The following is a 72,089-nucleotide window of genomic DNA, read 5'->3' as shown; positions in this document are numbered from 1 at the left end:
GGGAGTGGTCATAGTAGTGATCCACGTCCTTTTGATAACTGTAAAATGAAAGTTTTCAGTTATATTCTATTTAGTATGATGCTGGAATTTTTTTTCTCATTGTTTGATTTTTTTTTGTCTTTTTCTTTTGTATCAGTACTGGTGATTGAACTCATGACCACACAATTGCAAGGCAGGTGCTTATGCCACTGAGCTAAATCCCCAGCCATGTCACTGTTTGATTTTATCAGCTTGAGGTAAAAGTCATCTGTCGTTATTTACTGTAGGGTTTTTATCACAAATCAGTGCTTGATTTTATAAAAAGCTTATTGTGGATTTATTGAGATGATTACCATGTGACTTTTGTTTTTGACTGTGTTGATATGACATGCAAATTTGTTGATTTGCATACTGAAACATCCCAGACTTGCTAGGATGAATCCAAGTTGATCAGGTTTTAAAATCTTCTTGATGATTTGCTACATTCACTTTGCTAGTATACTGTTAAGGATTTTTGCATCTTGTTCATTAGGAAAACTGTCCTATAGTTTACTTTTTCTGGTTGTGTCTTTCTCTGGTGTTAGTATCAGGGTAATGTTGCCTCCAGGAATCAGTTAGGGAGAACAGCTTTTCTTTCAATGTCATTAAACAGCAGTGGCCTTAAATTTTTTTCTACATTTATTGTAGAATTCAGCAGTAAATCCATCAGGACCTAGACTTTTTTATGTTGGTCATTTGCTTTTCTGTTGTCATGTTTTTCTTTTTTTAAATGTGCTTATGAGATAAGCGCTCATTATTCAGTTCAGGGTGGCCTTGAGCTCACTTTGTAGTGTTGTTATTCTCAAACTCACAACAATCCTTGTACCTCAGCCCCCCAAGTTCTGGGATTACAGGAATGCACCACCAGGCCCACCAGCTGATAAATTTTTAATTAGATCTTCATTCTCATTTACTGATACTGTATTTTGTAGAATTTCTATATCATCTTGGATCAGATTTGGCATTTCATATATTTCTAGGAATTAGTGCATTTCTATATTTTCTAAACTATGAAAGTATAAGCTTTTCAAGTAGATATTGATGATCTTCTGAATTTTCAAAGGATTTGTAATTATTTTATTCTTCTGATTCCTCAATGCATGGTTTTCAGTCTTAGTTTTTTCTTTTATGACATGGTTATCCAAGGGTTTATAAATTTTGTTTATTCTTTCAGTGAACCACCTCTTTGATTCATTAATTATTTGTATTGATTTCTTGTTCTGCATTGCATGAATTTCTTGTCTGGTCTTATAATTTCCTCCCTTGTATGGGATTTGTGTTTGTCTTGCCATTCTTCTTATGGAAGAATGAGATGCAAGATTACACTTTTTGTTTGTGTTCCTTCTATTCCCTGATATGAGATTTGATTACTATAAATTTCCCTATTTGGATTTCTTTCATTGAATCCCATAAGATACAGGATTTTGCATCTATGTTCTTGTTAGGTTGTAGGTATTTTTAAGTTTCTTCCTTTATTTAATGTGTCACCAATTGGTTGTCTAGAAGAGTGTTATTTAATTTCCATATAGTTATGCAGTTTTTGCAACTTCTTTTACCATTATTTTCTAATTTAAATACATGCTTAAGAATACTAGCCTTAGGCTGCAAAGCCAATCAAGTAATACAATTAAGTTGTTTTTAAATTTCCATTACTATCAACTCAGCATGTCTTCTAAACCAGTCAGATGGTTGGTGGTGGGAGGAGGTGACTTTGGTGCTCATCTCCCAGCCAATAGAGAGGTTATCTCACAGAAAGTGTAAGTTACTTTCTTGTTTTTCTTCAGAGCACCAGAATAACTTCCACAGAATCACAACATGGGCACATTGGCTAGTTTCCCCTACCATTCCCAATATGACATCCACCAGCTCACAGCAAGGGCCTATTAGCTTTCTATTTCTCCTCTCAAGCCTGGGATGGCTCTGGATTGTTAATTTTTTCTTCAGGATGACTTGGTGGAGACATATCATAAAACCTGCATATCTGTGTGTGTGTCCTACAGAAAATAATTCATATGTAGGTCATTGATTGGAGTGGAGATAACTGTCTTGAGGAAAGTTGTGTCATGTAAGAGGATTTCGCATTGGTGAACCAAAAAATACAGTGGAATATAACAGCTTTTGTGTACATGAATTGTCTTAAACATCTTTGATACTTGTTCCTGTCATCATCCAACAATACCAGATTTCAGTGCTGAGTCTTTAAAACAGATACGTTTTATGTTTCATGTTGGGCTCTTTTCCTAGAAAGCAAGATGTCAAAAAGGTGTATCAAAAAGGCTCTAACAAATGAGAAACACAGCACTGTCTTCAGGGCTGCAGGAGGAGAGAGATCCTTGGCATAGCTCCTCACTCTGCTAGACAGCTGGCCAACCTCATGCAGGCAGGAGTTGAGTTGACAATGGAAGAAACCTGAACAGGACCTTGGGAGAGTTTCAAGACCCACTCCAAGCAACAGATGATGGTAACTGCAGAGAATTATCTCATAGAAAGTGTCTAGGTGGCCTCAGCTGTGGCCTATCTTGCCACTTGAGGCATCTCTTGATTCTCAGTTCAATCATGCCTGTGCCACATCACAGCCCTGCATGAGTATTCAGCTTCAATGGCTTCAATATATCCCTCCTTTTTGTTTGGCTGATACACAGATGGGTGACCAGCTGAAGATGGAGAAGTTTTGTTAGAGCTCCCACCACTGCACAGTCCATCCATTCATAATGGTAGTCAGTTACCAGCATACATAGCAATTGTCAGATGATGTTAGTGATACGAGATTCACCCACAGACAATATTTTAGAATTTCACTGTACCTCCTGAGTCTAGACTTTTCTGCAGAAGGTTCAAGAACAAGCTAACATAAGGATTACACTAAGGACAATTGGTTTGTTACTTCCTATCAAGGCCAGTTCTTATAACCATGCATAGCTCCTCATATCTCTTTCTGTCAGTGTCCGCCACCTGGAAGAGTCATGGCCATTGCTTGACCATGCTGATTTCTGTGAAAAGTTAGGAGATTTTTCTGGTGACTCGTGACTCCCCTTAGGCACACCTTGCATCAAAAGTCACTTTTCTCTATGGTCTCATCATCTTCCTGATCAGAATACTATGTACTCACTGGTTATCTTCTGATGATGAAAGTAGGATTTCTTTTACATTCTGAGTCTCCTCCAAGCTTGAAGTGCTGTGAACAAAATATTGGCTAACCATTTAGCCCATCTGTGTCTCTCATTTTTGGTCCTAAACCTTAGCTGTTGGACATCCAGAAGAAACGATTGATCACAATACAATACATTAGAGGCAGTAAGCTTAACATTACTATTTTATCTAAACATGAAACACCTTAGAACATTAAGTGAAATGTGTTTTCTACTATCCATGGATATTTTAACATTTGAATACCTACAGTGTTAACAGTGACATATTTTACATAGTAAATCAGAAATCAGAACCAAACATATTATTGTATTATGACATCCTTGCAATAATCTGAATTTCTCTTTTGACATAAAACATCCATTTTAGTCAAGCACCCTTATCAAATACCCAAGAAGTCTCTTATGTATCATTGACTAATTTATTGACCTTTAGTGGAATGTGAATCTAACAAGTCTTTGGTATTAGGAGAGGTATGAACATGAAAAAAAGTCTGCTACCATAAGCAATCCCCATTTTACAATCTTGGAGGCCTATGCCTCCAGAAATATGAATATATCAAATACATCATCAATTTGACAACAATAACTGTCATAACCATGTGAAACCTTTACATAGGCATCTTCAATCCAAAAAATATATTAATTCTTTTGATAGTGACCAATGTGAACATTTTGGAGTACATTTCATAACTTTAGTTAAGGTGTCTCCTATAAGACTATGGAGATCATTGAGGTCTTTGATCAATAAACAAGCACTGGTTAAAAATGTTACCCGGCAGCTAGTTTATGATTTATCAATCAGAGCCTTGTCCAGCAATCTCAGTCCTAAGGGACTTTGTTTATTCATCTTAATAGTATCATTTCTAAATAATGAGACTATCAAGTCAGTGATAAATAACAACACACTCCATTCATATACCCTGTCTTTGTGACATTCGGAACAGTTGGCAACCAAAATAAAAGCATACTTTATAAATTCACTGCCAAAAGAAATCTTTGATTATGTGATCCATATATGGAAAAAGAGAAAGATTACTGAGCTCAAAATGAAAGGAACAGCTGTTCACAGAGTGGACAAGTGGATAAACATAGACAGACAATCTGTGCAGATTCAAACAAACAGAGAAATAAGCACAGAGCTTTTGGGGGTCCGTGAGAACCCTTTAAGTTCCTCAGAGGCCATTTGTGTACTTGTACCATACCCCTTTGTTAAACTAGCTCATCTCTTACACCCCATGCTCCCAGTTCTGGAAAACCTGTACACCTCCAACACTCAGGGTGTTCCCAGATGTTCTGGGACACTTGAGAACTCCTCTATGGGCATAATTGATTTCTGCTTTACAGGTTTGAACAATCACTAGCTCAGCAACTCCCAGAAACTGCTTACAAACTGACTGAAAAAACTGACAACTGATATATGGACAGACTGACAAACATCTTATAATATCAGAGTGAACTTGAGCATATCCTGAAGCCAAATTACAATACCTTCTTACAAAGTTAGAGTCTACAACTTCAATTCAACTGACTGATGTATTAATGACCAATTTCTTGACTAGTCAGTTGAATTTTTTATAGTCCAACTAGTTGAGATCCTGTATAAAAGGAACTGAGGCTTGAATCAGGGAGAGCTGAAATGGAGGAATTATGACGTGGAACCTGTGGTGCCAATGCATTTATGCAGGCAAACACAATAAGCAGAAATGCACACAATGCCGTGGCAATAACACAGAAACACCCCCTCTTCCCCAGTTCAGCAGGGGCAAGAGCCTCTGCCCACAAGGGTGGGTGTTTTGTATAATACAAAGACTTTGTCAGAGCTATATTCTGGGAAAAAAAAAGGTGGGGCTTTCTTCAGTGTTATCAAATGAGGGTAGACTACAAATTAATCTCAAGAGCAGCCTGAACTGCATATAGAAACACTGTGTTGAAAAGACCCTGCCCCCCCAAAAAAAGAGGGAACAGAATATTCAGTGCTAGATCAGTAATTATCATATCAAACAATAGGTAGGGCTTAATGACTACCTGTATGTAAAAGAAAAAGAAGGCCATGAAGAAGTCAAAGAAGAGCCTGTAGATGCAAAAAAGGGACATGAACTGTTAGCCTAGTGCTAAGGAGAGATAACAAGAGAAGATAAGTGTGGGATAGCATTATGTACAGATAAAGAGGCAGTAACTAAGTTAAGGACTTGGGATGAAAAAATTTGCAAAGCAAGGATAACACAGAGAGCTCACTGCATTGACAACAGGTTTGTGGTGCTGAATACAGGTGTTTCCAAGTATTATAAAAACATATGTTACAGCTGCATGAAGGGGGGTTCCATCAGTGAAGACATTGAGGACACTATTTAAAGGGGTGCTAACCAAATAAATTTGAAGAGAAAAGGGAAGTAGGGTAAATAGAGACAAACAATGATCATGGAACATATCAAAAGAAATTGAACAAACATAGACAGCCAAAGCCACTTGCAGAGGCCTTGATTTTTTTTTTTTTTTTTTTTTTTTTGTCGCAGGGATCAAACTCATAACTGTGCACTTGTAAGGCAGGCGCTCATACCACTGAGCTAAATTCCAAGATGTGAGTCTTGCAAAGGGAACAGCAGAGGACAGCAAAAAGGAAAAGTCAGCCTTCATAAGTGGTAAGACAGTATTGATTAAATCAATTCCAAGGACTATAGGTGTTCCAGTACATCCTCAATAGATGAGAGGGAATTGCATTGAAAATGGGAAATAAAGTATTTCCAGGTGAGTGGAGTAAAACAAAACGGTCATCTCCAGTGTGCAGCAAACCTGAAAAGGAAAGGTTGTCAATAATTACAGAGAGGCTTCAGCATTCATCTCCCAGGGGAATAGCAGTAGCCACCACAGTAGAGCCAAATGCTTGATTTCCATGAGTAACATCACAAGTTTTAGAGGAGACAAGGCAAGACAATTAGTTGGGCTACAGATTCAAAAAAAATTAGTTGGATGTGTACAAGAGATCACAATTGAAGCAACCATATGTCCATATAACCTGCATCAATGATGCCAAGGAAACAAAAGTGCCTCTTTTTTGATGCAGGTGAACAGGAAGGAACTGGCCAACTGTCCCGGAGGTAAAGGATCATGAAAAGTAGTAGGAACCTTCTAGAACATACCAGGGAATTCCAAGCTAGTGTCAGGTATCATAGAAACATTTTTAAATGCATTTTTGTAGTCTTGGTTTGCATTTTTGTATGTTAATTGCTTTAACAAGATAGAGGCTACTGCCTTGTTGTCCACCTGGCATTCAATAGCTTTATTTAATTGTTCTATAAAAGCAAGGCAAGATTCAGTGTCCTCCTGTTTCATAGTACTAAAAAACCTTGTGTGTCCACTGTTTCAGGGATTCTTTTTCAAGCTTTTAAAGCAATTTGAGGATAATAGCCTGAGGGTGGAAATGAACATGTTGACAAATATCTGAAAAATTTCTCGCCCCTCATAATTCAGCAGCTCCTGTAGGAATACAGCTATCCATATTATTTATAGCTTGCATGTCCTGAGAACCAATACGTTCTTAAGCCACACCTGATGTTGGACTGGAATGACAATAGTCTACACTGAGACTTTCCAGTCCAAAGGCATCATTTGACAACCAGGAGCGATACTCACAATAATGCCAATTACAAAAGTACTTTTAAATCCATATTCCTTGACAGCCATTTTAAACTCTTTATCTTTCTTGTTTCTGTTGTTTGGAACATGGGATTGAACTCACAACCTTGTGGGTGTCAGATAGCCACTTAGGCCACTGAGATTACCCCCTACTCCTTTTAACTCTTTAAATAGAGTACTGCAAACTTTCAAAGTGGGGCTCTTTTCCTGTTGATACAAAACAGGTCAAGCAATTAATTTGCCATGTTGTTTACCTTCTTGCGCCATCATTTGCCTGGGAGGTCCAAGAGGTGAAGAGTAGCCCAGAGGTTTTACAGGGTTTGCATATTTTGGAGGCAGCAGCAAGAGGAGGTAAGAAGCACCACAAGTGAGGGATCCAGGAAAACTGGGAAGCCAACCATGTGTTGTTCCATGTGCCTGCCTGCCCAATGTCACAGCATCCCCGCAAAGATACCAAGTGTGCAAGACAGAGATCAGAGCTCAACCCTCCTCAATGCCACAGTTTACATATGTTTTTCCCAATCTGCCACAATGACCACACCAACCTAAGAATAACAAGGTGAATGATCGTGAATTTCCCACATGAGGTGTACCAAACTATCCTTGGAAGTAACTTGGCCCACCTTCCTAAGGAAATGCACTTTGCATTGCATTTCTGTTGCACTTCAGACACAGAATTCTCCATGATTTAATGGGTCAAAGGATTTTTTCAAAGAAAATGAAAGGATTTTCCAAAAAAAGTGAAATAGACATGCTTTGGGGGCTGTATTCCACCCCAGGAACTCAGCAAAAGTAAGTTACACACTACATCAGACATCTCCACTCTAGTGTCCCTGTTCAGGCATCAAGATTTTGGGTTCCATTCCTGGATCCCCAGCCCCTCAAACAGGTTCATGGGAAAGGCCCAAAACAATGAAACAAGTGACACAATCTTTAGGACTGCAGAAGAAGTAAAAGTCTTGGCAGAGCTCATAAGTCTGCCAGCCACCTGGCTGAATGATGCTGGGTAGCAAGTATTTAATCAGAACCAGAAAGGAGTTTACAGGACAATGGGAGAAACCTGAGTAGGATATTGGGAGGGGTTCAAGGATCCCTCAGCATAACAAATTATGCTAATTTAGGAAAACCATTTTGCCCTATCTTGCCCCCTGAGATGTCTCCTCATTCTCAGTTCAATCATGCCCAGGACATGCCACAGGCTTGCATGTGTATTCAGCTTCAATGGCTCAAACATTTTTGTATATAATTACATCAATCACAAATGCACATCACTCAGGTCTCATTCATCACTGACACTTTCTCTCACTCCCAGACATGGACTTTTAATTTTACTGAATACTGATAGACATCTGCCCTATCTCATCCCATTTATGCTTAGTCACCATGCTCAACAGAAGAGAATTTGTCAGTCTGAGCCATGAGATGCTGAGGGCAGAGTAACACTTTTTTTTTCATCAATACTGTTTCTCAGCATGCATAATATTTTTAGACCAAGTGAGTATGAAACTCATAGTGGTGATAATAAGGAAAAATTAAAAGTGCAAGATGCTGTAAGAAAATGAGAAAAGGCAGTGTGAGACTCATTAGCTCAACTGAAGAATAAAATTACATTTTACCTAGAGTTGTTTGAATAACACAAATACGTTAATGAGACAATATTAATATAGTATGGATGGCAGAAACAGTAGTTCGAAGCAAAGACGTGAGGGTCTGCTGACCATAGAGACATGGTGTTGTTACACACTGTGTAAATGTAAACCAAAAATGAGAATGGAGGCTCTGAGAAACTTATCACTCTTGCACTTGTAGAAGTCTAGTAACAGGTTGCAGAATGACTTAGGTTCAAGGCCAATTCTAGATGGAATAGGGGGAGTCTATAGTTGAATTTCCATGAGTACAGATAGGTCCTTAGAGTTGTAATAATTGATTATTGGGAACTCAGATTGTGCATCCTACATTTTTTTCACATCAGCAAAATCAGTAAAAGATTTGGGAGACTTGCAAATTATATTTTTTCAGAACAGAAAAATTTTAAGCAACACAGTATTTCACCACAAGACAACCCGATATATCAGTAGCTGCCATAATTTCTCTTTCCTTGAAATAGTTGAGTATACTTTGATATACAATAGTATCAACATAATAAAATAATATCAAACCATTAAAGAGAATGAAATAATTACAGGGCATTCAAAACCAAATTACAGAAAATGGAAAATTATTTTCATATTATCTTATTATTCATAAAAGATTTATTTATACTATCACACATAATAAAATCCAATAAGATAAAACATGATGTAACCAATGGAAACAGAAGAACAAAAGCATGGCAGCACTTCAAAGCAAGATTATATTAAATTAGCAGTGGCTATTATAATGTCTTATTTTCTTAAAAATAGCTGTTCATACCATCACAGATAATAAAATCAAACAACCCAGGATAAAACCATTCCAACTAATGAATGGGAACATTATAAGTCTCCAAAACAATGTAATGGGGAATCATGATTACCATAAACTCTTATGTACTCTTAACTGGCTCTTACACTAGGGAGAATATACAGTATTTATACATGTGAGTTTGATTTATTTCACGTATGAGTAAGGTTTCAAGTTGCATCCATTTATTTATAAATATCTCAATGTGATCATTCTTTATAACTGAGTAGTACTCCATTGAATTAAAATACCACAGATTTTTATCCATTCCTCAGTTTATGATCACTTAGGCTGTTTGCAAGATCCAGCTATTACAAATTGTGCTGCTATAAAAATGGGTGTACATATATCACTGAGGTATGATGCTTTTATTTCTTCTGGGAATATACCTAAAAGTGGAATAGCTGGATCAAGTGGGACTTCCTATTCCATCTGTTTGAGAAATCTCCATACTGACCTCCATAATGGTTTCACTAGTCTAAACTCCCAAGAACAGTGCAGGGGAGTTCCATTTTCCCTACAGCCTCCCCAGCATTTGTTGTTGGTAGTTTTCTGGATCCTGGCCATTCTTTCTGGAGTGAGATGGAATGTCAGTATGGTTTTAATTTGAATTTCTCTAATGAGTAATGATGAGGAACATTTTTTCCATGTATTTATTTGCCATTTGTATTTCTTCATCTGAGAATTATGCATTCATCTCAAATGCTATTTTTGGATTAGATCTTTGAATTTTGAGAGACTAATTGTTTTAATTCTTTATATGTTTTAGACAGAAATCCTTTGTCTTAGGTATGGTTCACTAAGATTTTTTTCACAGTTTCTGGTTTTTTTTTTTTTTCCACTATGCTGGAGATTTCTTTTGACATGCACAAACATTTTAATAAGATGTGATCCCAGTTATTGATTCTTTGAAGTATTTCCTGTGTGGTTTGATTCCTGTTCATGAATTCTCTACCTACTCCTATGTCTTCAAGAATTGTACCCTATTTATCTTCCAACAGATTTAGTGTTTCTGTTATAATATTCATATCTTATTACACTTACATTTTAGTTTAGTATATTTTGACAGGCATCGGTCTAGATTCAGTTTTTGGCCTATAGTGAGCCAGTTTTTCAAGCACAATTCATTAAAGAGACTGTGGTTCTTTCAGTGAACATGTTTGGCCCCTTTATCAAAGATAAGATGGTTGAGTTTGTTTGTAGTTGTAGTTGTATCTTCTAATTTATTCCACTGATCTTTAGATCTGTTTTTATTTCAATACCATATTGATTTTATTATAACTGCTTAGTAGTATAATTTCAACTCAGGGATTGTGATGCCTCTTGCCTTTCCTTTGCTGCTTAGAATTGTCATTGCTATTCTAGGTCTCTTCTGGTTCCAGATTAATTTTAGGAGTGATTTCTCTAGATCTATGATGTTAATGTTATATTTATTGGGATTACAGTGAACCTGTATAACAGTTTTGAGAGAAAGGGCATTTTCACAATATTTAGTCTTCCTATGCATGAAGCAATGTGTGTACATTTCCTAGATTCTCTGCAATTTCTTTTTTGAGATATTATAATTTGCCTTATATAGATATTTTTTACTTCTTTTGTGAGATTAATTCCAAAGCATTTCATTTTGGGGGGGTGGTAGTGTGAAGGGTGTGGCTTCTCCTATTTCTCTTTCAATGATTTGTTGTTAGTGTATAGGAATGCTATTGATGTTTGAGTATTGACTTTGTATCCAGCTACTTCACTGAATTTATTGTATCTAGGAGACTTCCAATGAAATTTTGAGGGTCTTCAATGTAGAGTATCATGTCATCTGCAAATAATAATAATTTAACTTCCTCCTTTCCTATCTTTACCCCTTTAATTTCTGTCTATTATCTCATTGCTCTGGCTAGTATTTCCAGTACTATTCTGAATAGGAACAGTGATGAGGGACATCCTTGTCTTTTGCCTTATTTTAAGGTAAAGGCCTTAATCTTTTAGCTATTTAATATGATGCTGGCTATGGGTTTGTCATATGACCTCAATATGACCTTTATCATATTGAGGTAAAGATCATCTATTCCACTTTTCTTTAATGTTCTTTTCATGAATGGAAGATGCACCTTATGAAAAGCTTCTTCTACATCAATAGAAATGCTCACGTGATTCTTGCCTTTGGTTTTATTGATATGGTGCATTACATTGATTGATTTACATATGGTGAAACATCTCTGCATGTCTCTGATGAATCACACTTGGTTGTGGTGTATCATCCTGATGATTTGCTGCTTCCTGTTTGCCAATATTTATTGAGGATTTTTGTATCTGTGTTCATTAGGGAGATTGGCCTGTAGTTCTCTTTTTTAGTTGGGTCTTTCTCAGGTTTTGCAACTAGAATAATATTTCTTCCAGGAATGATTAATGAAGAATTGATTTCCTTTTGATTTCACTGAAGTGTTTGAGTAGTGCTGGCATTAAATTTCTTTATATTTCTTGAAGAATTCCACAGTGAATCCATCTGGGCCTGGGGTCTTCTTTATATGTAAGGAGAGTTATTATATTTTCAATTTCATTAATAGAGACTGAGTTATTCAATAGTTTTACATCATCTTGATAGAGCGTTGGTAATTCATATGTTTCTAGGCATCTGGGTTATTAAACCAATGAAAGTAGATTATTTTAAAATAGGTGTAGATAATCTTCTGTATTTCCCAAGAGTCTGTGATGATTTTGTCATTTGCATTCCTTATTTCATGAATTTGAGCTTTTTCTTCCCTTTTAAAAATAGGGTAGGTTAGGTGCTTATCAATTTTATTTATTCTTTCACAGAAACAACTCTTTCATTCATTGCTTCTTTGGATTGTGATCTTAATCTCTATTGCATTAATTCCTGCTCTGATTTTTATAATTTCTTCCCTTCTTTTGACTTTGGGCTTCACTTGCTCTTGTCTTTCTAGATATTTGAGGTGTACCATCAGGTTCTTTCTTTGTATTCATTCTTTTTCCTGATGTGGGGAGTCAGTGCAATAAATTTTCCTCTGAGGGCTGCTTTATTGCATCCCACACATTCCAGTAATTTGTATGTGTATTTTGTTTGGTTTTACATGTCATTTAATTTGTTTTTTCATTTCCCCTGTGACCCTCAGATTGCTCAAGAGTGTGTTATTTAATTTCCATGTGCTTGTGTGATTTTTGCAGTTTCTTTTATCATTAGTTACTAGATTCATTGTTCTATGATCCTATAAAATGCATGAGATAACTTAAACCCTTTTGCATTTATTTAAAAATGTTCTGTGGCCTCGTACATGGGCTATTTTAGAGGATATCCAATGTAATTCTGAGAAGAATATATATTCTGATTTTCTTGTGTGGAACACTCTGTATATGTCCATCAGGTCCATTAGTTTACAGGTGTGATTCAGTTCTGTTATTTCTTTGCTGATTTTTGTCTGGTTGATCTGTATCTTGGTGTCCGTGGTGTGTTAGGTTCTCCTGTTACAACTATGTTATTGCTTATTTGATTTTTCAATTATATATATAATTGCTTTTGATAACTTTGTGTTCTGGAATTTGGTGCCTATATATTTAAGATAGTTATTTCTTCCTCTTGAAGTTTTCCCATAACCAGTATGTAGTGACCTTCTTTATGTATTCGAATCATTCCTGGTTTGAAGTTCACATTGTCTGCAAACAAAATAGCTACCTTTGTTTTTTTTTCACTTCCTGTTGCATGGTGTATTGTTTTCCATCCTTTGACTTCAGTCTGTGAGTTTCACTTTGGGTTAGATGGGTTTCTTGTAGAGAGCATGTGATTGGCCATTATTTCTTGATCCATTCTACCAGTCTGTTTCTTTTAATTGGTGAATTGAGCCCATTCACATTAATATTTATAACTGTTATATATTGGTTTACTGTTGACATGTTATCTTTCCATACTGGTTAATTGTCTGCCTTGCTTAGTAGTTTTATTCTATGAGTATCAAAACTGTCTTTCAGTATTCTTTGCAGGGTTGGCTTTGTAGTCATAAATTTCTTAGATGTTCTTTTTCATGAAAGTTAAACATGCAGGGGCTGGTGATTTAGCTCAGCAGCATAAGCGCCTGCCTTGCAAGCAGGCAGTCATGAGTTCAATCCCTGGTACTGACAAAAATGAAAAAAAATGAAAGTTAAAGATGCAACAGCAGGAAATAACATGCCAATGCTTGAAAATTATTAGTCAATATAAAATGACTGCATCTGTGACTGCACCCTTTATTGGCATTTCAAGTACACAGAGGCTGGACAGCATAGGCTACAAGGCTAGGTTCAGGTTACAGAAAGCACCATGGAGGTTCCTAATCCATGTGTTTCTTGATCATGCAACACAGAATGTAATGCCTTAATATTTGTAGAGAATCTATCAACAGTCTTCAAAGCCAAGCTATTGATATAGCTGGGCTTCTCCACATGAGAAAAGTGGCATGGAACATTAGCTAAGTAAAGCACTTCGTCATGTCTGAAAAATGGCACTCCTACCCTTTCCCATCTATTGTAGTCAGGGTTTGCAAGGAAAGAGATTTAATATGGAATTTATAATTGATAAGATTATATTAAAATATTCACTCCCAAAAAGTCAGATTTAGAGAGGTGTAGATCTGTCCACATACTAGATACCTAAAAAATCCAGCTGACAATCTGAATCCTATGACAATATACTTCTTAAGTCCTGCTGAACAGTTAGAGCCCATGGCAAGGACCAACACAAGTTTACCTGGAGACCTAGAGGCTCTCCCAATGTCTCATACAAGTCTCTATCAATGTTGTTTACTAGGAAGAATCAAAGTTCATTGTTGGAACCTACAAAGTCTGTGCACTTGGGCACAGCATGTGTGTAATCAGACTGAGTGATCAATACTGGAGCCAAGACAAAAAGCTCAGGATGAGGGCCAGAGGTCTGCAAAAGAAATCAGTAGCCATGCACGTACTAATGAGGTCCTGCGCTCCTCCTCCTCTGATGATGATGATGTCTGTGTTCATATCTGGAAAACTGTGATACCAGCTTCTCCATGAGAATCAACAGCCCAGCACCTTCCCCTCCATTTCTCCTTTGATAGTGTTTGCAACAATCCTTCAATGGATGCTCTATCCCCCAAAAATGGTGCCTCAGTTCACTGGGTGATCCAAGTTGACATTACTAAGTGGGCCAACCACCAATGCAGTTCTTCAGATACTTAAATTCCAAAACAGACATTGTAAGTGCTGAGGATTGATCTCAGTGGCATAAGCATCTGCTTAGCAAGCTCAAAGTCATGAGTTTGATCCTCTGTACAAAAAAAAAGGACGATTTATAACTCCATATCTTAAAGTAGTCATCTGGTACACCTCCCACAAACAACAGTGAGAAAACCTGAGGCGAATTCAAATGTAATAATTAGGAACACATATCTCCACAGAGTCGTCTTCTCATGTGCCTTGACAAACCTCTCACGGGAACTATGTGGTCTCTTTCCTGTGTGTGTGTGCTGCCCTCTACTTAACTGTGGGCATGTGCATCAAACTGTAGACAAGGTTATTGATTATATAAGGCAATTTTAAAATCTTTTTGAAGGAAAGTAGAAAAACAAATAGTTATATACATTTGTACACAAGTCTCACTGCAGTACACTGACAGCACTGGACACGTGAGAGAATGTCATGAGGATGGTGGTATGTACATCACCACCTCAATAAGGTCACAGTGGTTATAGATGCTGGAGGTAAAAAGTGGAAATACTTTAACAACCAAAACAGTTGAAATTTAAAAAAAATACTGAACATGAAGTTAACATACCAAATCTAAACTGGGCCAATGGCATGGGTGTGTAGCCAAGTGAAAGACTGAGGCAGGAGAATTGTTTGAGACCACTCTGGGTTATAAAGTGATCTAAAATCCAACCTGAACTTCATAGCAAGATGTTGCCACCAAAAGAAAAATAGTTCAAATCTAATTAACACAAGAGTGTAATGGTGATGGCCTTGTTACATTAGCATGACTATCATGCTTATATCATGCTTATCACACTATGAAAACCTAACTTAGAGCCCATTTCATAATAAAATATCATATCATTTACTAAACAGAGTACACTGATGAGTATTTGTTGTTCATCATTGGCATTTGGTGGTGATGGAGCAGTGCTTGCTGCTGCTCTCCACAGAAAAGTGACTATTGCTGCAGTAAACAGGAATATGCATGAATCGCTGCAATGGATCCTTAGATCTTTGAGCATTGGAGGAAGACACATAGCAAAACTTCTTTATTTTTATTTCATCATTCAAACTGAGGGATGTATTTGAAAGAGTTTGGCCCTAGAATGAGTTACAGGACCTCCTGGTGGTAGTTGAACATGGTGGAAGGTCCAATCAGGGATGCTAACCATATGGCGGCTTCCTCTTTTTCCCTGATTACAACCTCCTCATTCCTTTCCCAGGGGCCTGAAGAAAATTCCAATCAGCTCCTCACATGACAGAAATGTCTGCTCCAATCTCCACATCCAGGAAAAAGTCACTTATACCCCTAACCCCATAGTAAAAACAAAACAAAACAAAAAAAACCTTGATTTTTTGGGGCTCCTCCTCACATTCCTTAAGTATAATGGCCACTTTTACTTTTTCATATTTTCTGCTTCTCTATTGCACCAGAAAATGCTAACAGTCCTGATTCTTGTCTATGTATATAGCTAATTTACCTCCTCAGGTATTCATATGATCAATGCCATGAATATATAATTGAAATTAATGTAGTGGTGTCAATGCAGTGAGTTTAAGCCTAAGATAAAAATAAATCTTCATATAAACTTCAATGCAGAAAAAGCATCAAAATATAAACAGGGTCCAACAGATGTACAGACTTCTTTCAATAACATAATAGAAGCCTTATACAAAAAGGCAAAAATACACAGTTCATGTATCTTAAAATTGTTGAAGCAACCATTAATGTAGAAATTTTTCTGAGCAATTTTAGTTGAACATTCACTTTTATATGAGATAACCTACTCCCATGGAAATATCTAGTTCTTGCTAAATTATACACTAAAACCAATTATTTTACATTTATAATGACTGATATAAACAACTTTATAGATTGCCAGAAATACAACCACTGTGAGTTGTATTGATCACTTAAAACTGCATGAAAAGGGAAAAGCATTCAGACAAATCATAAAGATATTTATGTTAACTTGGTTCATGTTGATGATAGAGGGGAATGAAACTCCTTACCTACTATATGTCTGGTATGAATTTGTGTTATCTAAAATAGAAGAATAATGTTTAGAATGATGGATTTTAAGAATGGAATATATTTATTGAGAGAAATAAAGCTTCTGTCTGAGAGACAGAAGGGGTCTTGAGTGGGTTGCCAAAGACTCTGTAATTATAGACTAAAAACGGGAGGTTAGATGGGTCAAAAGAGGGGAAAAATGGGAATTTGCAAGGTGAGCATAAGGCCGGATAGAACTGTGTTCAACCATTAAGGTCAATTGCTCAGGTAAAATTGATTCAATTAGGAACAAATGGGGGAGCATGTCACATAATAAGTATGCTTCCTTAACAGCAGGGACTCTTCCTGTAGGGGCTTGGGATGGGGACTCTTGACTTCTTCAGGGTGATACAGAACTATTTGGACTATTGGTTCTTAGCACTTGATTGTATTTCTGTTGGCATTTGTCTTGAGATTTGGCCCAGAGCAGGAGGTGATTGTCTCTTCCAAGGCTATAAGCAATCTGAAATTATCCTCTTGCTCCTTTGAAGTCCCAGCCCTGTTGTTACAGGCAGCTGACTTAGTTAGAAATATATAGACAGTGATACAGGACTAGGTCCTAGAAATTGCCAATGCAAAAGCCCAGATACCTTGCAACCATGTGGGAGATGGACACCTCCTGTTGTGGGTCAGGCCTCAAGACATAACATCAAGCAAATGCATCTCTACCCTAAGGGCTAAACAAGTGCTGACAGACAGGCTTGGACTGGCTCTAATCTGGCTGCTTCCCCAGTCTCAGCCCCATGCCAGGTCTCATTGTTCTGTTGCCCCCTGCATCATAGAACCTTTTTTTTTTCTAGAAAATATCTGGTGGATCCTAGCACAAGGAATCCAAAGGGAATTTATAATTATCTCTTAACTGTAGCTATTAAACATCCAGAAGATTAATACCATACAGTACAGGACAAGCAGTAAATTTAATATAGAACATTAAATGGAAGTGTTATTTTCTATTAATCATGGGTGTTTTAAAATTTGAGCACTGAAAAAGTTTGTGACATATTTTGGACCGCTCACTATTACATTACATACATTTCTGTTAAAAATTATTATTTGACTGCTGACCCTGTATTGGCCTGATCTAAATCACCAGGCTGGAACACAAGAAAAAGGCATAAGACATCTAGATATGAAAGAAAACATTTGTCATCATAAACAATCACAATTTTATATTTGAAGGCATGAATATACCATCAGATCAGCAAAATGGATTGTCTTAGTAATATGAACTTTACTTGAACTTTTTCCCGTGGGACTAAAGAGTTTATTTGGACCTCCCATCAGTGAACCTGACCTGGTTAAAGTATCTGGTTGTTCATGTGTAAATACCATATAGTCTCCCTGATGTGAGAAATGGTAAGAGTACATAAGAGTGTGTGGTAATCCTGCTTCCCCATTACATTGCTTTGGAGCCTTATAATATTCCCATTCATTACTCAAAATGGTTTCATCCTGGGTTGTTTGATTTTATTATCTATGATTATTTGAACAGCAGTTTTGAAGAAAACAAGACATTATAATAGCTAGTGCTGATTTAATATCATCTTTTTTGAAGTGCTAACATGCTTTTAGTCTTCTGTTTCCTTGGTTCTATCTTGTTGTATCTTATTGGATTGTATTATGTGTGATAGTATAAACAAATATTTTATGGACAATGAGATAATATAGTAACCATTGTTGATTTTGTGTTATTTCATTCCAAATAATCTGTAATACTTTCATGCTCTTTAATGGTTTTATAATATTTTGTTATGTTTGATACTATTGTGTATGAAGATATACTCAACTACTTCAAGGAAAGAGACACTAAGTTAGCTACTGATATGTCAGGTTGTATTGTTTGAAATACTGTGTTGCTTAAACTATTGTGCTCCAATCTCATTTGTTAAGTCCTCTTTTATTTTAATCTCTTTGAAATTAAAATAAATTTTTAAAAAAGTTACCAGGTGGCCACTTTCTTGTTTATCATTTGGAGTGCTGTTTAATGTTGCTTCACCCCAAGGAATTTTGTTTAACCAATTTTAGCATTATTTTGACCAGCTGGCAATTTAGGTGGAAGCATGTCTTTTAAATCTGTTACCCAAATAAACCTTTGTTACATGATCTGAAAATATAAATGTTGAGGGAAAAAGTTGTTGAGCTCAAGTAAAAAGAAAAAGCTGCTAACAGAGCAGACAATTGGACAAATGGACAACAGATATATAAACTGACAATCATCTTATAATATTAGAATGCACTCAAATATATTTGGCCAACTTGAACTATAATAAATAGAGTAGAGTGAACCTTCTTATAGATCAATTAATAGAGATCTCGTGAAATAAGAGTACCAGAAAAGGATCCTAATTGATGGATAACCTGAGGTAGCTCAGAAAATTAAAAAGAAAGAACACAAATATTAGTTAATCTTTTAGGTCCAGCCTGTTCCCAAAGCAGCAGTAGAGATGAGCCCAGCAGATGCATGTGTGTAATCATCATGGCTGCTGGCAACCATGTGGCCTGCCAGAAGGCTGCAATGCCAGAGACTGAGTGTGGTGGGCAGGCAGAGAAAATGGCAATGCATGGGAAGGAGAAAAAGAACCCTCTGATGGGACAGACGGCTAGAGCAGGGGGATTGAGAAGTCAGAGCCTTGTGAGAAATGCTAGGGGAAGGATGAGAGACCCTAGGGGAAGGATTGGAGAGCCTAGGGGGAGGATTGGAGACCCTAGGGGGAGGATTGGAGACCCTAGGGAGTGATGGAGGAGGAGAGGATGACGCAGGGTGTATAGAAACTTTTGGCTGAGAAAGCAGTGGGATTTGGTATGAGAGATATGGGGAGAAGCTGTAAAGACAGAAGCAACATCATAAATTTGGGGAATGGGAGATCCTGGTGGAGCAGAGTGAGCCAGGAGTACTTGGGCCATCACAGAAGACAGAGTGAGAGAAAACCACATCCTTAAAGTGAAGAAGGCCTAAAAATGAAGGGTTTTTGCCAACTTCTCACCATTTTGACAAAAGCATAAATAAAAGACCAGCTTTTTGTTTGTTGTAGCCTTTTAGAGGCCAAAAGCACCAAGGTTATAAACCAGGCACCAAGCGGTGTGTTTTCTGGAGGACAGGAAGAGGTCCCCATGACCGCATTATAAGGGAGCTGAGAGAACAATTTCACATCAGGAACTAAGAGCTGTAGCTCCCCCAAGGAACATGGAAGCTGTCCTTGGTCACACACAACATAAGAGATCATAATCTATTTTGAAAGTGTGTTAGGCAGAGTCCCAACACCCATTCTTCTTGGCAGGTAACCAAAGAGAGCACGGCGGGGTCCCAGCACATAAAAATCTCCATGTTACCTCCAGCTGTGTGGCCTAAGGAGTGTGGAAACTAGTAACCCTGTTTGGGGATGGCAGGATGTGTTTTCTGTCACAAGCTTGCTAAAGAACAGAAACAAACAAACAAACAAGCAAACAAAACAAAACAAACAAACAAAAAAAAGAAGGTATCTCACCCATGTTCAGTGAGTAAAGTTGCTGTTGCATGCATATTAGCAGTGGCAAGTAAACCATCCATGAAGAAGAAACTGGTGGTTTTAAGGCAAAGGGACTCAAAATGGGAGGGATTCCCAGGAGACACTCAATCTGCCTTAGGGAACCAAATGATAGGATTTTTGGCATGGTAAAAGAGAGAATACACAGTAAAAATGTCATTTAGGGGCATACATACAGTTTTCCATTGGGGTGGTGCTTAAAGGTGGCATTGCTGATGTGCAAGTAGCTGATTGGGACTCTTTTCATGTCACAGGTAAGTTGCATAGGAGAGGGGAAAGTGACCTCAAGGTAAATGTCCCCTGGTCTCACCTCCCAGTGCTGAAATGTCCCATCTAGAGCAAAATCCTGTGAATTTATTTCTCTCAAAAAAGATATTCTGCTCTTACCTCCATTGTTCCTAATTATTCATTCTTTAATTTTAGAAAACCTAAACTCATACCCAACATAGTAGGTCAGGAGTTTCAATCACCTATATCACTGTCTGACTGCTTATATTCCTAACTAACTCATCTGCCCATAACATTAAGAATCATTTATCACCTTCTCTTAGCATAATTGTAGCAAATAAAATGTACTTAATGGATATAGTGAAATATATGATTAAAATGAAAAAAATTATTATCGCAGTTTCTCTATCTAGCATCACCAAATATTTTCAGCGTTCAAGTATGTGAAAAAATAAAAACTAAAAGCAACTCTCAGCAAATACCCAGAGTATAGGGGACACTATATCATTCACTGTATTTACCATGTTATCTGTAGATATTTTGTAGAACACAGAAGAAATATTGAGCCACTGAATGAACAACTGTCAATTTCAATAATTGTGCTCATAGCACTACATGGTTGACAACTATAGAAATTTTATTTTTCGTACCAGGGATTGAACTCATGACCTTGTGCTTGCCTGGCTGGTCCTTGTACCCAAGCCTGAACAACCTTAGATTCTAAATACGACTATTACCACTCTTTAATTTGCCACTGACAGATTTAATTGAAAATTTTATTCATCTACATCTTCACAAATGAAATTATTTTCTTTCCTTGCATTTTAAATCACTTTTTTTTTAGGTACTGGGGATCAAACTCACAACCCGGCTCTTGCCAGGCAGGTACTTTTGCCTGCTGAGATAAAACCCAGGCCCCTATTAAATAATATTTTTTAAATGTATAAATATCACTTTATCCATTCAGATAGTATTTTGATTTTACTACAGGAGGCCAAGGTAGACAGAAATTGATATACAGTAAGAGAGGAAATGGAACCTCAAAGGAATCAATGTAAAAAAAAAAAAAAGAAAAAGAGCTCTAACGGATATAACAGCAAGTGTGTTTGGGGGTGTTAAATAGCTGACTTTATCAATGTTTTTGGAACATTGAACACAGCTGTTTGCAGTCTCCCTGTTTGAATGTCCACCTTGTGTTCTTTGGTACTGTGATTTGAGGAACTATTTTCAAGAAGATAGTGTGTAATCTACTAGCAGGTGATTTCTTACTGTTATGTTTTTTTGTTTTGTTTTGTTTTGTTTTGTTTTGTAGTTCTGTATTGCGTGTACCCTTACGCCGCTTTGGTTTGTTTTGTGTTTTTCTCTTTTTCCTCTTAAATTAAAAAAAAAAAAAAAAAAAAAAAAAAACTAAATACAACAATCCCTGCTAGAGGCACAGCTGAAGAAAGCCAGACCTGAAGGTGAAGATTCAGTGACCATGTCTACATGCCTGTTAAAGAGAAAAACAATAGCTTGCAACGTATTATAGTTACCACCACCTTCCCCAGGAAGTCCAGGTAGGAATCTATTACCATACTCAATGAACAGAACACCTGGGCTATTGTTCCCACAAAATTCTTTGGCTCTTTCTGCATACCTTTTCTGGGTGACTTGCTGCCCTTCTGAATAATATTAGTTAAGCAGCTATACACTTATAGGTAGATTGTAGTTTGAGACCCACACTGTACTTACATTCTGACTTTGCTGTATAAACGACCCCTGACAATAGATCCGTGGGCTAAACACTGAAGACCCCTCCTGCAAAGGCAGGGCTATTCGGTCTTTTTTTCCAAGAAAACTTTTTGAACTTCTTTTGCTTTGTGACTTCATTCTTCAATGCTGTGAGCCAACCAACTTGCTGAATTTGCCATCAAACCAGGTAGGATTATATTTCTCCTATTTCAACTTGAATACCAACATCTGCTAAAGCCCATGATTCAAAGCCTTGATTTCAAGCTGCTTATTTGCTCTGAGTTTGACATTTCCATGAAATTTTGGACCTTCTGTCTAGGGGACTGCAGATGTATTGAAGGAAGGAGGTCACTATTGTGATGTGGCACAATAGGTCCCATTCATAACTGTATTTTTCACTGCCTCCTGGGTAACACTTCATGACTAGCTTTCCTCCGCAACATCATTCCATAATTCCCATTTTAGTTAAGTCTACTTTCATTCAGCTCTAATATTTTTGTTTTCTTTTAATAGTCTTTCTCTGTTCCTCGGTTTTTATAGTTTTTCATTTTTGTTTTCTGTTTTTAAAGACATAGTCCCACTTTGTAGTTCTGGCTGACCTTGCACTCACTATATAGGGTAGTTTGTCCTTGAATACATGGCCATTCTCCTGTTTCAGCCTCTTTAATGCTGGGTAAAGAGGTGGGTATCATAAAAAATGGTGTTTGTCTTTTTTCTTCCCTCCTTTTCACTATTATTCTTTCATTAAGATGACACTGTATTTAATCTAGGTTCCTGCTTGTGTCAGTAAACCTTTCTGGAGCTTGAGGGCAGTTTGTGAACAACAATATAGGAATCCACACAGACAAAGGATAAATTTGGAATTTAAATAGCTGCATTCAGAACCACTTCTCCCATTTCAAAACCTCCCCCATTTCAAAATCTAAACAAGTGATCCTGGACTGGAATGTTAAGAGTTTTTAAAAGAGAGAATCATAAAGAACATCCTATTGGAAACAATGTAGCTATAATCTTATGTTAATTTTTGGTTGACACCTGTATCTTGTTTTTTTGTTGTTGTTTTTGAGCAGGTTAAATTTTTTTCCTTGGGTACAGCTCATTTTGCTTCTCTCATGGTGCTTATATGCTAAGTCATTTTCCATTTTCCTGGCTCAAATACAAGGCATTAGTTAAATGTAGGGCTCAAGATTGTATGATTTATGCCAAGCTACAACATAGCTAGGATACAGTGCCAAGCCTTAATATTTTTTAGGTAAAACATGCATAATATTTGACCATTTCAATATTTGTGACATTCAGCATTGTAATAAAGCCTGATCTAGAGTCATGAAAGGCTAAAGTCACCAGGTCTCTCATTATTTTCCACTGGACTTTTCACTCATTTTCCATAAATACTCTCTTAATTCATAATACTGGTGCTCAGATTTGACACGTATTCCTAGCTGTGATGTCTCCCGTTTTTGGAGTAGTGTAGTCTGTTATCCTCAGACCGTAAGAGATAGAAAAATGTCTTCTGATTCCCTACACTCCAATGGTATTATGTGTTAATTTGAACAATTTTCCTTTAAGGAAATGACAGTTAATGAATACATGTGTATCTCATGACTGTTTTCTCATCTTTCAAATAACACCAGGAATTCTTTCAGGTGTCAGGTGCACACCTGTAATCCCCAAACTTGGAACGCTGCGGTAGGATTACCAGTGTGAATTTACTGGACTAAGATGTGAGTCCACAGTCAGCCTGAACTGCATAGGGAAACCTTGTCTCAAACAAATAGGAAAAAAGTATCTATTATTGCTGATATCCTTGAGAAGAAGAACTCAATAGTTTGAAACTCTTAGGATCATACCTTTTAGAATACATCAGGTGAGTATAAAAACCAGTATGACTATGTTTAAGGATATGGAAAACTCAAAAAATATCATATTGCAAATTCTTATACAGATTTAATGCAATGCCCATCCAAATACTATTAGTATAGCTCACAAATATAGAGAAAACTTTTCTAAAATTCTTTTGGAAACAGAAAAGATCTAGAATACCAAAGACATTCCTGGGCAACAGAGGCAAGTCAGGAGGCATCACAATTCTTCACTTGCTATAATACTAGAAAGCTACTGTCACAAAATTACCAGAGTCCTGGCAGAAAAACAGACCCGATAATCTATCAAACAGACTGGAGATGGAGACACAACTACAAACACACTCTGCTACCTTGTCTTTGATGAAGGAGCCAAATATGTTCACTGGAAGAGAGAGCCTCTTCAATAATGCTGAAGAAAATGACTTTCCCCATACTGAAGACTTAAACTGGGTCTACGCCTATCACCATGAAATAGACTAAAGTCAAACTAGCTTGGAGATCTAAATATTACAACAGAAACACTAATGAGGCTTTATGAACAAAACACAAAATTTGAAGAATCAACTTCAAAGAATCAATCACTGGGACTCCATCTTATTAAAAAATATTTGTACATCAAAAGGAATCACTAACACAGTGAAAAGACAATGCACAGTTTGGTCAAGGGATATCTTTCCACTTTCTGACAATCTCTTCAGTATTCTTTTACCATGTACTGTAATTTTCAATATGTAAGTCCTTGACTTTCTTTGTTAGTTTCATTCCAAGTATTTCATTTTCTTGGAGGGTATTGTAAAGGGTGTGGTTTCTGTAACTTCTCTCTTAGTGAGTTTATTGTGTACAGGAATGCTCTTTATTTTTGATTGTCAACTTTGTCTCCAGCTACATTATTGAATTTGGTTAAGTCTAGAAGTCTTTTGGTGGAGTAATTGACATCTTCTACATAGAGTATCATGTCATCTGTGAATAATGATGGTTTACCTACTTTCTGTTATATGATTATTCTTATTTGTCTCTTATCTCAAATTATTCTGCCTAATGTTTCCAGAGCTATATTGAATAAGAGTGCTGATAGTAATCATTCTTTTCTTGTTTTTAATTGTAGTGTGAAAGTTTTTAGTTTTTCACCATTTAGTATGATGCTGGGTGTATTTTTGTCCTTGCTTGTTTTATCAGATTGAGGTAAAGACTCTCTATTGTTACATACTGCAGGTTTTATTACAAATCAGTGCTTGATTTTATCAAAAGCTTATCATGCGTTTATTGAGATGATCACCATGTGACTTTTGTTTTTACCTGTGTTGATATAACATTTAAATTTGTTGATTTGCATGTACTGAAACATCCCTGCCTTCCTGGGATGAATCCAAGTTGTCTGGTTTTAAAATCTTCTTGATAATTTGCTACATTCACTTTGCTAGTGTCTTATTAAGGATTTTTGCAACTATGTTTATTAGGAAAACTTCCCTGTAGTTTTCTTTTTCTGGTTGTGTCTTTCTCTGGTATTAGTATCAGTGTAATGCTGGTCTCCAGGAAAGAGATAGGGAGAACTGCTTCTCTTTCAATTTCCTTAAAGAGTAGGGGCCTTCAATTTTCTATACTTTTTTTTATAAAATTCAGCAGTAAATCCCTGAAGACTTGGACTTCTATATGTTGGTCAGTTGCCTTTTTGCTGTCATTGTTTGCTTCATTTTAATGTATTTTGCAGAGGGTCTTATTATGCACTGGAGTGGCCTTGTGCTCACATTGTAGCCTTGGTTAGTTTCAAACTCACAGCAATCCTTCTACCTCAGCCTCCCAAGTTCTGGGGTTACAGGCATGCACCACCCGGCCAGTACCTAATAAAATTTAATTAGATCTTCAGTCTCATTGAAAGATACTGCATTATCTAGAACTTTTATATCATCTTCAGTCAGCTTTGGCAATTCATATGAATCTAGGAATTGATTCATTTCTATGTTATGCAACCCAGGGAAGCATGAGCTTTTGAAGTAGATACTGATGATCTTCTTAATTTTCACACGATCTGTAGTTATCTTACTGTTTTCATTCTTCAATGAATTGTTTTGAGTGGTTCTTTTCTTCTTTTCATGTGGTTGACTAAAGGTTTATCAATTTTATTTATTCTTTCAATGAACAAACTCTTTGATTCATTAAATCTTTTTATTGTTTTTATGTTCTGCACTGCATTACTTTCTTCTCTGATCACTATAGTTTCCTCCCTTTTATTGGCTTTGGGGTTTTCATGCCATTTTTTTTTTCTGGAAGTATGAGATGCAACAGTATATCTTTATTTATGCTCTTTCTATGCCCTAAAGTGAAATTTGAGTACTATTAATTTCCCAATTTGAAGTGCTTTCATTGAATCCTGTGAGAACCAAGGTTTGCATCTATATTTTTGTTGTGCTGTAGATACTTTCAGGTTTCTTCCTTTATTTCATCTGTGACCTCTTGATTGTAGGGCCGAGTGTTACTTAATTTCCATATATTTATGAAGTTTTTGTACTTTCTTTTACAATTATTTCCCAATTATATTGCACTATGGTCAGGTAAAATGCATGGGGTAAGTTCAATTTCTTTGCATTTACTTCAGCATGTTCTGTGGACTAGTTTATATGGCATGTTTTAGAGAACCTCCCCTGCACAGCTGAGAAGAATGTTTATTCTGAATATGTTGGTCACATACTTGGTAAACATCTATTCAGTTCATTTGTTCACAGATTCAGTTCTACTTTCTTATTTGTTTGCTGATTATTAGTCTACTTCATGTATTTGTGATAGTGGGATATTGAAGTCTCTTGGGTCAATTGTGTTATTTTTTGTTTGCATTATTTTCATGTCTTTTAACAATTGCCTTATACTGTTGGCTGCTCTTGTGTTAGATGCACACATATTTATGATTGCTATGTTATCCTTTTAAAAACTTTCCATTAACATGTATGCAGTGAGGCTCTTTATCTTTTTGGTCATTCTTGGTTTGAAGTTCATATTGTCTGCAAAGAGAGTAGCTACTCATGCTTTTTTCTGGGCCTCTGTTGCATGGAAGATTGTTTTCTGTCCTTTGACTTTCAGTCTCTGAATTTCTTTTTGAATTAAACATTTTTTTCTGTATACAGCATATTTTTGTATCTTGTTTCTTCATCCATTTCACCCATCTATTTCATTTGGTTGATGAGGTGTGACCATTAACAATATGTATTGGTTTGTCTTTGTTGTAATATTGTTCTGCTGTTGATTCTCTGCTTTTCTCCTCTGTTTAATTACTTGTCCTGCCTGGGTGTTTCGGTGTTTTTCTTGGAATTGTGGCCATTTTTACCTCTCTCTAGTATAACATTCATTACTTTTTCTAAGGTCAGTTTTGCAGTCATATATTTCTTCAGTTTTTGTTTGTCATGAAAGTATCTTATGTTTCCATTAATTTTGAAAGTTTTGCAGGATACATCAATCTGGATTGGATGTTCTTTCCTTTCAGGACTTGTACTTCTGTCCAACTTCAGGACTTGTTCTTCCGTTTCAACTACAGCTTTCTTCTTTACTTGGATATTTGTGTTGAGAAGACTGAGGTAGGTTCATGAACAAAAATAAAGGAATCAAAGCATACAAATTGATAAATTTGGAATTTGATTAATAGAGTTCAGGACCGCTCATACAGATTAACTGCCAATTTCAGAGTCCAAACAAGTGGCTGAACTGGAGACTTACAAATCTTTTAAACAGAGAACCGCAAGTTGACATCCTATTGGAAACAATTGAGCTAGAATCTTACATTAATTTTTAGTTGATACCTGTATCATGTTTCTTTTGTTGAGCAGAGTAATTTTTCTCCAGGGGATGCAGCTCATTCTGCTTTTCTCACAGGACTTGTACTCTAAGTCATTTTCCATTCTCTTGGGTTAAATATAGGCCACCAGTTAAAAACAGGGCTCAAGATGATGTCAGTTATGCCAAGATTGTTATGCCAACAACAAAGATTGCTAAGAATTTGATGTGCTTTCAATTATAAGTGATCTGTGACTTTTCCTTAACAGCATTTTATACTGTGATCTTGTGCTGTATTTCTAGAATCTTGAATATTATGTATCTTGGTGTAGTTTTATTTTGGTTATATCTGTTTAGAGTTCTATATACTTCACTTATTTGTATGGCAAGTTCTTTAATCATGCCCGGGAAGTTTTAGTCCATTATTTTGTGAAGTTTTTTTATGGTATTTGTGTTGTCTCTGGCTTTCTCATTGACCCCAATCAATCTCATGCAGTTCTTCTTTGATGCATTTTGTACCTGTTGGATTGATCTCTCACAGTCCCTTGCTACTTTTAAGATAGCATTGTTTTCATGACAACTAGCTACAATTTTGTCTTCAAAATCTGAAATTCTAAACGTAACTTTTGCTAAGTCTGTGCATATAATTTTAATCTCATAGCTTTTATATATCTTCATATAGCATTGAACTTGTTGAACTCTTGTTTGGATCTCTTTCATGTATTCCATTTCTTCGCTATGTTGGCAACCATTGTTTCTCATTGTTTTCCTATGCTCATCTATTCTTTTATTTGTGTGTTCTCTAATATATTTGACTTAAAGTATGTTTTTGTATCTGAAATATTTTCTCTGTAAAATTTTCCACTTTTTTTCAATTCTGGGTGATCAATGCAAACAATTTTGAGAACAGTCTCTAGTTGATGGGGTGCACTGTCATGCAGCACATAGGATCTAATATGCATTCTGCATAATAAATAAACCATGTGCCTATCATCAGTGTAATCAACATACACTGCAAAGAAGTGTATATTGCATCAGGCAAGGGGTCCTTCAGGCAAATGCAGGCTCACGAGCAAAGCATCAGCTGTCCTCAAGTTAAGACCTCAGTAATGGAGTTTCTGGGACCAATTTTTCTATCATAGGAACATGAAAATTAATACTTTGCTGTATATACAACCTAACAGAGACACATGGAGATCTCACTGTGTGCTGACTTCCCCAGATCTCCAGAAGCAGCCCACTCTTTTGGAGACAAGAGAATCCACACCACCAATAGCTGGTGATGACTGAGTCATGGAACAGAAAGCGAAAATGAAAAGCAGGCAAATCTGGAAGTGCCCTCAGTCTGGCTCCAATGTCCTGCCTTTGTAGCTCTGTTCAGATCACTGATTCTAGCAAAGTGTTCAAAACTGCTGTCTCCTCTCTGACCACAGGCTACAGCCTCAGAAGTGGATGTAACAGTGACTGCTGAAGGTGCCCTCTGCTCCTCTGTAGCTGCTGTCTTGGAGGACAATGCCACTTGTCCTTCTCCACCTCCCTCCCCACCTCTCCCACCCAGCTTTGAAGGCTGTGCTTCTACCAGGCAGTCTGGGTGGAGATGCTTAGCAGGGCCTTGAACATATATTTATCTTGCACACAGCTTCTGAGTAACTTATCACGGGAAGGAAAGTTATAGTAAAAAGTAACATCTGAGTGGCAGGAATCTTGCTCTGTACATCGTGACCCCAGCAATGATGTGGTGGGGATCAAAACACATAGGGTTCTTGCCACAATCCACAGCTTTTCACAACACAGAAGCCCTATTGCTGGTGGCACAGGTGCTTGCCTCACACCAGCATACTAGCTTACAACTTCACTGTGCAGCTGGACTTGGGAAATCAATTCTGCTGTGATTTAGGTGAGAACACAATGGAAGCGTGGCAACTAGGCGACCAAAACAAAAGAAGAATTGATGGTGGCCATATCCTGAGGCTGGTCACTGAGACAATGTCACATTGTACACAAGTGAGCCTTCTGCCTGTCTCCTGTCCAGGTGCTGTAACAGCTCCTGAGAGGCCCAGAGACATGCCATTAGAAGGCTGACCACACTGCCACACCTTATAATACCTTACATTGCTCTTAGGACAGGACCAAAATGCATGAGCCCAGGGGGCAGGAATTTGCACGCAGAAATATTTGGGCTGGGGCACACTTATTTTTCTTTATTCCAAAGTGTAGTACAGATCTGAGGGCCCCGCTTCATGGTCTGGTGCAACCAGCCTTTGTTCCCTGAGCAGATACAATTCTGCCCATATCATATGAGCCATTTCAAAGATACTGTATCTACCTGGATTCTGCCAGATAGGAGCACATGCATTTGTCTTCCCACATATCCAGGAACACATGCATCACACAGGGACCCAAAGCATAGGTCAGGTCCTGGGTTGCTCCACAATCAGATTGATCTTGATCACCTGGTTCTGACCAGCATGTCCTGAGGAGAACTCTAGAGCTTAGAGCCAAGAATAGAATTCCTGGTAGCCTCAGTCCCACGTTGTGAATCAAGGACAACACATTTTGGTTCTAGTTTGTTGTGGGTGACAACAAATCAGCCACAGCTGTGGGTACTGGATTCTCTCTTCTGGGGGAGTGCAGAGCAGCTTCCAGTCCAGCCAGGGCTAGCACAAGCCCAGATGTGTGCTCTTGAGAGGAGAAGTGTGTATAAGAGAAGGCTGGAGGGATTCCTTGGGAAAGAGAGAATGGAAGCTGGAAGAAGAAGGCTAAGAAGTCCCTGAGCTGCACAATGGCTGGCGCTTCATTTTGTAACCCATCATACCTTTTGGCTGATAGCACCAAACTGCACCAGCTATATTTTGGGCAGCTACACATGCAGTTTCTCCTCTTGTGGCTCCCCCAGAAGGTTCAGAGAAGACTGGGGTAGACAAGGAAGGACCTGGGTAGAAAAAGTCAAGCAGTCACACAATCTGTGTTGTGCAAATTCACTGCCAGACAGAGCCAATGTCCACTGCCACACTGACCCAGAAATAGCAGGCCAGGAACTCCCTTGTTCAATGCAAGAGGCCCATCCTGATGCCCTCACAGGCACTGGGGTCCACACATCAGAGAAGGGCTGCCCACCTCTGTGGTTTCCACAGCACCTGTTCCTGCCCTTGTTTTGTGCCCTCCCTCATGGTGCTCAGCTCCTGCATGGTGCCACACAGAGGGGCCTGGATTTTTCCATGCTACCTGGCACTGATCCTGTGCTTCAGCTTGCTGTGCACAAAGCAGTTCAAGTGACTCCCCTCAGGCTCAGGGAGTAAGGGAGGCCACACTCCCAGTTATATTGCTGACACTTGTGAAAGTGGGGCCAAGAGATGCTATTGCCCTGGATTTTCAGCCCGGGAATGATGCCCATCAGAAGGTGGTCACAGCAGCAAGCAGGGGAATGGCACATCTGCTGCTTGGAGAACCATGTTCCAGTCCAGTTCAGGATAGCTGAGACCCTCAGTAACCTGTGTGGCACAGGGGCAGGATGGAAGTGAGGCAAATGTCATCACAGGGCTTAGGAAATGATGCCAGGGAAGAAGAACGAAACTCAGTCTCCTCTCAAAAGGTGTACTCACCAGGGATTTGGGCTTTAGTTAGTCATCAATGCCATGGATCAGAGTACAGGGCGTTTGGGTTTGCTCACAGTGTCTGAGGTATGACAATCCTTGCAGGCATTTGGTAACAATGACCAAAGAGGATGAAGTTGCCTCAATGGACAATTCCATCAAGAACAACCTCCAGCCCTCCCAGTTTACTGGTGGCCCAGGAGGAGACATTCCCAAAGCAGCTAGCTGCTATGCAGGAGGGGATAGGGTTAAGCATTCATTCTTTGGGAAGGTGAGAGTTAAGGAAAATACTACTAGTAACTTCAAACACCCCTTTAAATTGTTTACTTATTTCAGATGAAATCCTCAAGGTAATGAGAACCACAGAAGTCATTGCTTTAGGCTGAGGACTTCACTCAGCAGCTTCAGCACCTGCTTAGAAAATGCAACGTTGGGAGTTTGATCCATGCTACCAAAAAAACAAAAACAAAAAATGAGAAAGTACATTAAACCAAACAAAACAGCACACACACACACACACACACACACACACACACACACACTTGTAAGTCATTTGGAGTAAACAGTGCTTGTTAAAATCACCCTTTGAAACTGGCATAGTTATGCACAACTGCAATTCCCATACTGTAGGAATCTGAGACAGGAACATCATAAGTTCAAACCTAGGCTGAAGAATATGGAGACTCAAAGAGAGAGAGAGAGAGAGAGAGAGATGTTAAACACAAAAAAGCTATGCACACATTATAATATCTAGTTCTCCACTCAGAAGTGTTCTAATCCACCATTTGTTTAGTTTAGGTTTGTCTTTTTGAAACAAGGTTTCACTTTGCAGTTCAGACTAGACTTGAGCTCACTGTGTAGCCTAGGTTGGTCTCTAACTTTCAAGAATCCTGACTCAGCCTCTTGAGTGCTGGGATTACAGGTGTGCACCACCATGTCCAGCTTCCACTATTTTTTTTAAACACAGGATTCAGAAAATTTTGCTAGAGGAAGACACAAAATGCACTCAAGCATGGAGTGTGGGTGCTCAAAGAGAAGAGCCACCTAATCCACCAGTTTTGATGCACAGTGCACAATGCAGCATGATCTATAATGTCATTCCAGGAGAACAGGAAAGTGTCTCCCTCTAGAGGTGAGGACCAGTCCTCCCCACATGGGTGTGATAGGTCTCTCCAGTACAATCCAGCTGCCCTTGTGTTGGGGAGGCAGTTTTGACAGTTACCCCAGGAGATCTCTTCAATTGCCAATAGTCACGAATCTGTCTTCACTCTGCTATTCTCTGGCAGTGTATGCTTTTGGCATTGAACTCTGTAGGCTGCACCTTCAATGCTGTTCCTTTTGTAGTTATGAAACTGTGTCAGCAAAACAAAGGGGCCAGAGATATGGACTACTGAACATTTATCATGATTGTCAAGACTCTTTTGAAACATGAGCCTCCCATAATCCTGCCTCTTGTCCTGGGAACAATCAACCAACCAGGTTGATAGCTGAGTGCAAGGAAGGCAACTGGCAGCCTGAATTTCTGAAGATGCAGGCAGATGCCAACTAATGATGTTTCTGCTCTCAGTCAAATACTTACCAGTCAGGAGGTCATTTAGCCACTAGTCCATGAAATTAGTGCCCTCTGGAAGAGCATGGGGTGGGATGCAGCTGCCTCCCTTGTCTGTGGCCTGAGGCTCACAGAACAGAAAGGGAGGTTCCCCGATATCTGCCAGGTCTCTCTGCCTGTCTATGGGAGCCTGGCAGAAAGTGAAAGGGTGCAGAGTAACCTCCCTGGGCACACACTCTACCTCCCTCCCAAACCTTGACCACATACTGGAGTCCACAGTATCTTGTGCCTGGGACCCACCATACCCTGCCTGACATGGGGTTCATGCTCCAGGTGACAGAATATGGTCCCCTAGGGTATGGTTCCCAATGAGCCCAGCTTCCATAGATGCCTCTGCCTTTTTGGGCCCAGGTCCACCCCTCCTCTGTTGGAACGTTTATTACCTGCTGCTCTGTTATTCTGAGACTGTGAGGCAGCTTCAACACAGACAGTCATGGCCTTGGCCATGACCAAGTGCTAGGTCATAGGTTTGAGCAGGCATAGAGAGCATGGATTGAGAGGATCACACAATGTGTCTGGGTCACTGACCCCAACACTCTATACTGTGCACCCAGGATGAGGGTGGCTTCCTTCCTGTGTAGAGAGAGCCTTGTGGTGGAAAAGAAGCCATTGCCCAGCTCCTGGCTGCAGACCACCATCATGGTGTTCTTTGTTGCTCTGCATAGCTCCCATGGAGCATGAATGGACTTTTCCTACTAATAGGAAGTCCACTCTCTGAATGGACTTTTCCTACTAATAATAAACTCCAAGCACAACAGGAGTCTGACTTTGACAGTAGCTTACACTTTGGGGCTGAGCATCCCTGAGCCTTTATCTTTTCAGTGTGGTGTTTGGTCAGTCAAGGTTCCTCATGATCTCACAAGTCAAAGGCCTGGTATCAGACAGTACAAGGTTTGAAAGGTGGCCTGTGAGACACAGGTCTATTGCAGGTCTCTATTTACACAGGGCCAACACTGCTCCTTTGGGAATCAGATGCATGGTCTACATGGGAAATGGGTTACACTCAGCTGAATTCAGCAATGTGAGCAGTAATTCCTGAGGCTGAGAGCATTGGGACCATATAGCAGGCTGGATCTCTTGTGTGCGGTCTTAGTTACTTTTCTCTTGCTGGTGAGACAAAATAACAGACAGCCAGATTTTAAAAGGGGAGGGTTTATATAGTTCACAATTTGGAGAGGTTTCAGTCCATTACCTGCTGGCTTCGAGGCAGGGTGGGACATGGCAGAGGGCAACAGTCCATGGCAGTGGAAAACAGTAAAAACAACAGGTGAGGAGGGGAGAGGAAGTCTCCTTCCATCCCTTACAATGTAAGCAGGTACTAACCCTAGGGCAGGTGTGCCACAAACACCCTTAATCTCAGAATTAGACCATGAATCCATCACAAACTTAGTTTCAGTGACTTCTGGAAAAACCATGCTCCTGTGACATGAGGCTTTGGGGGTACACTCAGACACAAAATGTAATATGTGCAATATATATACTGCCAGTGAGAGATGGTATAGCCTTTTGACCTGGCTCTAAAGCAAGGACTTCAATCCAGAATCTAGGTACTCACTGCTTAATATCTCAAGAACCATCCTGTGTACATAAGAAGCTCTGCTGCCCAAGAGCCCACTCAGGTGGCCATGAGTCACCAGCAAGAAACAGGAATAGAGATGGTGGTGTTTCAGGCTTTAGATGCAGATCAGAGGCCAGGCCTCCCAGGTAGAGGGAATCTCACTAGGGCTCTGAGGAAGGCCACATGGGGGTTGATAAGTGAGCCGGAGCTGGTCAAGGGTTTTGGGAACCACAATGTAAGAATAAATTCTAGATGGGGAGGGGAAGGTTGATGAGATCCGCTTCCAGAAGGACCCAACTTGGCTTTCCCACCAGGCCATCAAGCCCCGGGTGCTATCTGAAAGGCTGTCATGGGGAACTGCAGTAAAGGACCTGGTTCATCATATGCTTACTGGCTTCTGTCCTGTCCCTAGAAAAGCGAATCCTTTCCCACTTAGGCAATCCCAAAGGAGACAATGTGAGACCTCCTGGCTTGCTGCCTGGCTGGCTGGTGGCTTTGAGGGCTTCCTGGATCATAAATGCTAGCGAACACCTCTTAGTGACTACCTGCTCAGTGGGTCTGGGTGTCCCTACCATCCGTACCATGGGGGAGCAGGGTTATGAGACAGGGTATGGCCCCTCCAAGCTCACTGTGCAGGGCTGAACCTGCAGCTCTATGTGCAGCCTGTGCTTCCAGAAGCTGCCAGGTCTCTGTGCTGTATTCACATCTCTGGGAAGCTTTGTGGGAGTCCTGATGGCCCCCTTTCTCTGCTGGTCTGAGATCTCAGAAGCTTCTCGCCTACTACTAGGCACTGCACCAACTGTGCTGCCCCAAACATCAGCCTGGAGCAGGTCCCTGCAGGGCTGCAATACACATAGATGTACCATAGTGGGGCCTCCCAATAACAACAGATGCCAGCAGGGGGAAAGTGTGAGCTGAGCGGACTCTGTAATGAAGCCACAGGAGGACAGAGATCTTCAGGAACAGATTACACCTTCAGAACCTCCCTCCAGTGTATAGTAAATAGCAGGCCTGTGGTACTGCCTCCAAAGGAAACTGGGGTCTATGTCTTCAACTCTCACATCTTATCTGCTCAGCCACTAATTCGGCCAAGTGCCAGGTCACTGTCCACACATTAGTGGTAGCATCAGAATAGGGACATGGACACTAAGTCACTTCACTTCCTGTCATGATTTACTTCCGCTGTTTTAGTTCACTGTAACTCCTGGGCCCAGCTATCCCTTTGGCAGTGGCATGACTGTGTTTCTACCATATCCCCAGCTCTGACACATCATCACATCAGAAGAGGTGCACTCATCAAAACCTAGGCCCTTGCTACTTTGCCCATGTCTCAGGGTAAATATCCAGCCCCTCAGGTCAGAGGTTAGGGGCACACTAGGCTAAATGACATTGTACCAGGAAACAGTGAATACAGCCACTCAGCCTTTCATGGCTAAGAAAACTGGACCAAATTTTTTCATCAGTACCACAGGGAAGTACCCTGTGAGTCATCACAAATACAGGTTCCCATTCCCACACCCAGGGCAAGCCTGTTTTCTCATCTCTAGAAAGTGTTGTTGTCACAGGACACATGAGATGATACTCTTCATGTAGGGAGTTTATGACATATTTGCTAACAAACTGATCTGAAAATGCTATCATTTCTAAATGCTCCTTATGAAATTTAACCTTTGAGTATCACTACAGCTTCCAGCACTCACAGTAGGTCATGGCTGGGCCACTAACTCTAGGCTTTCTACTGTCTCATCACAGACTGCAAATCACTCAGTGTAGAACTTGGCGGTGGTCTGCACAGTGAGGGTAGCACAGGCAGAAGGGCTGCACAGCCTGATGGAACCCCTGGAGCAGGACATTCTGCACAGCTGCCCCATCCACAGCTCTTCCTTCCCAGGTCCCTCAAGGGCCAACATTTGCACCTCACAGGTCCCGATGCTGGGATAGTGAGTTTGCTCTCAGCTGCACAGTGCGACTCGGCCACCTAAAGCTGAGTCTTTGAAATGTGCTTACATCTCTCAGCCTCACTTCACTGAAAACTGAGAATTATACCCGTAATAGGGCAATTCTCAGAACAGAGAATTGAACCTGGACAAGCTTATAGGGTCCCTATAGTACAAAATGGGGTTTCCAGGCAATTGCTGACACCAACCAAGGCTCTATGGAAGGCCTGCTGGAGTAGCTGTGTTTATTCTCCATTGAGCTGCCCTCTCCATGGGAAAGGTTTGTTTCTCCCTCACTAATCCCTACCCTGAGTAAACATTCTCTCTTTATTGTAGAGGAGATTGGAGAGTTGCTCTATGGGCTTTCAGATGTATTATTCAGAGCCATATTCTATGGGGACTGGCAGAGGCATCAGGTCCATTCAGACATCAGGGCAGGAACCAGTTGGTAACATGAGTACATGAATATACATAGATCCACACCATGCACAGACACTTTCCAGGCACTGACCATGATCCAATGACCAGGAAAGATATATGTACTCCCCTCTAGACCTTCCACATTAGTGGGGGCTATCCTGGATGGCAGATCATGTATCACTGACATTGTAGTACACGAGACCCCCTCTTGGCTTCCCTAGACATGGATGCACAACAGTGAAAGAGGAGTCCAGAGGAAGCACAGAGTACTGGGTAGCAAGTCACTGAGCAATCTAACGACTGAGGAGAGGTGGAACAGGACACATCCCTCTGTCCTCTCACTTCTAACATACTTATGGAAGACAACCCCTATACCATAGCAGACAGTTTTCCATCTCCCATGAAGGCAACATGCCACTGGAGAGCACTAGACAGATGTGTGCACAGCTTTCCTGAAGAAGGGAGAGATGGTCACATGGGTGTACACAGACTCTCCCATGGAGTCATCTATCAGTCTCCCAGGGTTGTCTGGACCAAGACTGATTCACTGGTGGTGGAAATAGAGTGGAACTGGGCTCTCCACACCTGGAGAAGCAGGCAGGTGTCTAACTCAGCAGGTTGCCTTGGGCAAGCAGTTTGGGATTGAGGACCAGACCTCACACTCAGCTCCCCACACCTGTCTCCTCCAGAACCACAGCCCTGCTTCTTAGCTCTAAGCAGCAGCTGCAAACCCACATGAACCCTCCGATGCAGCTTCACCTTGCTGAGCTTGAGCATTGTGAACAAACTGAGGCAGAAACAAGGGTGAGGTGGACTGGTAACGTCTGTGGGTATGTGAGGAGGACAAGGCTAAGGGACAACCCTGTAGCTCTGAGACACACAGGAATCAGTGGGTGGATGCAGTGTGAGAAACTTCCGGATAGTGGATTTGTGCACAGAGCTGTCTCTGACAGGCACTGGGAAATTTGTTTGCACTGCAAGGAACATGGGAAACTGGTGATCTTTTTGCCTTTTGCTGTTGAAGGGTCAGCTGCACACCAAGCTCATGGACCAGCTGCAGAGTCTGCACCTGATCCATCTCCAGTGCCTTCACCAGCTCTGGATCCACGGGAAGAGCCAGCACCACGAAGCCCATCTGTCAGCTCAGAGATATGACTAACAGGGTCTCCACAGCAGGTGGCAGGTCCTCAACTCCCTTGAGGCCAGCTCCTGCTGAAAACTTGAGTTTCCCATCTCCTCCACTATTTTTTCCATTTTCTTGCCCTTACCTCTATACTCCTTTTAAATATTATGGCATAAATTAATCTAAAACAAATGATAGGATGTCATTCACTTTAATTAGCATACTCAGTGCAGTGGCATGCACACATTCTCAATATGAACAATCTTCAGTTTTGCCCAGTTCCAGAACATTTCCCACAACTTCATTCCCATTTGGACACAGTTCCCTCTCTTCCCTGCCAGCCCCAGCCACCACTGATCTTTCTGCCTCTGTGATGTAGTACTCTAGGTTTTCACATCAGTGCATCACAGCTCTATTTGGCCAAGCATTAATGGAAGAGACTAACTGGTATTTTTCTTTATTAAAGGAGACAGTCCCAAATAGATCCCAGTTTATAAATAAAACTCAATTACATTCATCTTTGAGGTTGGAATTGCTTTTCCATTTGTTTTGTGAGGTAAGAGACAAATACTTGCAATGCAAAAGGGAATCTCCTCATATGGCCAACAAATGTACAAAATGCACAGTATCCCACTGAAGATACATTCAGGGCCATGTCACTGAGTGATGCTGTGTCCCCATCTGACTTCAGGTTTTAAGGTAAGTGGGGAAGAGCAGTGGGGAGAAAATGGGGTGGGGTAAGCAGAACCATTTCCCTCAGGTCCCATCAGAGCTCTACACAGGGTCCCTGGACCTCTCTGAGCTAATCATAGAAGTTTCTCCCACACAGAGAGCTGCACAACAACAACACAAAAAAATAAAGAAAAATCTGTATAACATTTTAACTTTTTTTTCAAGATTGTTGTTCACAGCACTTTTAGAACAGGAAGGAACTAGGACCCTCCCTACCTTGCAAATAGAGAGTGTAGGGCACCAGTGTAGGCCACAGAAAGCAGGGAAAGCTTCAGGGAAGCTGAGCTCAGTATCTCTGGGCCCAAAGAGGAAGAGGCCAAGGAATCTGATCATGAAATTACCATTGATGCAAGATGGATTTGTGTGTGAAAGATCTCAGTTTTACAATGAAATATCTCTGCCATCAATGTGCATACACACAGAGATGTGCATGAGACAACCAGAAGGACAGAGGCAGAGTGAGGCAGAGCCTGGGAGACTTGCCCATCACTTAATGAATGGAGCTGCAAAGCACTGGAAATGTGAATGCTCTTCTTGGTTTTACTCTCAAATTCCTTTATCATACAATGTCATTGTTGGGTGGGGAAGTGGCACAGGAAACTAACACAAACCTGGTGACATAGATAAATATGCCAAGATTTTCTTTTTTTCTTTTTCTAAATCTGTCATTTGTAATAAGAGAGCATATAATGGCATACAAATAGTTCTCCAGTAGCAGAGTCCTCCATGGGCTTGTCATTAGCAGGCTCGGAAGACAGAAGAAGGGTGGGAGAAGCAGAGCAAGGTCCATATAAAGGTGGAAATGGCATTTTCCCTTACTTGAAAAAAATGTCACCTGAGACAACTTACTTAAACCAAAGAGAGATGCCACCTCTTCCCAAGGTGTGTGTGTGGGGGGGGGCAGCACAGAGTACAAGGCTGGGTAGGAAGAGAGCCAGGTCTCAGCTGTGTGAGAGGGGATCACAATGTACCTATCAGGGCCATTAGGATGAGTGGTCTGCCATCCACCAGCTCCTCTCTCCTGTCATTGCCTGCTGTGAGGGCCTGTGTCTCTTCACTGCTGGATGGAGAGAGGGCCAAGCCATAAGCTTTCTGTCATCTCAAGTAAGACTGGGGACATGGCCTAGAACATGGCCTTCTTTCAGCATTTTCTGTGCCTGTAAGTTTATAATTCACTTAGTAGTTTTGCTGTGTGCTACGTTCATGGTTTCTAATTTTTCACACCTTAACTGAGTAAATAAAGAATACAGGTGTCTTTCAATCTCACTTTTTATAATGAAGACTTAGCAGTACATTTTCCAGGTTAAATGTATACATGTTGAATGTCATAGTCACAGATTTCAAACCTGAAGTCTACGCATTGAGTTGGAGCCTTGAAGAGGAAGTCCAGGGGTGCTCAGATCTCTGTGGAGATCTTATGTCAGGGGAAAATGGGCCAGGCAGATGTAGAGGACACCTTGGCACCAGGGGCAAGAAATCCTGAGGTCCAGGCCTCCTGATCCACAAGGCAGCTTCTCAGCAAAGCAGCATACACTGCACACTGGACAGAAGAGGGCTGGAATGACCCTGCTTCCAGAACTCCTCCCTGTAGGCCTGAGGCCCCCTGACTCACTCAGGGAAGCACAATATGAAAAGGTCAGTGTGTTACACAGCCAATACTGAAGGAATGTCTTCCATCCAGGTGCAGATCTCAATTTCCACATGTGGATGCACCACAGCTGTGGAGCAGGACAGGTGTTTACACGGAGCAGGTTAGGGGGTGGGGGCACTGCAGGCAGGTCATTTTGTGAAGCCTGAAATAAGAGATGAGCACCCGATCAGCTCCAGTTTCCTTCAGCAGTAACCACCCAACAAGAACATTGTGCATTAAAAGTCTAAGTAACTGAAAGGAGTTACTGCCAAAAATATATACTGTAGGATTAGTTGGAAGATACAAAAGGAAATGGCTGCATCCCTAAGTTAAAATGAGATGTGACCCTTAATGGGAATGTGGTTTCCTTTGGTGTCACTGACCCACATCCATCAGGAACAAACACACTGATGAATACAGCAAAAATGAATATAGGCAATGTGTCAACAATCAAAACTCATTAATAACAACAAAAAAACCCATGATAAGATAAATGACTCAGTGAATTTTTTCAAGTATATAATAAAGAATAAATAGCAATCACTTTTGGATTCTTCCTAGAAATTGAAGGGAAAGAACCAACACCAACTTCTTTTAGATGACAAAGTCACCCTGAGAATGAAGCCAGACAATAATGTATTGAAAAATAAAATAAAAACAATTGAAAACACCCTACTGATCAATATTCCTAATGAACATAAGCAAGATTATTCAGCTAAATGCTTGTCAGATAAATTTTCAAGCACATGCAAAATTTAAGCACCATGATCAACAATCGGCTCAATCTCAGTGATGCAACTACCATCCCACTATAAAAACCATTGAGCATCACTTGCCACTTTCACAGAATGAGACAGAGCTAACCTTTCAATAGATTGGGAAAAATAGCTTTGAGAAATTCTGAAGTTCAACATTTTGTCATGGTAAGAACTACTCACACACCATGTATAGGAAGAATGGACCTCAGCACAGCAAAGATGATACATGAGATGCCCATCCCTGACATCGTGCTCAGAGGCTGACAAGATGCAAGATTTTCTTCTCAGATCAGGAACCAGACAAGGCTTGCAGCAACTTTCAACACAGTACTCCAAGTTCTAGCCCTAGAATTTACTCAATAATAAGAAATGAAGTCTTCCAAACCAGAAAGGAAGAATTAAGCACTGTTTCTGTTTCCTGAGGACACAACCTTTCATATTATCCTTTCATTTTATATTTCCACTGAAAACCTTTTAGAACAAATTCAAAAATCACATAAGGTGCAGGGTACAAGATCCACATGTCTAAACAATTCATATCTCTGTGCTTCAAACAAACTGCAACCTCAAATACAAAGAATACAATTCATTTCATAATTCATCAAAAAGAATGCTCAGGAAAAATTTAACCAAACTCACATGTTCTTTAAAATTTGCAAGCAAGATGCAAGCAGTACAATAGCAATAACAGAAGAAAACACATATCATGATGGTGGATGGGAAGAATTCATGTTGTGATAATGTACATGCTACCCAGATCAACCAGCCCTTTCAAAGCATTCCTGTCAAAATACCACTGATATTTTCCTAGAAATCAAAACAAAAAAATGAAAATTCACAAGGAAGTACAAAGTGTCATCCTCTAGCCATTTAAAGAACATTAAATGTAGAAGCACAAAATACCTGGTTTCCAAATATATTATAAAGTGACAGCAGTCAAAAGGGTCTTATACTGAAAGAATAGGATCACAGATGAAAATGACTAGCCCAGAGACAAACCAACTCATAGAGTCAGCAGGAATTTGAATTTGTTTCTTCAATGCATTCCTGTCCTTTCCTATATTTTCCCTTTCTTTTTCTTTTCAGGTTCTCGATCTGTCAATCTACCCTGAGCTGAAATCAGAGTTTGTTGCAGTCTTGTCTGGAACTCCCAGTAATCCTGCTGCTTCAGCATCCTGAATGCTGACATTGCAGGTATTTTCACCCATTTCTTGATCAGCCAGTGAGTTTTTAATAACACCAGGATGAAAATATGTCTGGTGGTGTGTCTTGTAATGATATCAATCTGGAAGTCTGAGGCAGGAACATCATAAATTCAAGGATAGACTCACCAACTTAGCAACTTATTGAGAAACTCCTCAAAAAAGGAAGACTTTTGGGGCTGGGGATTTAGCTCAGCAGCATAAGTGCTTGCCTTGCAAGCAGGTGATCATGAGTTCGATCACTGGTACGGATAAAAACAAAAAAGACCAAAAGGAAGACTTTAAAAAGTGGAATGTAATGGAGCTAAATGCAAAAGCTCTGTATTCAATCTCTAGAAACTGAATGGAAAACCTAAACCATAACCAAAACAAAACCTTGGAAAGTAGAAGGGAAGGCAACAATATTTTATCCTGGCCTGGCCGTCTGGAGGGCAGTGTGCCCCAAGTAGCTTTAACCTTCACATCTTTCTTGGGATTTGACCCCAATCATCAATTTCCACGAGTGATCAGAGAAAAAGAGAAAGTGCTTCAGGGATACCAAGCCTCAGTCCCTCAGAAGAAGGCATTTGGAGTGATCTTCTGAAGCGCATGGTGAACACAGCTACAGTTAAAAAGCAGTGACCCTACCAATATTGTTAATAGGATTTTCAGTCCTACTCATTGTAAAAGAAACTGCAAATTAGGAAGGTGGTAGATAGCTTAACTAGATGGATTCTTTCTACAAAGTCTAAAGATCAAAGTCAAATATTTTATTCCACGAATATGCAAAATTGTTTGCCAATTGCCGACTCAGAATAATGTACACCTGTAATCCCAGCCCTCTGACAGCGTGAAGAAGGATGCTGAAGGGTTTAACCCTAGCATGGGAAACTCAGAAAACTGCTAAGACTATGTCTTAAAATGTTTAAAAACAAAATTTTACATATGTATGAAATTATTGATCATTAAGTAATCCTAGAAATCACTGTGCAAGGTACATTAACCACTCTTATTCTACAATTATTTTTATTTTCCATAGACTTAAAAGAGTATCTTTTATATGGTCCTTATTATTATTTCAAAAAATACTAATCCCTTGATCAACTTCTGATTCTAAATATAAATTTAGGAGAGGAAAAAAAGCAATGATCACATTCTCTTCACACTGAGCTACACAAATCCTAAGAAAGTATATTCAGTAGCATATCTGCAGTCATCTCTGTAAAATATTCAAAGAACTGAAATAATGCAAACCTGGCAGCACATCAATGTCTACATGATGGTAAACCTTATGCTAGGTGTGCTGACTAAAGTACATTTGCAAGAAAAACTCACATATGTTTTTATTCTGAATTCACAGGTGATATTTGACTTTGTATTTTTAAACTTTTTAATTTTTTTCTTCTTTTCTTTCTTTCTTTCTTTTACTCTTTCATTCTTTTTTTGAGATTGGGTTTTGCTAAACAGTTGAAGCTGGACTTGATCTTCCCTTTTAACCCCAGATGACCTCAAAATTACAACAATCCCCCTGCCTCAACCTCTGAGAACTGAAATGACAGGTGTGTACCAACATCACCGACTGTGTTTTCCTTTTAAAATTTTCTCCAAACAAACTTACTCAGAGTTATGTGATATTCTTATATTTTCTCAGATTGAATATACAAAATCAAATCAGAAACCACAGAAAATACAGTTTCAAAATCCTCGGCAACATATAACACAATGTAACATAATAAAGCGTAGCGCAGTATACCATAATAAAACAAAATGAAAAGGAACCACCTAACTCTGCTTTAAACAACTGCTTCCAAAGATACTTTAAGAATTTCTAGTTAGCCATAAACTAGTAATATAATCCTTTAATTTCTAGTTAGCCATAAACTAGTAATATAATCCATTAATTTCACATTTAAGTTGTTTTTCTTTAAAATGAAAGACTGCATCCACTCAAGCTCATGTATAAGATTGGCTGTGGCAGCTTGCTTTCAAGGGTTGAGACAGAAACAGAAGAAATGGACATCGGCAGATGGGTGACAGATGCTTGAACAAGTGACAGCTGGTTTTGTTCAGCCCTGCAATGGCATGTGGTGGCAGCACACTGGGGAGACCAGGATGGAGACACTGCTTGAAGGAGACCAAACAGAGAGCATTTTGCCTGATCAGCCTCAGGGCCATCACCTCTAGGAAAGGCAAACTACCCAGGAGGGACACAAAGCCCATGGTCTGTTTGGGAATGGAGGACTGGAAGTGATATCAGTGGCTATGAGACAAGTTCCCCAGGAGTGATGTGCATGTGTCCTTCCTCAGCATGGGGTGATGATGTCCATGGCCTTGGAAAGCCTCCCCTTGCAATCACCACCTGCTCTCCCCTCCACTGGATGTCAGAGTATGGAGCTACAGTGTGTGGCTGAGTTAAATATCTAAGGATGAATAAGTAATCACTCATAGGCACATGAGAGTAAAACTTCTTAGGAATCCTCATCCCCTGGACAGGAGGAGGTTATAACATGAAACATTCACATACTTCAAAGAAAATTATTATGGTTATTCTGGGAACATCTCCATACTCCCTAATGGATTTGAAATGAAACTAACATAAGCCAAGGAAAGAAACTCATCCTAAAATTTGACAGATCTCTAAGTGAAGCCTAATTCTCAATGAAAAAAAACTTTTTGGATGGAAATGTGCACTTGGCTCCCAGCCTGCCACTTCTGAAGCATCTAGATGTTTGTTGTATGAAATATTTCAAAGTGAAGAAAAGTATAAAGCCACATTCTGCTTTCTAGTTTTTCACTTTCGATTTCTAAGGAACATAAATTTGTTCCACAATAAAAAAAAAAAAGGAGGCATCAGAGGGGGCAGCCCAGCTATGGACCCCAGCACATGACACAACTTCCTTGGCAACAGGTCTAAACAGAACTTTGAAGCTTCTGGTCACCAGGCAATTTTGTCTGGTGGCAGCTGACCTTCACCAGCACTTGGCTCATGAGAGTAACCAGTGAATATGCTGTGCTGCTTTTTGAGGCTTTGAAGTCCCAGTGTCTTGACCCTGCATGGGAAAACCACATGTGAATGAGTGAAAGGATGGTTCACTGGGCCAAGATGTTTCAGGAAGCTCAGAGGGAACTGCCTAAAATCAAGGGCAGCACAGGGCAGGGCCCAAGAGCCCCAACTCCCAAGACACTGGAAACAAGTGGGAGCCCAGGATAGGAGTCCCTAGGCTCAGCCACCAGCCACTCAGAGACACCAACTAGAGGACAGCACATTAAGGCATGGCTACCTCTGTGAATTCTTCTAAACAATTCCCATCCTAAATCATCAGTGTAAGGGCTCTGAGGACAGGCAGTGAGGGCAGCTGCTCTGGGGCAGGGGCAGGTGTTGGAAAGTGTGAGCCTGAGCTCCTGTCATGTTCCTACCCAGGACAGGGCTAGCAGGAGGAGAAGGGCAGCACTGATGCTTATCCAGAGCCTCCAGAGTCATCTCTTGTCCTCCTGGGTAGAAGTCTGGGACAGAGCTGTTAGTCTTTGCAGAACATAAGGTTATCTGGGTTCACAAAGTGAAACCTGTGGTGTCTCAGAGTCTCAGGCTTCCTGTTGGCTGCTGGGCACTGCCCCAACCATGCTGCATGCAGGACCTTGGCATGGAGGTGGACCCTGGGCCCTGTGTGCCACATCCCTGCTCCAGAGATGGGGACCACAATAACAGGAGGTATTGGCTCCAGTGCAGAGAATATGAGCAGAAAGGAATGTATGGAGGCCCACACATGACTAAGAGGAACTTTGCATCTGATTAACCCTTCCAACGCCTCTATTCAGGGCTTGTCAAACACTGGGCCCATTGTCTTGCTCCAAAGGAATCTGGACTGCAATTGCTCAACTAACATATCCTCTCTACTAAGCCTCTACCTTGTCACAGGCAAGGTCACTGCACACATATTGATGGAAGAGGAGAAAGGGAACAGACACAAAATCATTTCATTTTTTATCATGAATGAATTCTACCATTGTACCTCATTTTCTGTACTGGGCCTGGTGTCCAAGGACCACTAGCAAGATGTCTTCCTCCACTGTCCCCAGCTCTTACACAGCATCACCTCACCAGATGTGTGCTCACCTCAAATGTCAGTCCGCTCTGTCCACTTCTCTGGCACTTGTCTCATGGGATTTTTCCTGCACTGCAGGTGCTTTTGCAGGAGCCTCTGGGCTAAATGAGCACAAGAAGAGAGCAGTGGGCACAGTGGCTCAGCCTTCCATGGCTATAGAAGAGGAACTTAATTCCTTCCTGGGGACTTTTCATCAGAATCTTGGGAACATTCTGAGTTGCCTCATTACTGCACCTGGACATCCAGACTGAGCCTCCTTCTCTCATCCCTAAAATGGGTGGGCTGTCTTAGGACTCATAGGTTTTGTTCATACATAGACTTCTATTCAACCTCTCTATTGAGGGGATCTGAGCAGGCTAGTATTTCTAAGTTTCCCTTGTGAAATGTAAGTTTTAATAAGAGAATCCCTTTTCTGCAGGGGCCCTCCTGTGAGCCCATTACCACTACCCTCTGCGGACTAATTTGAGTGTGGGCTTTGCTTCAGCCCCAAAACCTCCTGAGAAGCCATGTGCAGGAGACCAATTCTATGTCTACTCACAGTCTCAGAAGTCAGGCAGCAGAGAGCCTGGTAGAGGTCTGTACAGGAAGCATGGGCCTCATAGCTTGAAGGAGCCTAAAGAGCTGGCCTTCTGGATAGATACCCCAGGCACAGCCTCATCTCCTTGGACTTCTCCAGGGTTAAACTCTCCACCCTATAGGCACCAAATCTGAGAAGGGGAATTCTTACCTAAGCAGCCCAGTGGGAATTGGTCACCTGTGAATTCAGGTCCTCGCCCTATGCAAGGGCCTCACTCAACCCTAGTTTACAGTGCCAAACAGGTCGGGAATGAGTGGATTGAGAGCTTAGGGTCACTGAGGATGAAATGGGGGCTCCATGCCAAGCAGTTAGCTGTGGCCTTGGCCCCATGAAGATCTGCTGTAGAGGCTGTGATAATTCTGATGGATGATCTTCCATCCCACCCAGTGACCAACACTTGGTGGATGCAGTTCTGTTCATCAGAAAGGAGATCGGAAAGTCACTCCATGACAGGAAATCCTGAGAGTGGCAAATTGTCCATGGCTGTCAGACAGATAAGAAGAGCAGATAGATGTTAACAACCCATGATCGTATATGAAGACACACTGCGTGGAAGCACGTTTCTGGGTATTAACCAAGATTCTGTAAGCAGAGCCAGTGGAACCACTGCCCTTTTGAGTTTCAATGTTTGTGGGAGGCCACAGAGTAACCCTTGGCAGCAGAACAGATATTGCTCACTTCAAAGTCATTGTTCCAGTCTCCAGGCCTCCCTAGTTGTGGATACAAACCATGCACAAGGAGTTATACAGAGGCAAAGATAACTGGGCAATGCATCCCTGCCTGAGCTAGAGACTGCAGAGATGCAGGACAGACACTGATTGATCCCTCACTTCTCAGATATTCATGGAGTGGCAGCCCTGAGCCTTTGAGTGCAAAGACAGGGCAGATTGCAGTCTCTACCTTCTCCAAGCTGACTTTCACTGGGGAGGGGCAGGGAGATACTGTGTCAGGATTCCCTGCAGAATGTAGATGCATGATAAAACTAAGCAAGGTCTCCCTCCCACTGAGACTTCTTTCAGCCACTAAGGGCTCCTTGGGCCCTCACTGCCCAATTGTGGGTGGGTGAGGATGGGGCTGGACATTGTATCAACTGGGCAGGAGGTCCATGAACCCCTCTCTACAAGTGAGTTGTGCAGGCATTGTGGGAGGAAAGCCCAGGTCTCTCACTCTGCTGGCTCCCTATCTGCCCCAGTTCTTCTGTGCTTGAGGCCACATTGGAAGTATATGCCCATGTGGAACCCCAGGCTGAGCTTCTCCTGGACCAGCTGGAGCCACAGAGACTGAAGCACAGGGTAACTATCTCTGGAGTGTAGGATGTAGGGTTGTGGGGAAGTGATGGCCTTGGAACTCAGCAAAGTGCCCAGATGCTGGGTGACTCAGGAGTATGACACACTCAGCAGTTGGTGTGCAGATGCAGTCAGGAGGCTTTCCTGGGGCTGTGTTGGTGCACATGGCTGCCTCTGACAGGCAGTGGGAGGGTTTTGCCCAGGAAGTCCATGGAAAGTTGGCAATTTTTTCATTTCCTGCAACTAAAGGGCCAGGCTCAGCCCTTGCAGAAGTTGCACCTGCAGACCTTGTGCCAGCTCTATCTGAAGCTCCCTAACCAGCTGTGATCCCAGAGCAAGAGCCAGTACCTGGATTCCTTTGTCCAGCAGCTGAAGTTGTGAGCCTCCTGGTGGCTCCACTCAGGAGTCATATCTAGAGCTCTAACTGCGGGCAGCTCTTGACCCACACCTGCCATTCCCCTCTCTTCCAGATTTACTTACTATTGTTTTCACAGCTACACTTATTTACCAGAGATACGTTAATGATAGAACAAATATAGATAAAATTTAAGATCATAGTGTTGTTTAAAATAATCAGCTTGCTGACATTCAGTGCATTCTCAATGTTGAGCAAATTTCCCCAAGTCCACTTCCAGAATATGTTCTTCTAATTTTTACACAATGGTGTTTTCTTTTCTTTCTCCTCTTGCCCCATCCCAGCCACTACTGATTTTATGTCCTCATACTTAACCTATATTACATTTCCCACATCAAAGCCATAAAGTTTTCTTTGACCAGGGATATTGGTAGTGACTATCTTTGGTTAGAGTTATGTTTAGGGGTAGGTTAAACTTAGGGTTAGGGTTGGACTAAGCTCCCAATTATTGCATCATTACCCACTTTATTTGTCATGAAGAAAGGACAATCAAAACAAAGCAGATCCTTATGCTGGCAATGTCTTGGCCCTGAGCTGTATGCTCAATGCACAAGACTTTGAGAGCAATCACTGGTGGTTGGATTGTACCACTGTGCAAAAGATAGGGCCTAATATGCATTCTATGCATCACATGTGCCCTGGTCCTAACACCAACATAATCAGTATACACTGTAAATAGGTAGTAAGAAAAAATGTACAGTAATCTGTAAACAAAACACAAAGCAAGAAAATCCACTTCTGACATGTGGGGAAAAAAAGGAGCTATTGATGAAAAATCTCACACAGGAAAGACATGCTCTCCTTGGCCAGCAATGTTTCCTTTGTGCAAATGCAAATCTGTAAAGCAAAGCATCAGTTGTCCTCAATCTATGTCCTTGATAATGGAATTTCTATGGCTCATCTTCCTATCATAGGAACATGCACTTTTATACTTTACTCTATGCACAACCTAAAAGAGACACACAGAGGACTCACTGTGTGCTGGGTACCAGAGCTCCTCAGATGCAGATCACACTTGGGGAGACAATGAAACTCACACTGCCAATAGCTGGTGATGACTGAGTCATGGACAGAAGGTGAAAACCAAACACAGGCAAATATTCTGCAGGAACCCTCAGTCTGGCTCCCAAGTCCTGTATTTGTAACTCTGATTAGACCCCTGATTTCTATCAATGTGATTAAAACTGCTGTCTCCTCTCTGGTCTCAGGATACAGGCTCAGAAGTGGGTGTAACAGGGACAGCTGGAGGTGCCCTGGCCCCTCTGTACTGCTGTCTTGGAGAAAGACTCTTGTCTTCCTCCACCTTCCTCCCCTGCCTCTCTCACTACATTTCAAAGGCTGAGCTGCTGCCCGGCAGTCTGGGTGGAGATGCTCAGCAGGGACTTCAACATAGTTTTATCAACATAGTTTTATATGTGACATACTGTGTCACATACACACAGCTTTCCAGTAAATGGTCTTGAGATTGAAAGATGTAGTAAAAAGTGACAGCTAACTGGAATGAACCCTGCTTTATACACAAAGGCCCCACATCAATGTGGTGGGGGAGGAAATATATTAGGTTCTTGCCCCACTCAGTGGCCACTCAAAACTCAGCTGCCCCATTGCTGATAACACAGATTCCTGCCCCACCCTACCACACTAGGCTAAAGCCTCACGAACACAAGGACCAGAAAACTAGGTGTTTGTCTCTGGAGCCAACAGGCAGGAAAGTGAGGACACAGTGGTACCTGGCAACTAGCTGACCAGACAAAAAAGAAATGACAGTGGCCATGACCATCTTACCTGAGGGTCAGTCACTGGTACAGAGGCATATTATGCACAGGTGAGCCTTGGGCCATCTCCTTTCCAGGTACTCTCCACTTTTGAAGGACCCAGAGACATACAAATAGCAGGTGATGACGCTGTCAGGACTTAAAACACAGTCATTTGGTTTGGGACAGAACATAGATGGATGATAACAGAGATGGATGCATTGGGAAGAATTTATCCCCAGACACAGTTGGGCTGGGGCATCCTTATATCCCTTCCTTCCAATGTGTGGTCCAGATCTCAGGGTCCTGCTTCAATGTGTGGTGCACATAGCCGTTGTTCCCTAGCCAGATCCAATTCTGCCCATCCCACAGGAGCCATTTCAAAGTTACTGTTTCTGCTTGGATTGTGCCAGACAGAAGCATCTGCATTTGTCTCCCCACATATGCAGATATTCATGAATCACATGGTAACCCACAGATTAAGCCAGCTCCTTAGATGATCTACAGATAGGGATTTCCAGACTGACCTTGAGACCTCAATTCTGAGCACGATGTTCTGAGGAGAACTTCTAGAGCTGGGAGCTAAAATTAGGGGCTCTTCAGTCCTAAGCCCTGGACCAAGTGCAATACAGGCTGGACCCAGCTTGTCCTAGGTGATAACCAATCAGCCATACTTGTGGGAACAGGATTCTCAGACAGAATGGGATGGCACAAAGCAGCTCCTAGGCCAGCCAGGGATAGCACAAGCCCAGCTTTGTACTCTTACAAGGAGAATGGAATTTAGCAGGAGGAGGTAGGGGTGCCTGAGGAATGAGGGAATGAAAGATGGAATAACAGTAGAAAAAGGCCCTGAGTTACTCATTGAGGGACACCTGATTTTGTTACCTACCATATCTTTTTTTTGGTCTTTTCTTTTTCATTTGTTTGTCAGTACCAGGTATCGAACTTATGACTGCACACTTGCAAGGCAGGTGCTTATGCCACTGAGCTAAATCCCCAGCCTCCAGCCACCATACATTTTGGGTGACAGCAGACAACAGTGACACTTGACTTTGGGTAGCTACACATACACTGCCTCCTCCTGTGATTCCATTCAAAGGTCCAGGGAAGATTGGAGTGGACAATGGGGGCCTGTGTAGACAAAGGTTTGTAGAGGAATGACAAAGACAGTGTGAGAGGATGTCCTGGGCATGTGGTAGTGGTACACACACTATGATGCTCAACGTGGCTACCTGACACTGCCCGTGTCCAAATGCCACCCTGACCCAACACCCCCAGGCATGGATCTCCATAGCTCATTCAAGAGTGCCATCCCAATATCTTGAAAGACACTGGGTTCCACACACATCAGAGAAGGGCTGCCCAAATCTATGGGTACCATAGCACCTGCTCCTGCCCTTGTTTTGTGCTCTCCCTCATGGCACTCAACTACAACATGATGCCACATGTTAAGAACAGATGGCTTGAAGAGTATTTGGAGGGAGTCACCTTCAGCAGGATTTGTGCTGGGGAAGGGATCTCCCTGTCACACATTAGTGCTGTGCCTGTTGTTAACACATCATGACACATAGGAAAAGTGAGTCCCCATGTGTTCAGGGATCAAGGGAGGCTAAGATATGCTGGTAAGTAGCTACACTGTGTGAGAGTGAGGCCAACAGACACTATTGTCCTCAGCCTCCAGCCTGGGACTGACTCACCTCAGACCATGTTCCGGGCAGTCTGTTCAAGAACTACATGTCTGCTGCTTGGGGAGCCGAGTTCCAGGTCCAGGTCAGTACATTTGAGACCTTTCATGCCCTGTGGGGTACAGAAGAGGAATGGAATTGGGGAAAATGTCCATCTTCACAGGGCTTAGGAAGTGATCACCATGGCACAGGTATATAACTTGTTGTCCTTTCTAAAGCTGTACCCCAACAGAGATTTTGGCTTTAGGATATGATGCATGGCTTGGAACAAGGCTCAGAAATTTTAGTTTTGTGGGGCATTAAGTGCCCTTTGCCTGCGGCATGAAATTTTCTCAGAGTTAGGGAGGTGATCGGTATTTTAGTGGGTAAGATCCCCAGAGAGAAGAAACCACATTGAGTCAACATTAGCAACAGCAGTAAGCAAGCATCTTTTTTATCCAGCATCTATATATCAGCCGTCATCAAGCATTACATTCTTGCATAGTGTCACCAGCTTGAGCACATCCATGGCTGTCGATGTTAACTCATGGTTATATAACTATGTCCATGGTGTACACACGCTATTCGGTTGGGTCATACCTTTTGGTGTTGAAGCAGTGTGCAGTGGTTTCTCACATTCCACCACCTCAAAGATCAGGGAAAATGTGCTTATTGTAAGTGACCTATAGGGTCGACTCATGCCCACAAAGACCATGACAACAATAAATGTAAAGAATAATACCACAAGTCATGCCACAGTGCAGCTTATGGCCACCCAGAGCCAGGTGGATCCCAAGGATTCCCACCACTGCATGAGCAGGTCCTGCTGCAAGGCATCAAGGACACAAAACTCCACATCCATTTCTTTTTATTTTTTTTTAAATTTTTTAAATTTAAAGAAAGAAAATAAAATTAAAAGAAACAAAATACAAAAAAGCAAAAAAGTGTAGAATATAGAATTCAAAAAAAATTAACTCCTAAAATTACTAGTTGATACATTACATATTGTCATCTTAAAATCAGTTGTTAAAGTTACAAAAACAAAGCATAAAAAGTAGCTAAATACTGAATCATTGACGTGCAAACCCTTCTGCTCAGTGATCTAACAGAAATTTAGTAATATGGTCATCTATCTTACACACTATATGTATCATTATATCATGTAGAGCCCGTTTCTTTGCTTTCACTTTTACAATACATACTATATTTTTTGATCCCAATTCTTTGTCAGTTTTTATTGTTTTTTTACACTAGAGAGACAATGAGAGAGGATATTCTCAAGTTACTTTCATTTACTTATAAAGGCCTCAATCTTTTCTATAGCTGAGTGGTATTCCATTGTGAAAAAATTACAATTTTTTCATCCACTTGTGGTTTATGGCATTTTGGTTGTTTCCAAGATTTAGCTATCACAACTGTGTTGCACATATATCACTGTGAAATAATTTTTTTCAAAATTTCGGGGAAAATACCAAGAAGGGCAATAGCTGGATTGAATGGAACATCCAATCTTAGTTTTTTGAGGAATTTCCACACTAATTTGCACAGTGCTTTTATCAGTCTGCATTCCCACCAACAGTGGACAAGTGTTCCTTTTTCCCTTCATGCTGCCAAAATTTGTTTCAGTTGATTTCTTGATGTCAGTCATTCTTTCCAGAGTAAGCTGAAATCTCAGTGCTGTCTTAATTTGCATTTATCAAATGACCAATGGTGGTGAACATTTCTTTATGCATTTATTTGCCATTTGTATATCTTCATCTGAGAACTGTGTACTTACATCTGATGCCCATTTTTGGAAAGGGTCTTTGAATTTGTGAGCTTGACATTTTTCAATTTTTTATATGTTCTGCATACAAGTCCTTTGTCGTCTATCCAGATTCTTTCTGACTCTGTGGGGTTTTTTTTCACTTTATTTGATTTCTGTTTAAGTCCAAAAACTTTTTAGTAATATGAGATCCTAGTTGTTGATTCTTTGAAGTATTTTCTATGTGATTGTTTTATTAATGAATTCTCTGCCTACTCCTATGTCTCCAAGATTTCTATCTACCATGTCCTCCAGTATATTTTTGTTTCTTTTTTGATATTAAGATCCTTGAAACACTTTGACTTCAATTTAGTGTATGGTGATAGGTCTAGTTTAGTAGGTATGGGTCTAGTTTCAGTCTTTAGCATGTAATGTCAATTTTTCTAACACCATTTATTAAAGAGGCTATCTTTTTCCAGTGAACATATTTAGCCCCTTTGACAAACTTAAGTTGGCTCTGTGTCTCTGTAGTAGTGTTTGCATCTTCTAATCTGTTCCATTGATCCTATTTCTTTGCCAGTACCAGGCTGATTTTATTATTGTGGCTTTGTAGTATAGTTTCAAGTCAAGAATTGAGATCAGTCTTGTCTCTCTGTTGTTTCCCAGAAATGCTTTTGTTATTCTAGATTTCTTTGGTTACTAGATGAATTTCAGAATTACTTTATCTAGATATGAAGGTATGTTAATGATATTTTGATTGGGATTGCATTGAATCTGTATAACAGTTTTGGAAGTATGGCCATTTTCACAATATTGGCTCTTTCTAACCAAGAGCAAGAAATATCCTTCCATTTTCCAATATCCTATTGAATCTCCATTTTCAGAGTAGTATAATTTTCAGCATACAGGTGTTTTACATTTTTAGTTAGGTTGATTCCTAAGTATTTGATTTTTTAGATGCTATTGTGAAAGCTGATATTTTCATAACTTTTCTCTCATGGAGTTTTTTTTTTTTTTGTGTGTGTGTGTGTGTGTGTGTGTGTGTGTGTGTGTGTGTACAGGGATGTTATTGATTTGTGAGTGTTGACTTTCTATCCAGCTATGCTGCTGAATTTTTTTGTTGCCTCTAGTAGTGTTTCAATTGAGATTTTGGGGTCTTCTATGTAGCGTATCATGTTGTCGGCAAATAATGATCATTTAACTTCTTTCCCTATTTTTATTACTTTTATTTCTCCCTCTTGTCTGATTGCTCTGGCTAATATTTCCAGAACTCTATTGACTATGAGAGATGACAGTGGACATCAGTGTCTTGTTCCTGATTTTAGTGTGAAGGCTTTCAGTTTTTGTCTATATAGTATAACATTGGCTGTAGGTTTTCAATAAATGGTCTTTAGACTTTGAGGTACATAGTGTCTATTCTGAGTTACTGTAGGGTTTTTATCGTGAACAGGTGTTGTATGTTATCAAAAGCTTTTTATGCATGCATTGCAATGATTAGGTGATTTTTATTTTTGGCTCTGTTGATGTGGTGTATCACATTCATTGATTTGTGCATGTTGAACCATCCCTGCATTCCTGGAATAAATCCTACTTGATTATGTTGTATAACCTTCTTGATGATTTGTTGCATTCTATTTGCCTATATTGTATCAGGAATCTTTGCATCATTGTTCATTAGTAAAATTAGTCTATAGTTCTGCTATTTGGTTTGATCTCTCTCTAGCTTTGGAATGAGAATGACACTTGCTTCTAAGAATGAGTTAGGGAGGACTAATTCTCTTTCAATTTCACTGGAGAGTTTAAGGAGTGTTACAGTCAGATCTCTGAATTTCTTATGGAATTCAGCCCTGAATCCAGCAGGATATGGGCTTATATTGTTGGTAAGTTTTTAATCACATTTTTTATTAATGTAGCCGATATTTGGTTAGTCAAAATTGTTATACCTTTTTGATTGAGCATTGATAGTTCATATTTCTACAAATCTATTTCCTCTATTTTGCAGCCTATGTGAGTAGAGATTTTCAAGGTAGGTGTTCATGATGTTTTGAATTTCTGTGGGATCTACAGTACTTTCTCTCTTTTCAGTCCACGTTGTGTGGATTTTTTTTTTCTTGATAAGCTTGGCTAGAGGTTTATCAATTTTATTTTCTCAAAAAAAAACAGCTTTTTGATTCATTCTTTGTATTTTTTTGGTTTCAATTTCATTAATTTCTGCTCTAATCTTTATAATTTCCACTATTCTATGAACTTTGGGTTTGACTTGCTCTTCCTTTTCTAGAAGCTTGAGATATAGCATTAGGTTATTTATTTCTGTTCATTCCATTTTCTTGATGTGACTACTTATTACTATATATTTCACACTTAGGAGTGCTTTCATTGTGTCCCATAGGTTGTGGTATGTTGTTTATGCATTTTCATTGTATTATAGACATTGTTTTATTTCTTGTTTACTTTCATCTGTAACCCACTGGTTGTTCAGGATTGTTATTTAATTTCCATGTATTTTTGCAGGTTTTTCAGGGATTTTTGTATTGATTTGCAATTTTAGTGCAGTATGGTCCCATAATATGCATGAGATAATTTCGCTCCATTTGCATTTACTTAAAGATATTTTATGGGATAATATATGGTCTATTTTGTAGAATGTCCCATGTGCAGCTGAGAAGAATATATGTTTTGATATGGTTGGGTGGAAGATTCTGTAAACATGCACTAAGTCTATTCGTGCACATGTATGATTCAGTTATGTTATTTCTTTGCTGACTTTTTGTCTAAGTTGATCTATCTCTTTGTGACAGTGGGGTGTTAAGTTCTCCTGTTACAATTGTGTTCTTGTGTGTTAGCTTTTCATGTCCATTAGTATTTGTCTAGCATAGTTGGGTCCTCCTGTATTTGGTGCATATATATTTATAATTGTTAGTTCTTCCTCTTGTAGTTATCCATGTAAAAGTTTGAAGTGGCCTTCATTATCTCTTTTAATCATTATATGTTTGAACTTCACTTTGTCTGCAAACAGAATAGCTACCCCTGCTCTTTCCAGGGTTCCTGGTGCATGGAAACTCTATTCCATGCTTTAACTTTTAATCTGAGTTTCTTTTTGAGTCAGATGTGTTTCTTGTATACAATATACTCTGGGATCCTATTTCTTGATGTATTCTGTCAACCTGTTTCTTTTGATAGGTGAATTGAGCCCATTTACTTTTATGGATATCACTAGTATATACTGCTTTGACTTTGCTATCTTGTGTTCCTGTTGTTGGTTTCCTGCTTTTTCTCCATTATTTAGTTTCTTGTCCAGCCTGGTGGGTTTTTTTTTTCTGTTGTTCTGGAGATTGTGGTCATTTTTACCTGCATCTTGCCTGTCTTTCAGTATTCTTTCTAGGGTTGGTTTGATGGACATGAATTGATTCAGTTGTACTTTGTCTTGGAAGTATCTTGTTTCTCCATTAAATCTGAATGAAATTTTTGCTGGATACATTAGTCTGTGCTGAAAGTTATTTTCTTAAAGGGCTTAAAATGCTTCAGTCCAAGCTCTTCTTAACGTGAAGGTATGTGCTGAAAATTCTGCTGTGATTCTAATAGGCTTTCCTTAATAGGTGAGTTGTATCTTTTCTCTAACAGCTTTCAGTATTCTGTTTTTATGCTGTATGTCTTGGATCTTAATTATTATGTATCTGGGTGTAGATTTATGTTGGTTGTGACTGTTTGACATTCTCCATGCCTCACTTATTTGTATATCTTTTCTTACATTTGGGAAATTTTCTGCTATTACTTTCTGTGAATAATTTAGTTACGTCATTAGTATCAACTCCTGTGTCTTCACTGATACTGGTTACTCTTACAATGTTTCCCCTTCTTAGGCAAAACACTCTTCCACCTCCACCTTCTGTCAAGGAGCAGGCCTATCATGAAATACTAGAGAACTCTCACAGGGACTATCCTTGTCATTAGGCATTAACCTCAGAAGGAGGCAGTGTTCTCTGGGTCATGCAGTGTGATTTATGCAGGAGCCAGCAGTGATTCCAAGGCCTCTGTTGCATCCAAGTAAGTGTCTATTACTTCTGAAGGCCTTCAACGTTCCCTTGGGAGTCAGATGGACCATTCCCAGTATGTACATGTCTCATTATTATCAGTAATCAGGTAAGTGAATATTCATCACACAAGGAGAAACTCTGCTCATGTTTTGAAGAGCAGACTTTGTCTTTTACATCAAAGTACACTGATATTGGTGGGGAAGTTTAGGAAGTAGCCTCCTTCTGCCTCGCTAGTGGTACATTCACTTCAGAAATCATTTTGGTAGTTAATTTAAGAGTAACACATATGACTATTTTAACATTCTGTGCCTCCAATCCTCTTTATGTCATGAAGAGAATTTTACAAGATATTCACATCAACATTGTTTTCCTTAAAGTGAAAACTACAATGTGAATATCCAGTAAAACCTGAATGAATAAACAAACCACAGCAAGCCATGCACTGAAAGTCTGCTAAAAACATAGCAATAACCTCAGAATGACTAATTTTGGTGAAAAAAAAGGTAGAGAGGTCAAATTTTGTCCAGTCATTACACACATTTGCAAAATATGACAAGACACTAGTGTGATAGAAGGCAGATCAGTCTGTACTTATCTGATACAAGAGATAATATGCTGTTGTATCAAGAGTTGCTGTGTATGGATCAAGGAGACTTAGTGGGGGCTGCTACCATAGTAGCTCGGTGCCCAGAGCTACATACTCAGTGAACTTGCCAGTAGGGCAGAATTTGCTCTCGGGCTCTGTCCCTTGCATACAGGCAGGACTCAAAAGCCTGATGTCTCCTCTCTCTGTTTTCTCTTTTGTCATTCAAGGTTCATCAGCCTGTCCCCAAAGAAGCTGCAGAGACAGGAGTGACTTATTCAGAGCCAGAGATCCCCCCCCCTAGAAAACCCCCACAATACTGGGGAGAACAAATGAAAAAATGAGGAGGTTGGTCACAGTTATTTTGTGTGAAACTTAGTAGTACCAACACACAACCTCTGCCATATCCAGTTATTTAAGACTGAATCAGGAACTGGGGAGAGAGCTCAGGATACAACATGTGCTTACCATGCATGAGACACTGGGCTCAATTTCAGCACTGCTAATGAAATATAATAACACTAATAATAATAATAATAATAATAATAATAAGCCACAAAGCTAGTCCCATAATATAGGGAACAGGCTACTCAGGATACAGCCATCACAAGATGAGGTTTCAGTGACTGAGCAGGAGCACAGGCAATAGGCCTGGTGGCTTACACAGGTGTGAATAGAGGAGCTATGGACATAAATATGGGGATGTAGCTCCATCCATAATGCTTGCTTAGTCTGTGTGAGGTCATGATTTGAGGCTACAGCACCAATACATAGAAGAAATTGAGAGGCCTAGGGAAAATAAGGATGGCTGAATCAACACCCTTCCACCCTCTCATGAAGCCACCAGGGAAACATGTCCAGGATCTGAGTCTCATTTCTACTGCCATACAGCAGGATCCAGCATTGTGTGCACTGTATTCCACCTCCATCTTAACCCTCCCTGGAATTCACTTCTAGTTCGCTGCTCTATGTAAATTTGATACCAGCCCACAGATTTTACAAATGTTATCTCACACCACTGATGATGTTCCCAGGTAGTAGATGCCAGCATGACCTCCACAGAGCATAGGAACACATTGGGAAGGTCCTGAGAGTCATGGTGTCATGTCTAGATTTACATAGAAATTCAAGAGGACAAGTTCAATCCAAACCCTTGACTTTTGCCTCAGAGGTGAGAACCTGCCAGCACTGCTTTATTTCCTTAGCCTTGGAAAAGTGTAGCATCCTGCCAAGGATCCATCACTTGGGTGAAGAAGTTGTTGTTTATTGTGAAGGACAATAGAGATTCATTCTGTGGGCTTCCATGTTATCCTGACCAGGAATCTCTGTGAGATATTATGGAACCAGGTCCACACAGAAATCATGGAGGGAGTGGGTTGGTACCTTTAATCATCAATTTACTAGGCTCTGATAGATGTAATGACCAGATTCAACATAAACACTGTTGTCTTGTGCTTCAATGTTGTGCAGGCCACGCAGTCACCCTGCAGAGCAGACAAGGTACTACCCACATTACTGTGAATGCACCTAACTTCCTGTCCTCTGTACATGTGAACACATAATAGGGTAAGGAGAGTCCCATAAGGCACAAAGAATGGGGTGATGCATCATTATATCCACTGAAGATTGAGGAAAGGCAGGCAGGACCCCTACTCTCTGTCCAAACACTTTGAAGATATTTATAGTACAGCACCCCTGTAGCGTGACTATGAGTAGAGTAACATTGCAGATACCACTCCTCCTCACAGAGACAATAGGCCACAAGAGTGGTAAAGTTAGTGTATGTCAGGCTTCCCTGAAGAATGGAGGAAAGGTGGTCATAGCACTATTAGGGACTTCTGTCAGCACATGAGGACAACCTGGCCCAGCACTGTCGCATTCCAGGCAATGAAAAGCCTGGGGCTAGGATCTCTGCAACAGGCACAGGAGTTTGATGTCCCACTCTACAAGATATCCAGTTGAGTTCAACCAACCTAAGCTCACTGAAAATGAGAAGTGCAGTCAGGTGGGTTTGGCCTGGGTCTGTGGGCCTCTGGGAAGTCCAAGGAACATTTTACACAGACAAAGACTCCAAGACGTGTGACCTCCAGCAACACTGAGGCAAGCAGAAGTGAGTGGGTCAAAGAATGGGAAGCTTTCCTGGAGTGGATTTGTGCACAGAACTGTCTGTGACAGACACTGGCAAGTTCTAGAGCCTGCAAGGAACAAGGAGAGTTGGTGATTTTTCTCCTGCTAACACTGGGTAGTACCTAACTGAGCTCAAGTCCCACATGCAGAATTTATGCTAGATCCATCTCCAGTGACCTCTCCAGCTTTGGTAGCAAAGTGAAAACTAAGGCCATGCACCTTGTCTTGAGGAATTCTAGAGCTGAGGCTTTTACTGCTCCACAGCAAGCATCCTGAGCTCCACTCAGGGCCAATCCTGCAAAGCACCTGCCTTTCCCTTCCCCTCCCCTTGTACCCCTTGTATTATTTTCAGTTTATATTTCTACTCCTAAGTCTGTAATTCCAAATATTAAATTCTAGTACAATTTAAATTAAAAATTAGGATACCATTAGTTTTATCATGTTAAATTCAATAACATATAAGCACATCATCAAGTTGTACAATTTCCACATTTGTTGAGTTCCAGCTTTTTGCTAAGTTTTGGAGCCACCCAAACCCCTATCCTCTCCTGCTATAACTCACCCAACTCTGACCTTTTTCTCACTGTGATTTAATACTCTGGGTCTTTAATAACCTTTTATCAGATTCTGTTCAAATTTTACTGGACAACAGTGGCTGCTATTGCTCTTTGATAGAAGAGAAAACCCCAGATAGAGAATGAGTTCATTCTGTGAGAGATGAAAAATTCTTGTAAGTTAGAACAGAAATCAATGCAATAGAGACTAAGAAAACAATCCAAAAAATCAATGAATCAGAGAGTTGGTTCTTTAAAAGAATAAATAGAATCGATAACCCCCAGACACCTTATTTTAAAAAGGGAAGAAAAAGCTCAAATTCATGCAATAAGGAATGAAAAAGGCAAAATCACTAGAGACCCAATAGAAATACAGAAGATCATCAACACCTGTTTTGAAAACCTCTACTCTCATTTTTTTGTCTTTTTTTTTTTTCGGTACCAGGGATCGAACTCACAACTGCCTGCTTGCAAGGCAGGTGCTTATGCTGCCAAGCTAAATCTCTAGCCCAAAAACCTCTACTCTCAAAGATTTAATAAAACAGAAAAAATAGACAGATTCATAGAAGCATATGAAGTACCAAAGCTATGTCAAGAAGAAGTAAAACTGCTGAATAACCCAAATTCTATTAATGAAATTGAAAATGTAATTAATCCTTACCCACAAAGAAGAGCCCAGGCCCAGATGCATTAACTGCAGAATTCTACAAGAAATACAAAGAAGACCTAATGCTGACACTCCTCAAACTATTCAATGAAATTGAAAGGGAAGCAATCCTTCCTAAGTCATTACTGGAATCAAATATTACTCTAGTACCAAAACCTTAGAAAAACCCAACTGAAAAAGAGAACTACAGGCCAATCTCCCTAATGAGCACAGATGCAAAAATCTTCAATAAAATATTGGGAAAGAGGATGCAGCAAATCATCAAGAAGATCACACACCATGACCAAGTGGGATTCATCCCAGGCATGCAGGAATTGTTCAATATACATAAATCAATAAATGTAATCCACCATATCAATAGAGTCAAAAGTAAGAATCACATGATCATTTCTATATATGCAGAAAAAGCTTTTGATAAAGTCCACCATTCATTTATGATAAGAACCTTGCAGAAAATTGGAATAGACGGTCTTTACCGCAACATAATAAAGGCCGTTTATGACAAACCAACAGCCAGTGTCATACAAAATGGCTAAAAAGCCTTTGAAAGCCTTTACTTTAAAATCAGGCACAAGACAAGGATGTCTGTTTTCACCACTCCTATTTAATATAGTACTGGAAATACTAGCCAGAGCAATTAGACAAGAGAGACAAATAAAAGGTGTAAAGATTGGAAAAGAAGAAGTTAATTTATCATTATTTGCAGATGACATGATACTCTACATAGCAGACCCCCAAAACTCCATTGAAAGAATCCTAGATATAATAAATAAATTCAGCAATGTAGCTGCAGACAAAATCAATATTCAAAAACCAATACCATTCCTATATACTAACAACAAAGTCACAGAAAAAAAAAAATAAGAGAAGCCACACCCTTCACACTAGCAATCAAAAAATGAAATATTTAGGATTTACTCTCACAAAAGAATTGAAAGACTTATACAGGGAAAATTATACACTGAAAAATGAATTTGAAGATGATTTCAGAAAATGGAAAGACATCCCTTGCTCATGGATAGGAAAAATAAATATTGTGAAAATGGCCATTCTCCCAAAGCTGTTACACAGATTCAATGCAAACCCGATAAATATACCATCAACATACCTCATAGATCTCAAGAAATCACTCCTAAAATTCATGTGGAACCAGAAGAGACCTAGAATAGCAAGGACAGTTCTAAGCAGCAAAGGCAAGGCAGGAGGCATCACAATCCCTGACTTGAAGTTATACTATAAAGCAACTGTAATAAAATCGACATGCTACTGGAATCAAAACAGAGCTGAAGACAGATTAGAAGATACAACCACAACTACAAACACTCTCTACCACTTATCTTTGACAAAGGGCCCAAACATGTTCACTGGAAGTACAGCAGTCTCTTTAATAAATGGTGGTGAAAAACTGGCTCTCCATATGCCGAAAACTAAAACTAGACCCATGCCTATCACCATATACTAAAATAAAATCTGAAAGGATGAAAGATCTAAATATTAAAACAGAAACACTAAATCTATTGGAAGACAAATTGGGTAAAAATTTTGAAGACATTGCGGTAGGTAAAGAATTCATAAACAAGATTCAAACCACATGGGAAATACTTCCCAGAGTCAGTAAGTGGGATCACCTCTTATTAAAAAGTTTCTGCATGTAAAAAGAGATCTCTAACATAGTGAAAAGAAAACCTATGAACTGGGAAAAAATCTTAGTGAACTCTCCGTCAGACAAAGGACTTCTTTATAAAGCATATAATGAATTAAAAAAATCAGACACCCAATATTCAAAGACCCAATCCAAAAATAGGCATCTGAAATGAATATACAATTCTCAGATGAAGAAATACAAACAAAAAATAAATATATTAAAAAATCTTCATCATCATTGGTCATTAGAGAAATGCAAATTAAAACCACACTGAGATTTCATCTCACTCCTGAAAGAATCACCAAGATCAAGAAAACCACCAACAACAAATGTTGGAGAGGCTGTGGGGAAAAATGAACTCTCCTGTACTGTTGGTAGGAGTGTAGACTTATGCAAACATTGTGGAGGTCAGTGGGAATGTTTCTCAGAAGGTTGGGATTGAAAGTCCCATTTGACCCAGCTATACCACTTCTGGGCATATTCCCAGAAGAACTGAAAGCATGATACCACAGTGACATATTTGCACCCATGTTTATTAGCAGCACAATTTGTAATAGCCAGATCTGGGAAACTACCTAAGATTCCATCAACTGAGGAATGGATAAAAAAGTTGTGGTATTTCTATACAATGGAGTACTACTCAGCTATAAAGGATGATCACATTGAGATATAAATAAATGGATGCAGCTTGAGAACATACTCATAAGTGAAATAAATCAAACTCACATGTATAAATATCGAATAGTTTCCCTAGTGTAAGAAATGATAAGAATACCTAAAAGTGCATGGTAATCATGATTTCCATCATATTGGTTTGAAGCCATATAATGTTTTCATTCATTAATTGGAATGGTTTTAATCTAGGTTGTTCGATTTTATTGTCTGTGATAGTATGAATAGTTATTTTGAAGAAAATTAGGCAGCGTAATAGCTAGTGCTGATTTAATATCATCCTGTTTTGAAGTCATATCAAGTTGTTGTTCATCTGTTTCCATTGGTTTTAACGTGTTGTATCATATTATATTTTAATACGTGCAATAGTATAAAGAAAAATTTTTATAGGCAAAAAGATAGTATAGAAAACATTGTTCGATTTCTGTTAGCTGGTTCTAAATACCCTGCAATACTTTCATTCTCTTGAATGATTTCACACTGTCTTGATAAGTTTGATGCTATAGTAAACAAAGTTATGCTCAAATATGTCAAGGAAAGAGACACTATGGTAACAACTATTGTGTCAGGCTATATGGTGGTGAAACACAATGATGCTTAAATTGTTCAGTTCTGACCTGTGTTGTTCTATTGATATGTCCTCTTTTATCTCAATCTCCCTTTTTAAAAAAAATAATTTCTTATTATTTTTAAGGGAAAACTAAACTAAAAATAGCGGAATATTTTATAGTAACACTTATTTTCTTATTAACTGATTTGAACCCCTGTATTGTTCTCCACATCTTGTCCTCACTGATTTTACTACATTCTGTTTTGCTTAATAGCATCAAGTTTGAGGGTGGGCAACCACTTTGAAGCAACAAGATATTCTATGATGCTCATTATGGTTTGACTATTATATTCTTTGGAAGTCCTCCAATGTGGGTCTTATTGGCCTTGTTATGTACAGTTTTGTTCAAATCTATTATAACAGATGATACAGGCAACTCCTTTTAACATAGCAAGAGGCATAATGGTAACCATTGTTGATCACCTGGTATTCTCTTTTTTGCATTATATACTATGTCCATCCTCCTGTTCTGACTCTGATTTGCTTTGTCACGTTGGGATTTTTTGTTTTGTTTTGTTTCACTTGTTATGTTTTTATTTTTATTTTTTTTTTCCTCTTCAAAGAAAAAGTTATAAGAACTTTGGGAATAATAAAACCCCAAATGTGTAATTGTTATCATAAAAAAGAGAGGAAAACAAAGTGATCTAAAGGATATAACAGTATGTATATTTAAGTGTATAGAATAGAAAACCATATTACTGAGTTTTTGTTGGACCATTGAACAGAACTGTTTACAACTTCACTGTATTAATGTCCAATTTGTATGCTTTAATTTTGTAATCTGGACAACTATTAATGAGATGACAATATGTAATCTATTAACTAGTGATTTCTTACTGTATTTTTTCTTGAAATTCTGTATTCCTTGTACTCTCTTACTGTTTTGTTTTTCTCTTTAAATAAAAAAAACACAGAATCACCACATTTGGGCAACAAATGCAGAAAATGCTGAGCCTTCAAAGCTGATTCATGCAGGCACACATCCCTGAGATGTGCTGAGTCTCCTCCAGCTGATGGCAGGTTTTAAGGCAGGTGCTGAAAAGCACTGGGGAGAATATGGGGGCCAGAGCAGAGACCTGTCTGGCAGCTCACATCAGAGTGCTACACACATTTGTTCCTGGACCTGGCAGGGTTAACAACAGATGTTTATCGCTTACAGAGAGCTGCACAACTTTGCAAGATTTCCTTAAAAGAGTTTGATTCACAGCTATTTTAAGCAGGAAGAAACTGGGACCATCCCTCTCTTCCACATAAAGGGTGTGTGGTACCAGTGTGGATCATAGGAAGCAGGGAAAGCTGCAGGGATGCTGAGATTGGTCTCCCTGGGTCTACAGGAAAAGAAGCCAAGGAATCTGATCATGAAATAATACATGGATGTGAGAACAAGTATCTCAGTTATGAAAGGGAAATGTCTCTGACATCAATTTGCATCCACACATAGACCTGTAAGAATCTGTGTGTAAGAATGGTGTCTCGGCAGTGTAGTTACTAATGGTGACCCTGGCTAAAAATAAAAAAGAATTTTAAAAACAGAAGTTAGTGTAGTTAAGTGCAAGTCCGTTGTCATAGTTTATGTCTGTGACCCCTAGGCCTCATGCCTTTACATTATGCATTTGTGATTGGTTCATTGTTTAGGGCTTGCATTGGGGGTGTGAGTGCTACACTGGTCTAGGGGTAGAGCCAGGATGTGATGTAATGGCAGGAAGAAGTTGTGACTGATGGTTTTACCTGTTTCCTCCTTGCTGTTTGCAGCCACCATGAACTGCGGCCCTGCCATGCCACCCTGCCTTGGAGCCAACTGATTATGGACTAAAATCTCCACAAACTATAAGAAATAAACCTTTCCTTTCCCAAATCTTTGCATCAGGATTTTTGTCTCAGCAAGCAGTAAAAAGTAACTAAGACAGCCCTGCATCCAATTCCTAGAATTCAGTTAAGGAAAAACAAACAAAGAAACAAAAATTGGGAGCAAGGTGAAGGGCTACAGAGTATTGCTGCCTGGTCTTTCTGAAGAGCAGTGTGCCCCAAGTACCTTTAGCCTCCACACAATTCTTGAGCACTCTGATTTTAAAAAATGATCATTTCCATGAAGGATGGGGAAAGGAGGATGATCACCCAAAAATACAACATCTCAATCATGGTGGACAAGAAATTTTCAGTTCTCTACTAAACTGTATGGTGACTACAGTAAACTAAGAAGGATTGACTTCAAAACTCCTGAACAATGGGATTTGCAGTCCCAGTCACTGTGAAAGAATTTGTAGGTTTCTAAAATGGTAGGTACATTAACTAGATTGATTCTTTCCACAAAGGAGCCATAGATCAAAAGCATATTTTGTCCCATAAACATACATAATTATTGTGAATTTGTAAGTAAAGACAGCCTGTACCTGTACTCCCAGAACTCTGGGAGGTAAGGAAGAAGGACCACCAGGTTAAACCAAACCTGGGGAATTGAGTAAATTATTTAGATACTGTCTCAAAAAACAAACAAATAAGAACAAATTTTAAAAGTGCAGGGACATATACCTCATGCAGAAATCCCTGGCATCACTGAACATAGTACATAAACTGCTTAGCATGAAACTGCATAGTCTTTCTTTTTTTTTTTTTTTTTTTTTTTGTCTTTTTGAGACATGGTCTTGCTACGCACTTTAGGCTGGCCTTGAGCTCACTTTTTAGCCCAAGCTGGTTTCAAACTTGCAAGGATTCTCCCACCTCAGCCTCCTGAGTGCTGGGATTACATGTGTGAGCCACCACGCCTGGCTGAAAAATTTCATAGTTTCATACTACGCAGTTTTTCAGTATATAAATTTATATAAAGTATGCTATAGTGTATAAAGCATACTATATAGTTTCATAGTATACAAACTGCATAGTATGAAAACTTTCTTTATAAAAGTATTTTCATATTTTCTTTATTAGTATCTACTTATGGTACATTAAAATAAGAGGAAAAAGGGGTTGTTTACTTCGTTCTGAGACAAGGTCCTGCTATGTACTGCAGCCTGATCTTGAACTCAGAAAGTATTTCAGGCTAGCCTGGCATTCACTGTGATCCTCCTGTCTAACCCTCCAGAGTGCTGGGATTACAGGCATGCACCACCATGCCCAGCAAGAAAGTATTTTTTATTTCATTTTTATTTTTAAGAGAATAAAATGAAATGAAACAAAACATAATGGAGTGAATCAAAACAAAAAGATGAACATGGTACATGACTTAAAAACAAACTCCAACAGTAGGTTGTGTGGCCTGTCTCTCAGCCTGCCCAGAAAATGACTCAACCTCTTGCTGAACTGCAAATTTGCCAAAAATTTGGGCAAATACCTAGATTTTGAAAGATGTAAACGTGTCTTGTTTAGGCACCAATTCATATCAAGTGGCAGGGAAAGAGCAGAGAACTTTGACTTAGTATTTCCAAATTCTGGAATTTATCCCAAGAAAAACCGATATATGTTCAATGAACGTTTTCTAAGAGGAACTAGACTTGTATACATGGTCAGTAACAGGATAACTAAGTACAACTGTACCTATGTGTATAATATAAATATTCAACACTATGCAAATATATAAATGATGTGAGCAGAACTGGGGAGTAATGGTCAGAGACAGCAGAATAGGGACAAGTAGGGTATTCTGCAGCAGGGTTCAACAATGTGTGTGCGGTATTTTTGTGGACTTAAATTGTGGAATCACACTTCCTCATGCCTCAAAGCCCCATGCCGCATTCACACTCCTCACAAAACCTAAACATCCCTCACAAAACCTAAACACCCAAGTAGCGCCAATATTAAAAGAAGCAGAAAGCCCCTTATCAGTGAAATGGACTGGAGCCACAGCATGTGCAGGTAGAATAATAACTGCTATCTTTCTGTAACATCTCAGTCCTCTCTCAGTTTCTGCAGGGAGGAGCTCCTAGTGGAATGAAATCGTGGTTTTGGGGGGTAAATATCCGCGGCTCAGCATGGCCAGGCTCACTGACAGCAGAGGCCATGTGAGACCCCAAGCTTCCTCCTGCAGGTCCCGCACCAGGGATGGGCTTCCAGTAGCCTGGCTGTGCCGACCCCCAACGGAGAGGGGGAAGGAAAGGAGAGAGGTGCCCTGCGGGCGGGGGCCGGGTCGCCCCCAGCACCGTGCCCGCCACCGCCCAGGCCCGTGACCCCGCCATAAGGACTCCCTGCCTGGGCACCTGCGCCCACTAACCTGGGGGCCACCGGGCCGCGCCACCGCTCGCTGCCGGCTCCCGCCAGCCTACCTGGCCCAGACCCCAGCTCAGGCCCCGACGCAGCCTAGGCCGCTGAAGGAAGAGAGCACTGGTCTTCAGACAGCATCTCTAGCGGCAAAATGGCGACTCCAAGCACAAGACCGGCATGCACTGCGAGGGCGAGGAGGGGCGCGGGCAGGTCTGAGCTGGGATGTGGAGGCTCATGCTCAGGCCGTCCGTGGGCGTGGCCCGCCGGGTGTGGGGCAGGGCAGCAGAACCTTTGGTCCTGGAAGGGGGTGGGGCGAAGGGTGTGAGGGAAGGGCAAGGGGCAGGGCTAGAATTTGGGACAAAGCAGGCACCAAGCCTGTCAGTGGGGCAAGAATGAGGCAGTGGGCCTGACAATTGGGGTTAGGGTCCCACTGAAGCAGGATGTGGCTGCCAGTGGAGGTCTCTGATGAGGCTTCTGGGAGACTCTGAGCCCCAGGCCCACTATGACAGGAAGCATAGGAGTGGACTGAGTCCCAGACATGGAATTTATTGGTGTCTGGACTCAAATCTTGTAGCTCTGAAACCTTGGGCCCACTGCTTCTCTTCTTGGAGCCTCAATTTCCACTACTGTCATTCTCCTATTACTTTGTTTTGAAATATTGTGGATTTTTTTTCCATTAAAAAAAACCACGATGAATGGCAATACGCCTCTCTAGGCACTGCTGTGAAGATCCAATGAAAACCCTGCAGAGCTCTTCCCATGGCTCCTAGCATATAGCAAGTGCTCAGATGCCATTGTTATTTGCGATGTTGCCCTTCTTTTATTACAGAGAAATGAGTGCTTCCGGAATTCATTGTCTGATGTTTTCATATCTTAAAAGTATGTTAATATAATGTACTAACAAGTTTCTTTCACACTTATCAGTGTCAGGCCAGGGCCTCTTTGAGGCGCTTTACATATGTTAATTCTTACAAGAGTGTGTGTTAGGAATTATTTTCATTTTCATTGCTGTGTGAGCCTAGACACCAAAAATAATTACCTTTTCCAATGACAAAGCAGTGGACAGAATTTTAACCCAGCGGGCCTTATACCAACACCTCTGTTAACTAACCCGTACTTAGCACAGCACCGCTGCAGTTCCGCTTTGGATTTTTCACAGGAGTGAGGCATAAAACTGTTCATGGGAGGTTGCACAGCTAGGTAGAGGCAGTTTTTGTCAGGGTTCACTATAGGATCAGATTCAATTTCTCTCTTTGTGTGTGTGTGTGTGTGTGTGTGTGATATAAAGGATTTGCAAATTAGACTTAGGATGGCCATCTGCAGAGTCAGGTGGAGAACAGCGCAAAAGAGTCAGGTGCTCCTTGGACATGCAAAACCTCCAGTCACAAGTCTGAGGCCTGGAGCTCACTGCAGAGTCCCTGGAGAGTCTATGGCAGGGAGCAGAAGAATCTGTGCTAGGTGCCTGGAAATGGACACCTAAGGTAATGGCAAGGATTCGAACTCTTCTGAAGAGGCAGAAGCCATACTTTCTCCTTTCCCATTTTACAGCCTCCAGGATGCACGCCTATTGGTTGCCCACCACACACAGGGAAGGTCTTCCATCTTCAGTGAGTCAGTAATCTACACACAAACACAAAATTGTGCTGAAACGATCAGCTAGGTGTTCTTTGTTTGTTGGTTTTTGGTTTTGTGAGACAGGGTTTTGCTATGGAGTTCATGCTGGCCTTTAACTCACTGTGTTGCCCAAGCTAGTCTCAAACTCAAAGATTTTTTTGCCTCAGCCTCCCAAGTGCTGAGTTTACAGGTATGCACCACTACACCAAGTTCCTCCTTCATTTGAATGCACTTATTCCATCATTTTGCCATTTTCTTTGAAACAGTTCTGGAAGTCCTCTTATGAGTATCTTTAGTTGTGCTGTTGTGGCTGCCTCAATGTATTGAATCAATTCAAAATATTCATCTTTCATGATCATTTTGAATTTCAGAAGAGTCACAGGGGTTCAGATCTGGTGAATCACGTGGATGAGGACACACCGTAATGTATTTATGAGCCTTCCTTTCCATTGGATGGCACTAAGCAGCAGAATTAACTATAATTTTATTCCAATATATAAAGACACTCACAAAAGAGGACTTCCAAACTCCTTCAGAAAGTGCAAAAACAAATGGAGAAGTGTTCTTGAAGTGAGGATGTGTATTTTATTTAATTTATTTGTCTAAATAGGTGCTTTTTGAGAAGGATTAATTGCCACATATCACTATTGTAGTACATCTAAAAAATTTAAGTATTAGCGGTATATTTTGATCACCCATCGTACTTCTTCCTTCAGGTTTTTAATTAAACATCTACAAATTCAGTGTCCCCTATACAAAGTGATTGTGTCCAGAAGTATTTGGAATTTCTATAATTTTTATTGGAATATTTGCATATACATAATAAGTTATCTTGAAGATGGGACACAAGTTTACATATGAAATTTATTTATGGTTCACATATACTTCATACTCATAACCTGAAGATAATTTTATACAATACTTTTAAGGAGTTTGTGTTTGACATGTGTATTGTGTTGTTTCTCTGGTGTGGGAAGCTGAAAATGTAGATACGCATTAAAATAATATAGATATTTTGAAAATCTTCTAATGAAATGAGGAATTATGCATGTAGGAGGAAGAAAAGAAGGAAGAAAAAAGAAACAAATGATGAGAAAAGAAGAAAACAAAGCTTTCATAAACAAGGAAGGGAAGGGAGTTAAAGCAAAGTTAGCGGAATGGAGAATAACACATTCAAGGTTTTATTGTACAGTACAAATTTCCCACGGTTTCCATGATCATTATTTACACCTAAACTATACCAATAATCTTAATGAAAAAATATTTTGTGTTTGAAATAAAATTTCTTGTTGTGAATTTTTTTCACTTTTGGCCATTGTATCATTACTCAAAAGTTCTAGACCTTGAAGCATTTCAGACTTCAGAATTCAGATTAGGAAGGCTCAGCTGACATTTGGGTAGTTATTGGATAAATATCCCTCCACCTCAATAGACTGTAGGCTTCATGGTAAGAGTATGACAGCAGGTTCTTTGTCATGGTTAACGTTAGTACCCCTCAAGCCTCATGCCATCATGGATGCGACCATATCTATGTTTTCTGATTGGTTGTTTTCTAGCACTCAGATTGATGGTATGAGTACTACACCTGCCAAGGGTGGAGCCAGCATACAGTGTACCTGAGGAAAGAAGACTTGTGTTTCTCTTTTGCTGTTCATGCCTGATGTTTGTAGCCACCACAAACTACTGCCCCTCAGCCAT

General features: G+C 40.1%; 1 long non-coding RNA gene across 4 annotated transcripts; it reads right to left on the bottom strand.

Annotated features, from left to right (window-relative positions):
* Window positions 1-38,042: 38,042 nt before the first annotated feature.
* LOC106026309 (uncharacterized) lies at window positions 38,043-68,997 on the bottom strand. 4 transcript variants are annotated; one of them, XR_010045821.1, is made up of 6 exons: window positions 68,840-68,997; window positions 51,981-52,080; window positions 50,315-50,442; window positions 46,979-47,311; window positions 46,263-46,352; window positions 42,846-45,198 (listed from the first exon to the last, which is right to left on the bottom strand). It is a non-coding gene; the product is annotated as an uncharacterized LOC106026309 (long non-coding RNA). The 4 variants fall into 4 exon arrangements; XR_010045820.1 differs by lacking the exon at window positions 42,846-45,198 and adding an exon at window positions 38,043-40,372 and having other exon boundaries at window positions 46,263-47,311; XR_010045819.1 differs by having other exon boundaries at window positions 42,847-45,198; window positions 46,263-47,311.
* Window positions 68,998-72,089: the final 3,092 nt, after the last annotated feature.

The sequence above is a fragment of the Cavia porcellus genome, unplaced genomic scaffold (genome assembly GCF_034190915.1).
Source record: "Cavia porcellus strain 051 isolate PalLab524CR breed Dunkin Hartley unplaced genomic scaffold, mCavPor4.1 scaffold_42, whole genome shotgun sequence".
Lineage (NCBI taxonomy): Eukaryota > Metazoa > Chordata > Mammalia > Rodentia > Caviidae > Cavia > Cavia porcellus.
Note: the sequence above shows the minus strand (reverse complement) of the source record. Positions and strands in the feature narration are given on the sequence as shown.